General features: G+C 39.9%; 1 long non-coding RNA gene across 1 annotated transcript; it reads left to right on the top strand.

Annotated features, from left to right (window-relative positions):
* The first annotated feature begins 55,305 nt into the window (after positions 1-55,305).
* On the top strand, positions 55,306-55,796 carry LOC132569983 (uncharacterized). Its single transcript, XR_009555303.1, has 2 exons — positions 55,306-55,405; positions 55,496-55,796. It is a non-coding gene; the product is annotated as an uncharacterized LOC132569983 (long non-coding RNA).
* Positions 55,797-72,089: the final 16,293 nt, after the last annotated feature.

Raw genomic sequence — 72,089 nt, 5'->3', positions numbered from 1 at the left:
TCAGAGCCAGGATATTACCATGTCAAATTTCTTGTGTGATCTCACCTTAAGAGTCCTTTAATGTCTATTGGGACAGATCCTACATAGACCCTTAACAGAGTTTTGTGCTAGGGAATTAAGAACTGAAAGATATACCCTAGCTGAAAGAAGAGCATCTGCAATAGTGGAGCCTCATCTTTCCTTTGTATTAAAGTTTATTTCTCATTTAATTTACTGATTTGACAACATACCCTTTGTGAGCCCTAGTTCTTGTGACACATAAGTCATAAATTATTTCCATGCATACCTGATTATTCTTCTTTTCAAAACACTGTTAAGGATTGGTTTTTGTCTTGTAAAACTTGGCACCTCTTGCAGAAAATTATTGCCCATTTCTGCCCCAAGGGATTTTATTCCCTTATCTGGCATATTAAATGTTTTTGGAACAACTTTCTGAGAATCTGCCCTGGCACCACAATGAAAAGGAATGTTTTCAAAAGCTGAATTAATTAATCCTCTTAATTTGCAATGAAATTGTCTAATAGAAATAAACACTTCTTTACTTTACCTTGTCTAGAATGTAGACATAATTTAAAACAGGGCAATGATCCCACTTGTGAGATTTATCTTTTGGTGCACTATAATAGGAGGTCTCAGAGCTGAGATGTTTTATGGCCTAATTAGGGCTGCCATATTCCTGCTCCCGCATCGCACCTCCTGCAGGCCATTCCCACTGCAGTTCAGTAGGGCAGCATGAGTAAAATGAGGAGAGCGATTGCCAATGTCCTGGCATACTATCACTTCCAGCATGACTGAAATGATATCATCACATCACCAACAATGCTCTAGTGTTCAATAAATACTCTATAGTTAAACCATAGAGTTTTGAACCAAATGCTATAGTGTCATTGATGATGTCATTTCTTCACTTCCAGACACAGTGTAAATGACATAAGCCCTCCCCCTTCCAACAGTGAATCTCCTGCTGTTTACCAGCCTCATACTGGCAGTCCTAGGCCTAATTTTACCCCAAGACATTTACCCCAGATCTGAAAATTTGAGTTAAATGTACTCTTGTACTCAAATATGACATAATCTCAATATTTGGTTTGTTAATAAGAAAAACAGAATTATCATCAGATAATTAATTATCATCAGATTGTAGTTAATTCTCTGTGCTGCCATCCAATAAGAAGAGAGACAGCCAGTGGGTTCTAGGCATGGCTTACCACTTCTTCAAGCTTATCAGGAGACTTGTTTGTGGCAGGAGACATCCTGCTATCTGTCTACTGCACCCACTGCTTTTCAGCAGGTAGGAAAATGAGTGGGAAAAGCATAATTCTGCCAATGTCATCCACCATAAACCTGGAAGTGACATCACAATTTTGGCATGATGCTCTAGGATCCTGAATTGCTCTCTATCCCTGGTCCAGTCTCTGTTCTCCTAATCACCAGCCAACTTCCATGCTGACAGAAGCAAAATTACTTAAAATACAGTCTGTTTTATATCCTGTATTCTAATAGCCAACTGTGTCCCAGCCTGCAAATACTTAAATACACAGATTGTGGCCATTTACACAGATGTAAAATTTTCAACAAACTTGGGGAATCCCCCAGGCTTGTAGTAAATATTACAACTTTAAAAATTAAAGGGGGGGTTAAATCCCCACAAAACAAGAGCTTTGTCTGTGTAAATGCAGACAAAGCTCCACTATGCCAGAGCGAGGATCTGATGAAGAGCTGGCAAAATGGGTAGCAAGACAAGCGAGTGAGTCTCCATTAAGTCAGCAAAGCAACTGGGCATTCACGGGAGCTACTGCCACCACTGAGGCAGAAGGCTGCTTGGAAGAACTGTTGTTGCCATTGAGGTGGCAAACTGGCCAGGCACTTGAGGGAGCTACCATTGTTGTAGCTGCAAAGCAGCCAGGAGTTTAGAGAAGTACCACCCCCACACCACTGAGGCAGAAAAGCCACCAGGTGGCCAGACAAAGGACGAAGGAAGGGTAGTGAGCAAAGCAGGAGCAACAAGGGTAGCAGCAGCAGGAAGGGGTGGGTGGGTAGAGCATCTAAAAGGAAGGGGTTGTATGCAGAGCTTTAGTGAGGACATCACGTATCACATGTTGCAGTGTCACCAGTCATGGGTCACATGATGTCATTATCTGGGGATAGGAATTAGGGTATAAAAAGCCATGTGCTTGACCACTCAGGTGTGTCTCTACAACATCCCTACTTTGCTGTCTGAGCCATCCCCAATTACCTAATTGGGCCCTATTATAGCTAGTGATACTGGCCATCTCTGGATCCCCCTCCTCTTATTGTTTTTTGCTACTGAACGATTTCTTCTGCAGCCTTCAAGAATTGTAAAGTATGTACCCTGTCTGTGTTTTATTCCTGTGTTACCCCTATATCAATTCCAAATATCTATTTTTCTAAGGAATTGTGTGATTGCTGTATGATTGATTTCTTAATAAATATACTTTTCATTTACCAAAAAATATTTTTTAATTTACCAAAAATAAATATACTTTTAATTTACCAAAAATCTCATTATTTAAAGGGGAAATTCTTGGGAGACCATCTCCTGTATACACAGGTTTCTGACCCCGCTTAGTTGGTCACCTTGCCCAACAGACTAATTCCCCTACCTCATATGAGGGCAATTTGGCTAACAAGGGGGGAGGGAAATGTCTGCTGGGCACTCCATTATTCCCTATGGAGACTAATCCCCACAGGGTATAATGGAGAATTGATCTGTGGGTAATGGGCTCTGCGGGGGGCTGTTTTTTGAGGTAGAAGCACCAAATTTATGGCAGAGCATCCAATGACTCTTCTCAAAACACCATCTAAGTTTCAAAAGGATTGGATCAGGGGGTCCTATTCTATGAGTCCCCAAAGAAGGTGCCCCTATCCATCATTTCTAATGGAGAGAAGGCATTTAAAAGGTGTGCTGTCCCTTAAATGTGATAGCCAGAACTCTCTTGGGAGTTCAAGTGTGCTTGTCACAACCTTGCTCCTGGCTCCACCCCCAATGTCTCCTGGCTCTACCCCAAAGTTTCTAGATATTTCTTGAATTGGACTTGGAAACCCTATGGGCAGAGGTCATACTGAGGAAAGTAGGCACGGTAGAAAGGCAAGGGAGAGGCAGGAACCAGGATTGGGATAATGGGGAATAAGGAGTACAGTGTGGATGGGGAAAGATAATAGGAAGAGATGGTAGTGAGAAAAGAAAGGTAGAGTAATGTGCCCGGGGGTGTTAGAAGTCAGGTGACACAGTAGGGATCAGTGAGATAATTTTCCCATGAGTTTTTAGTAGATCCCTGCTCAAAATAATAAAATGTGTTTTGTTCAGCACAAAACAAATACTCAACAAGATAATTATGAATGTTAATCTCTTTTTTTAATTACATCCCTTGCTTCAGGTACTAATCTTCATAGACTTGAGTGAACTATAAACCAATCTGGAGGATGTCCAATGCTCTCCAGTGGCTGAGTGTTTCAGAGAAAATTTGGTAGTAGCAAGCAGTCATCCAAGGAAGCTTGTTCACAAGTAAGAATTCTTCGTAAGTTTCAAGGGAATCCTTTACTATCCTCTAATTCAATTTGGAAAATACCACTCCAGCCAAGAATTTTAAAGCTTGGAAGAACATACATGGATTCTCACCACCACCATTTGGCTTCAGTAGATCTGAACAGCTTGAAGAATGAGATTTTCAAAAGTTAACAAAACAAATAATCTGAAGCAAATGATTGAATGATATGAGATGAACATCATTTTTTATGAAGTAAAGACTGTGAAAATGTTATATATTTTTGTGTGTTTGTGTAAAGTGCTGCCAAGTCACAGTTCACTTATGGTGACTTCATAGGGTTTTCAAGGCAAGTGATTAAGTAGAGATGGTTTGCCATTGCCTTCCTCTGCAAAGTCTTTCTTTGTGATCTCCCATCCAAGTAATGACCCTACATAGTTTCCAAAAACTGATGAGATCAGTCCATCCATACTATACTATTCCATATCCCATATGTTCCAAACTATACTATTCCACATCCCATATGTTCCAGGTATGTGGGGCTAGTAGTGTAGTTGCTCAGTGGTTGTACGGTTGCTTAATTACATCAACTGCTTCTCTGTTGGTTCATATTATGGCCTGAGGGTACCAGAACAGTCTGTAGAACTGTGTTCTTTATGGTAACAAAGCTTGCAATAACATCTTATTTTCTGGAATAATACATCATAAGATTAGTAGGCTTCATTTGAGCCTGGTCTCTTAACAACAATCAGCATATTTTAAATGGAAGTTTGAATCCTGGAACAAATAATCATAATAAAGATTAAAAATCCTATGAACATACACCACTTCATTTCCTTCTGTTGTTGATTGCCTGCAGTCTACCTCCATACAAATTTTCCAGTCCAGAGGCAGCAGCGTCAGGATGATGAACCTCTGGTTATAGAAAGTTTACCACTTAGAATGGAAATATATATGATGCTTGAGACATTATCATTAAGAATAAAAGCCTGATATCAAGCCTTCCATAGGCAGACTTGTTCCATGACATGATGCCATGATTATTTTACATGTGCAAGCAAATGAACACACAACTCAGTATCATTGGCTACTACAGGTAGGAATAAACAAAGCTATTACTCTTTATCCTACTTTTCCTTCAAGGAGAGCTTGTGGCGGGATGCTTCATTCACCTGTCCTATAGACCAAAAGAATTGTTCCTGTGTGCTATTCATACATTTATTTGACACAAATTTTATATAATTCTATCAAAGACAGTTACTATTATGCAATATATTCCAACATTACAGGATAATTGCCACAATATACAGAAAGGAAGGATTCCAATATGTAGGCATACATTGAGTGATCTGATTGCATCGAAATCCTTATGAATTCCAATAAAGTCCAAAAAGATCCATGAAGTCCAAATGAAGAACCTGGAATTTTAATCTTTGTTTCGATAATTATCTTTCACGTATGGACTGTAACCATCTGCAATCTGAAATTAATCCAAAGGATGCCAAAATGAGGACCCACTGCAATATTTAAATATGTTTTCTTATTTCTTGCTCATAACCCATATTTCCAAATTCTGGATTCAATCCCAACTTAAAGATAGAGCTCAGTACAAATTCTGAAATTCGCTTTCAGAACTTGTACATCTCAAGAAAGGTGAAAGTGAGTTTATGAAAATGCATTCTAAAAATTATCAGTCTGTTTTCTGACATCTTTCCATGAAGAAGAATCAAAAATAAATTCTTAACTGGTTTCTTGGGTATGCTCTGAAAGAATGGAGACCAGATGAAAATTAATGGGTATATTTAAATACAATTCTAGTCATCATTTTGAAAATAATAGCAAGTATACATAAAAGCTGTTCAGATCCTCAGAAACACATGTGAAGTGCCACCAGATTGTGGTGATGCAATTTGTAGTGCCAATTTTGGCAGCAAAAGCATATGTAATTAACACTACAGAATCATTTTTATACTTTTGGTGAAATGTAAATTTTAATAGAGGCAGATAATCTCACTCAGTGTTATGTTTTTAATAGCCAGAATATATCCAGATTTATTAGTAAGTAATAGTAAATCTAGCAACCACTGAAATGCAGTAGCTGGAATTATAGTGAAGTAGTATAGTAATTTAAGTAAAATGCATATGCTATAGTTAAACGATGTTCAGAGTTCATGATGAATAGACCTCAAAAGTCTTGAAGATTCTCTTCAATTAGAAATGAAAACTTCAGATATTATCTGAATGCTATCAGCTGACACATCTAAGCCCCTTACAGGTCTTTACCACACTATTATAGATAATCCCACAAAAGGGCACTGAAAATCCTATGTGTTAATCTGTCAGCCCTATATCTGATAAAGCAGAGGCAGGACTTTTCAAAGCAAGCATAACCTACAATTATCCTGCTTCAGCCAGGACAGCTGTGTTTTTTTAAAATTCTGCATGGGGGATCCCCCTCACACACAAGCATAACAACCAGGTTTTAAAGCAACAAAGTAGGTATCGCAAACAGAAATTTCCCAAATGTGTATATATGCCTCTGTACTAGAGGTATTTTAGTTATGATGATAGCATAATTACATATTCTCATTGACACAGAGAAACGGATATAAATGTATTTGCTGATTTTTCTTCTCAGAAGTCCTTTTCCAAAGCTGCATTGTTAGATTACTTTTGACTGATTCCTTAGACCTCTACACACAATCTATACATGTGTTGAATTTTCCCTTTAGCCATAACCAAAGAGTGGCACACAGGCTGAATGGCTCAAATTGCTAGCCCCAGAATTATAGTCATACAAGCCCTAGCACAACCCTGAGAAGGTTCCAGAGGGCAGTTGTGCTGGTCTGCAGGAGAAAAGATGGAGCTAAGTCCTGTAGCACATTAGAAACAAACAAATAAGATTTTCAGGGTGTGAACTTTTGAAAGTCAAAGCTCCCTTCATCAAATATCTGATGAAGGGAGCTATGACTCCTGAATGCTCATACCCTGAAAATCTTGTTGGTCTCTAAGGTGCTACTGGGCTCAAATCTAACCTTGAGAAAGTCTCAGTGTACCATATGTGAAGTCATCGTATATTGCCTTTAAACAATTTTAGCACCATTTAATTAGCAGGCATTCAAGCTTTTCAACTATGTCTTTATGGGACACCATATTTCCACTGGCTTATACAATGTTGCAAGGCTTACTTGGAAAAATACACATGGCTTCAAGGTTAAATTATACTTTAAACTTCATATCTGAATAGCACATCTAAACAAATTCTGATCTGAATTCTCATCCATTTTTCATTTATTTCATGAATCCTCCTGGCTCCTCAACAACAGATGTCCAGATACAAAATGACTCCTTGCTTTTGTTTCTCAAGCCCTCTGCAAGTGGACAGTTGCTGGAGTCCAATCTGCAACTCTCAGTTTACCTCCAGGGTGCCATATTTTATTAAGAGCCAGGGCACAAATAACATATTTCCACTTTAAATTCTGAAAAATGTCACAAAAAGCTTTTGGCATTTACGTGGCTCAGACAATCACACTTTCATCCTCTAATTCCTGCCACAGCCAATTTCTTAAGTTCAATATAGATCCACAGCAGGGAATCAAGAATAACTGTTAAAGGTGGAGGGGACAAGTTTCTGCTGCATAATCATTAGTGTATGCCAGTAATAAGAAGGCAGCATTTTACTTGGCAATATTGACAGCTTTTGAAAAGAAACCTATGACTAAAATCACAAAGGTTTAAATAGAATGGATTCAAACATTGTTTCAAAAATTCATTTCATTTAGAACTCTGTTTGAAAAAGGTAACGCATGCAATTGTGCCAACAATTATAATAACTCCTTGCATAAATCAGATATTTGTAGTTAACTCAACCTACCCCTATCCACAGGTTTTTAGTAAAAACAAAAGTTAAAATTAGCTCTGTGTCCTGACTGGGAGGCTTTTGTGATTGTGAACATTTTCAGATGGAGCAAAGGCTTTCTGCAATTTTTCAGGGATTGGTGAAAAGGGCAGTGAAAGTATCTAGCCATTCCTGAAGCAAGGATAGAGCTTGAATGACACAGGGATTCTTTTCCTTCCTACTGTCAGAAGGCATTCATAATGGGTAAATTGTTAAGTTTCTTCAACCATTTCACTCCCTCTCCTTGCCCATTTAGTGTCATTCATTAGCATGCAATGGCACTCTAGGAGCCCTTCACAGGTCAATTTCATACTAGTATATCTTAGGTTCTAATCATATTTTAAGAATACCCACCTGTCCAACAAGTATCCTATGAAAATACATGTTCTGGAAGTTCTTTGTTCAGATCTTAGTTTAATTAGGGATTAAAAACTGCACAGGGAACTGAGACAATCTTCCCTCTGCTCCATTTTCCTGACCTAAAACAGCCCCAGTTAGCCCATCTTTGCTCTATTGTGAAAACTTACATCTATAAATCAATATATATTGCCCTTTAATGGGACAAATAGCAGCTCCCTAAAGCCATGTCACCATAGTCCTTATCTGAATGAGGTCTGCCATGCATGGCAATTAAGTTATGAGCATGGAACTTGCAGGGCAAGTGTGTCAACAGGAAGCTATGGACAACACAAAGACCTTGAAACACAAGATTGTTGACCTGTTTTGCCTTCTTAAATTCAGATTTAGAAGATCAACACATTTAAAAATAACTTTTTGACATTGTGCCATCTGGATATGCCTGGGTTCACGTTCAACTTTGTGGCTGTCTTCCCATTAAAACAAGAAGTGTGCTGATTTTAGCAAAGAACTAGCTGTAGAGAAGAGATCAGAGTCTGTACCCTATCCCCTCATCTGAAGAAGTATGCATGCATATGAAAGCTTGCATTCTGAATAAAACTTTGTTGCCTGCCAGATTGGCAATTGTATTATAAAGCCTTAGTGCTGTCATGGCTGAGAGATTGGGCTTTATTGCAAGATAGCAGGCAGCTGTCTTTGGAGGGCCATGAACTTACCCAGGGTTGGCATGCATATTTGTGGTATCAAAGACTAGAAGGACATTCTTATTTTAAAAACATTTGGCTACGGAAATCCCTTTATCATACATGGGTATGGTTAAAACTAAAAATCTACAAAAGAATTCCAAGATGGGTGTCTCCTGTTGAAGCATTTACACCACCAAATCTTCTAAAACCAAATCATATATATGAGGAGATACTGGAACAAGATAATCAACTGAAAACCAAGGGAAAGCTAGAGCGTAAGAATATTAATATAAGCTGGTGGCTCAGAATGCAAATAGAGTCTAGATATGTTAAAGATAAGACAGCAGTGTTTCATACTGAGCAGTATCCATTTGATAAAATCTTTCTGGGTCCTCGGGAAAAATTGGTCTCGAAAATATACTCTTATCTATTACAAATGAAGATGCAAGATGAGATTGTGAAGGATTGTATGGTACAATGGGCTAAGAACATTGGGCGCACTATTATGTTAGATGAATGGGAGACCCTATGGAAATCTAATATTAAACTAATACAAAACTTATACAAAAACTTTCTAAAATGTACTCTGATATGTTTAACAAATGCTGGAAATGTACAAAACAGGTGGAGTCGTTTTATCATATGTGGTGGACTTGTGAGAAGGAGAAAGACGACTAGAAGATGGTGCATGATCTATTGCAAAAAATGTTGAAGATACAGATTCCACTTAAACCAGAACTGTTCTTGCTGAACATGTATCCCAGTGACTATATAAAAGAGACAAGACATTTAATGACACATATTAATACTGCAGCAAGGATTTTGTTTGCTCAGAAGTAGAAGCTTCAAGAGCTATCTACGAAACAGGAACTGATTGAGTGACTACTTATCGTTATTGCTTGCTGGGAAATCCAAGGAAGAAGCAAGAGAATATTAGGAGAAGTTATATGTATGGTTAGACTCTTAAACTGCTTTGGTGTGAATTGTGGTTAATATTCTTCAATTTATATGCTTGAAATTTAAGCTTAACTGATAACATGAAAACTTACAATACATTTCTAGATGTCTATTGTGATGAGCGGTTAAGAGCATAATAACATGATGAAATGTTCTTTTATATGAATGATATATCAACATGCAGAATGTATCCTATCTTTCAGAATAGTGTATTATTACTTTTCTATTTCCTTTTCCCTTTTTCTTATCTTTAAAAATAAAAATTTCTTGAAATTGAATAAAACTTTGTTGGTCTTAAAGGTGCAATACAAAAATATTGTTACCAAACAGAATTCCTGTTGTTGTTGTTGTCGTCGTCATTGTCCAGATTCAGAGTGAGTAGAAAACAAATATTTCAGACTTTATCAACATTTTACTATCACTATTAAATATTTAACTAGAACACTAACAATACAACCCTAAGAACTATTTCCTGCAGATATGCACCATTGGATAGACTTGAGTAGGAGTATCAGTAAACCCACTTAAAATGGTACAGAAAGTGGCAGGAGTTCTTTAGAGCCTCAGTAGTCATACCATTACCTTGCTTTATACCTAAAAGGCATAAAAGGAAATCAGTGTTTGCTGTGAAATGTTGAAGAAATAGGCTTGCAGTAAGTTTTCTGTAAGTTCTGCACCATCCACAGCTCCCATACAGCTTATGAAGACATGAATGTCAGTCAGTTAGTGTGAAACTGAAAGAGAGGTTAGTGAAAAGCACTTCAGGCCACAACCTGGAGTTCTTGGCAGAGACATCAATCTAGTAATTAGAGGAAACTCAACTTAGTGATGTGTGTTTTTGTTCCCCAGGTCACCATATCTGCCAGCCATCATTACATCCATCTTTCCTGAAATCCTTTCTTTATCACTTTACCTATGTTCTTTTGAGGGTGGCCAGCACCAGAGGTCTATAGACAAACATGTGGATAACTTGGAAGCATGTCAATTAATATCAGCCCAATAAAATCAAAATCTGTGTTCTGCAGCTGAGCTGCTGGATGAAGATTGGCTTTAGATCTGATTGGACTATGTGGGTTGGAGTCTATGGATTCAGTTGCAAAGAATGATGTGAAATTCTGCAAAGCCTGATGCACAGGATTAAAAGCCTTGAAACAAAGCTCTCTTACAAAGAAGCTATTGCATATGTCTAAACATCCACAGAGCATCTTATTCTTCCACAACTGCAACAGACATTGGAAACTGCTTTTGAAATCCTCTCCAATTTCCAGATTATGAAATGAGGCTGGTGAGAGCTCACTACCCCACTATAAATGCAGAGATCAACATACTGGCCTCTGGCTCAGAGGTAATGACAGTTTAGGCACTGTAAGTACAGGGGAAAACAAGGATCCTATGAAGATGTCATGTAATACTTTTTCACCTGAAAGAAAAGAAGTAGCAAAAGAAAAGACAAGTTCACTCAGTTATAGTCAGTTATAACTTTAGAGGCAGTCCTTCAAAAACTGTTATGTATGTGCCTTAAAGTATGTACTTCCTGCTGGCTCATTGGTAGTGGGATCCAAATACCTGCCGCCCTGCACCTATCATAGACCCCTGCCTGTTTGAATGAACCAATGACAGGCTAGTGCAGGAGATTAGAGTTGTATATAGGTTTGGCCCACAGGCCCTTAGTCTTTTGTTGGGAGCAGCCTTCACCATGCTTTCCTCAATAAAGAGCTGTCCTCACTATGATCTCATCTCTGCAATGCTTTAAACCCACAATATTATAGTGGTGATGAGGATGGGGTCCTGGTAGGCTACGTAGCAACCGGCAACGCACCGCGCCTCGCAGCAAGTTCCTGCTCCGCGCATCGCACTGCCATTGCTCACAAGGGTCACCACGCCAGGACAAAAGATGAGTCAGAGCCAAGCTTCCGACTCCGCCAGCGCTGGGGAAACAACTTCTCCAAGGACCAACCCCGACCAGGCCACGGCACCTGGCCCCCATGGGCAAGTGCTGGAGTTCAACCCCAATCAACCCGAAAGATGGGACCGATGGGTGAAGCAACTCAACTTCTATCTCCTCTATCACAACATCGAAAACGAGCAGAAGCAGAAACAACTTTTGCTCAGCCTCTGTAGAGAAGACACGCTAGTGCTGGCAGAGAACCTGATGACTCCGGTGCGGCTGGCCAATGCCAACGCCACATACAAGGCCATCACGGAGAAGCTCACTGAACATTTCTCACCTAGGCCGATGCTCACGGCATGCAAACAGAAAACCACAAGAGGGTACAGAAGGCTGGCGAGACCAATTCAACCTTCTTAGCAGAGCTGCACCGCCTGGTCCGAGATTATGATTTCACAAGCCTCAACGAAGCACTGCTGTACCGTTTCGTGGCAGGCCTCCACAACGAGAAGATACATACCAAACTGATGAGGCACAAGAAGCTTATGCTGGCAGATGCCCTGGACGAGGTGGCCACCTACAAGAAGTCACATAGGGAGCAGCAGGCCACTGCAACAAACCAGGTCGCCAGTGGGTCCAACTCGGAAGACTCCGGCAAGGAAGATGTACTTCAGACACGCGCCGAAGTGCCAACAGCCACATGCCATGGACCCTACCTCGACCGGAGAATGCGCCAGCTGCAGGGAAGCCCACGAGCACTGTTCCTGCAAGTTCTGGAACACTGTCTGCCATGTGTGGAAAAATGGGGCACCTTGCACGGGTGTGTCAGTCAAAGTCTTTGCGCCCTGGCAGAAAACTGCGGCAGAAAGATGGCTACCACCACGAGGTCGCATTCATGGAGGACATCCAGGCGCTCACCAAGGTGAAGGACCAGGTATGCCAGCTTCCCATGCCCTCCCCAGGAAAGTACAAGGTGACTGTGCTCATAGTGGGCAGGCCCTGCCAGATGAAAGTCGATTCGGGGGTGGGCCAGACAGTAATATTGGCCCGGACATTAAGGGAACTGTACCTGGGGAGGGAAGCCCAGTTGAGCCCTTTGTAGTTCGGGACTTTCAGAAGAAGGAGGCTGCAGTACTGGGAGCAGGAAATGTCCATGTCAAGTACGGCCAGTTTTCCGGCTGGTTGCCCCTGATTGTAGTCGAGAGGGACCTGTGCAGTCTACTGGGGCAGTCCTGGTTCAAGGCCCTGAGAATCCAGGTAGCTGGCATCCCATCACATGCATGCACCGTCTCAGACCAATTTCCAGAGGGTGTGCGAAGAATTCCCCACCATTTGCAATGGCAGCCTGGGTACCTACATGGGAGAACCAGTGGCCCTACAACTAGACCCCAATGTGCAGCCTATTAGATTGAAGGCCCGGTGGGTGCCCCTGGTGTTAAAGCCCAAGATAGAGGAGGAGTTGGACTGCCTTGTAGCTCAAGGGGTACTGGAGCCGGTGGCGAATGCCAAATGGGTAACCCTCATAGTCACTCAAGTAAAGCCCAATGCACCGTGCGCATTTGTGCAGATTACAAATGTACGATAAACAAGGCACTGCAAGGCCATGCTTATCCGGTGCCTTCCTTCCCACAAGGTGGCAGCATCAGAACCTCTGCATCACCTACTGGACAAAAGGGCTCCGTGGGTTTGGGGTTGCCGGCAAGCCTCAGCATTTCAGGTGGTAAAGGACATTTTAACTTCCAACAGCTTTGACAAGCAGCTGCCAGTCATCTTGACCTGCAATGCGTCACCGTATGGAGTGGGGGCAGTCTTAGGTCATGTGTGCCAGACGGCCACAAGGTCCTGATGGCATACTATTTCCTATTGCAAAAGCCAGAGCTCAATTACGTGCAGATTGATAAGGAGGGTCTGGCTATAGTTGCTCGGGTAAAGAAATTTCATGACTATTTGTACGGCCGGCCCTTCACAATACACACAGACCACAAGCCCTTGCTAGGACTGTTTGCCCCAGACCGCCAGACACCGCAAATGCTTTCACCACGGGTCTCGCAGTGGTCCATCTTCCTTGCGGGGTACCAGTACTGCCTTCTCCGTTGCTACCGACTGGGGAAGGCGGTGGGCCATGCAGACACATTGAGCCGACTGCGGCTGCCTTCCATGAACCCAGATCCTGCCCTGGCTTACCAGATCATGTCATTGGAGTCCCTTCCAGACTGCCCGGTACACACTACAGACATTGCCCAATGCTCCAGGAAAGACAAGACGCTCTCACAGGTTCTGGACTGGGTGTGGAGGGGATGGCCAGCGGCCCGGGTGGGGTCAGAGTTCTCTGCATTTGTATCCCGCTGGGACAAATTGTCTGTACACAAGGGTGTCTGTTGTGGGGAAACAGGGTAGTGGTACCCCCAGTTTTAAGGCAGCGGGTCCTCAATGCACTACATGAGACACACCCCAGTATTGTATGCATGAAGGCGCTAACCCACAGTTACGTCTGGTGGCCAGGGATCGATGATGCCATTGAGTCCTCGGTAGCTCATTGCCAGTTATGCCAGGAGACTCGGCCAACTCCACCTAGAGCCCCAGGTCAACAGTGGGAACACACAAAAAAACCCTGGTCCTGCCTGCATTTAGATTTTGCGGGTCATTCCAGGGACAGGTATTCTTCCTGATCATAGATTCCCACTCCAAGTGGCTACAGGTAATCCTGGTAGCATCCACTTTCACCAGGGCGGCACTGGGGCACTCCAAAGAGTTTTTGCCACGCACGGGTTGCCAGACACCCTTGTCTCAAACAACGAGATGACATTCACTTCGGCCAAGTTCCAAGACTTTTGTGGCCAAAATATAATAAAGCATATAAGGTTGTCTCCCTTCCATCCCGCCACAAACAGCCAAGCGGAGTGGCTGGTGTGAGCTACCAAAGAATTGCTCCGCCACATCATCCAGGGCAACTGGGAAGCCCACCTAGTCAAATGCCTACTCACGCAACACTACACCCCTAGTACGGTAACCAGCCAAAGCCCAGCAGAACTGCTCATGGGTAGGAGGCTTAACACATTACTAGACCACATGCACCCGGACCGGGCCCCAAACCTACAGGAGGTACCTCCCCGCCTGCAGCCCCAGAACTCAGAAGGTCAACACGCGAGTGGCACAAGCCAGCATACCTACAGGACTACGTACAATAGGTCTTGCGAACTTAGGGGGGAGGGATGTTATGTATGTACTTTAAAGTATGTACTTCCTACTGGCTCATTGGAGCCAGAAAAACAGAGCTTAGGGACTGTATGACAATGGGTAGTGGGATTCAAATACCTGCCACCCTGCACCTATCACAGACCCCTGCCTGTTTGAATGAACCAATGGCAGGCTAGCATGGGAGATTAGAGTTTGGCCCACAGGCCTTTAGTCAGTCTTTTGTTGGGAGCAGCCTTTACCATGCTTTCCTCAATAAAGAGCTGTCCTCACTATGATCTCGTCTCTGCAATGCTTTGAACCCACTATATTATAAAAACAATAATGGCAAAAATTAGGGGACTGTTTCAGAGACTATGCACTGCAATCAATCCCAGCGATACTTTACTCACAGCCTACTCAATAAATTCTACTGTCTAGGTACACTTATTATTGAATTTTACTTCACTTTTGCACACCCAGAGAGAAGTTATTTGAATTATTTTGCTTGGCCCAAAAATTTCTAACCTAATCCTCAAGCAGTACCACTGACACTTGGATAAGCCTTGCTTGCATTAATGGAGTTTATGCTGTGGTGGAATACATTGCAAATGGGATAATAGATTCTCTTTCTCGCTAATGTAAGCAGCACACAGCAATTTAGGTCTCAATCTCCAGCCACTTAAGCCAAATTCTTTGGATTTAATCTAATTAAATTGCACTGAAGTCTATGTGCATCATGTGACCTATCAGAAAAGCTCTGAAGACCAGCAGTATCAACAGATTGATGCTTAGGTTTATACTGGCTACTGTGCAGCGTTGTCACAAAAGGACTTATCTATACATTACAACTGGTACAAGTCATGTCCCCCAACAGAACTCATGACATCTGTATAAGGGTACTCACCTTTACAAACTGCTCTGCCACTTATTGCAGCTCCAAGCACTGTGTTTATTTGTTCTAGTTTTTAAAAAGCAGATCAAAACAACAGGCAAAAATTTACCAGATAAAAGAAACAACAGTAGCATAAGCAGCAGCGTCACTAGGGCGGGGCCAAGGGGGCCATCGGCCCTCCCCCAGAGCATTCTCATTGGCCCCAGGCACTGACCCATGACCCCCCCCCACAGGAAGGGGCTGGCCCTGGGACTAGAACGCTGCTGCTGTGTGTGGGCTGGCCGGGATTCTGAAACCGGGGCCGCACTGCCGTCGGCTCAGCTAAAAGCGTGTGGGTAAGTGGGTGAAACTTAAATGCTGCAAAACTGGTATCTTGGATTACGGGGGCTGGTCATGTGACCAGAGGGTGGATGAGGGAGGGGCCATGTGAAGTGGGCGGGGTTGTGTGTGGAGGGGGTGACGCAGCCCTCCAAAAGGGGTGATGCCCAATGGGGGAGGTGACTTGAATCAGTTACACCCCAGGGTGCAACCCACCCTAGTGATGCCACTGAGCATAAGGAGGAAGAGAAAGAGGAAGAGAAAAAAGATTAGGAATATTTTACCCCATGAACCCAATATGAACCCAATAACAAGTATAAATGTTTTTGTACATAGACAGTGGAAAGAGATGTTACAGTTACAAAGAGATGCAAAATTATAAAGTTTTCATTGATCAATAAATCCCAAACAACTGTTTCTGAACTATTCCCTCTTGTCTTCCAAAAGCAGTAGACAAGTGCACCTTTAAGACCAACTAAGTTTTATTCAGAATGTGAGCTTTCGTATGCTCTTAAGCAGACTTCACCAGACAAAATGGGAATGGCAAGCAGCAGTTCTTAATATAATTGGGCAGTGAGTTAGCATGTAGAATCATGGGAATGTTTTTAGCAGATCAACAGAACCACAAATAGGGATCTGTCTTTGTTAGTGTTAGAACAAAGCAGGGCTGAAACAACACTGGATGGTGATAAAAAGCAGACCTCTATTGTAGGTGAGAAGTGCCATAAATCTAGGTAACATTCTGGCTTTGTTGGTTTAAATAGAGGGCATGGTTTCTCAAGAAGTTATAACATCCATTATAGTTTGCCATTAGAAAAAAAGGAAGTCATTAAAATACAGTGGAGGATGGATTAGTACATGCAATAAGGCAAACAGCCAATATCCCCGATTTGAGTATGTCAATACAAAAAAACAAAAACAAAAAAACACAAATATTCTGATATACTGTTCTAAAAGAGAAATAATATGTTAGCCATTAGAAAAACAGGGTGCATTAAAGTATAGTGGAAGGTGGGTTAGTATATGTAATGAGACAAATGACCCACATCCTTCATTTGAGCATATCAACTCAAAAAAACATTATTCTGATACATTGTTCTAAAAGAGAAATACATTGGAACACTGTGGATGCACAGCTATACTCAGTGAGAGTTGGTTTAGCATATGTAATGAGATAAAAAACCCAATATCCCCATTCAGTCCTGAGGAGGTGTTTGTTCCAAGTTTCATGATAATTTGTAGCTGCAACAGCAGTCTGCTTTTTATCACCCTCCAGTGTTGTTTCAGCCCTGCTTTGTTCTAACACTAACAAACATCGATCCCTATTTGTGGTTCTGTTGATCTGCTAAAAACATTCTCATGATTCTACATGCCAACTTATATTAAGAATTGCTGCTTGCCATTCCCATTTTGTCTGATGAAGTCTGCTTAAGAGCATACGAAAGCTTGCATTCTGAATAAAACTTAGTTGGTCTTAAAGGTGCAATTGTCTACTGCTTTGTTCTATTGCTTCAGACCAACACGGCTGCCTACTGGGATCTCTCTTGTCTTCCAGTTCAACTATTGAATCAAGATCTTCTTTCACCGCAAACCTTTTTTTTTGTGAATAAACAATTTTATTAGTAACATATGGTAGTAGAACTATAACTACAACTTATAAAAAGCTTAATATATATTAAGAAAAAGACCATCATTCTACCCCACATCTTACTTTCTCCCACCCCTCCCCCAATTACTTGACCCCCGCCAGTGTTATTTTCTTTAAAAAAACAGATATTAAAGGTACCCTTAACTATCAAGAAAAAAAACGAAACAAAAAAGAAACATAGGGAAGAAGAACCCCCTTCAAGAATTGTATTGTTATCTTAAAAATCTTAATCCTCAAAAATTGTCCAATGTCCTTTTATTTTCCACTCTTTCTCTACATATCTTCTGAATTTCTTCCACTCTTGGTTAAAAAGTTCTAAATCACAGTCTCTTAATTTTCTTGTTAATTTGTCCATTTCACTCCATGACATAACTTTCATAATCCAGTCCCATTTTTCTGGTATTTTTTCTTGCTTCCACAACTGCGCATACAATGTCCTAGCAGCTGAGAGCAAGTACCATATTAATGTTCTATCTTCTTTTGGAAATTTTTCCATTTGTAATCCCAGCAGAAAAGTCTCTGCCTCTTTATTGAATTCATATCCCAGGATCTTAGATATCTCTTGTTGAATCATTTGCCAAAACATTTTAGCTCTTTCACAAGTCCACCACATATGGTAGAAAGAACCTTCATGCTTTTTACATTTCCAGCACCTATCTGGCATCTTATTGTTCATCTTTGCTAATTTTTTTGGAGTCATATACCATCTATACATCATCTTAAAACAGTTCTCTTTAATACTATGACATGTTGCGAGTTTCATGGAATTTTTCCACAGATATTCCCAAGATTCCATCTTTATTTCTTTATTTACATTAATTGCCCATTTTATCATTTGAGATTTCACTACTTCATCTTCTGTAGCCCATTGTAAAAGTAATTTGTACACTTTTGAAATTAATTTCTCATTATCTCCAAGCAGAACTCTTTCCATTTCTGTTTGTTCTTTCCTTATTCCTTCAGCTTTGATATCATTCTCCATCAAACTTTTTATTTGTTGCATTTGAAACCAATCATATTTATAGTTTAGTTCTTCTGCAGTTTTCAATTCTATTTTCCCGCTTTGTATTTTTAGTAACTGGTTGTATAATAGTTGTTTTTCCTTGACTGTTTTGGCCGTTAACTTTATCACTTCAGCCGGCACTATCCATAAAGGTCTCCTCTCATCACCATATTTCTTGTACTTTATCCACACATTTAATAAGCTACTCCTTATATAATGGTGAGAGAAAAGACCGTCCATCTTCTTTTTTCCATAGTACAAATATGCATGCCAGCCGAATTTTTTTCCATGGCCTTCTAACATTAGAAGTTTTTTATTTAATAACGTTATCCATTCTTTTAACCATACTAAACAAATTGCTTCATGATACAGTTTCAAATCTGGTAATTGGAATCCACCTCTCTCTTTCGCATCTATCAGGACTTTCATTTTAATTCTAGGTTTCCTCCCGGCCCACACGAATTCCGAAATTTTTCTTCGCCATTTATCAAATTGCTTAGCATCTTTCACAATGGGGATGGTTTGAAACAGATACATAATCCTTGGTAAAATATTCATTTTTACTGCAGCTATTCTACCCAACAGTGACAAATTGAGCTTGTTCCACTTTAGCATGTCTTCTTCTATTTTACGCCATAGCTTTTCATAATTGTTCTTAAACAAATCAATATTTTTCATTGTTATCTCTACCCCTAGGTATTTTACCTTAGAGGTAACTTCACAACCCGTTAGTCTTTGTAGTTCTTGTTGTCTATTTTTCTGCATATTCTTACATAAGATTTTTGATTTTTCTTTGTTTATATAAAGTCCCGCCAACTCCCCAAACTCTTGTATTCTCATTAACAACAAAGGTGTAACTTGTAAAGGATTTTCATTTATAAACATTATATCATCTGCAAATGCTCTGTATTTATAGGTAAATCCTTTTATTTGTAGTCCTTCTAAATCTTTTTCTTCTTGAATCTGCATTAGTAAAATTTCAAGAGTCATTATAAACAGCAATGGCGAAAGCGGGCAGCCTTGTCTGGTACCTTTACTAATTTTCATTTCATCTGTAAGATCTGCGTTGATGCACAGCCTTGCACTTTGTTCAGAATATATTGCCTTTATCATTCTTATAAAACTTTCTCCAAGCTCCATTTTTTCCATCACTGCAAACATAAAGTCCCAATTTAAATTGTCAAATGCTTTTTCTGCATCCGCAAAGAATAGCGCTACTTCCTTTTCTGGATGTCTTTCATAATATTCTACAATATTTACAACAGTTCTAATATTGTCTCTTATTTGTCTTTTGGGAAGAAAACCGGCTTGGTCCTCTTTTATAAAATTTATCAAATATTGCTTAAGACGTTCTGCCAGAATTCTTGTAAATATTTTATAATCATTGTTCAAAAGTGAAATTGGTCTGTAATTTTTCACATTTGTAACATCTCTTTCTTCTTTAGGTATCAAAGAAATAACAGCTTCTTTCCATGTATTTGGTACCTTCCCTTTGACTCTTATTGCATTCATCAGCTTCTGTAATTTTGGTATTAATTCATCTTTAAACATTTTAAAATACTTGGCTGTATAACCGTCTGGCCCGGGAGCTTTATCATTTTTCATCACGTTGATTGCTGCCTCAATTTCTATTTTTTCAATTGGGTCATTCAAAATTTTTCTCATATTCTCAGTTAATGGCTCAATTTTTATTTTCTGTAGATATTCATCTATCTTTTTTCTCTTTACTTCAGCACCTTTAAACAGCTTGGCATAATACTTAAAAAATTCTCTTTTTATTCCCTCTTGAGTAACTACGTCTCTTTCATCTATCACAATTCTATTAATTATTTTATTTTCCCTCTTTTTTTTCAGCTGCCACGCCAAGTATTTCCCCGTCTTATTTGCTCCTTCAAACGATTTTTGCTGGAGCCTTTTCAAGTTCCATTCTACTTCTTTGTTTAATAAATGTCTTAGTTGAGTTTGCAATATTGAAATTTCCCTTAGAATTTTCTTTTTCCCTGGTCTTTTCCTCAGCTCTCCTTCTTTTTTCTTTATTTCATTTTGAATATCCAGTAGTTGTTTTTCTTTTTCCCTTTTATCTTTATTGTTCAAAGTAATCAGCAACCCTCTCATTACTGCTTTATAAGCATCCCAGACCGTCTGAAAATCGATATCTTCTTTATCATTCACTTGGAAAAATTCTTTAGTTTCTTTTCCTAGGAAAGTCACTGTTTCTTTGTTCTGTAGCAAGTCTTCATTCAATCTCCATCTTCTCAATCTTTTGGACAGTTTTGTAATCCACATTATTGGGTTATGGTCAGTGCCAATTTTAGGCAAAATCTCTATCTTTCTTGTTATGAGGCCTAAATCTCTGGTTCCCCATAGCATGTCAATTCTAGAAAATGTCTTATGTCTTGCAGAAAAAAAAGTATAGTCCCGCACTTCAGGGTTAAACTTTCTCCATATGTCCTCCAAATTTTCCTGTTTTACTAATTCAAAAAAAGACTTTGGCAATTTTCCTTCTTTTCCACTATTTTTTTTCCCTCCGGATCTATCCAATGAGTTCTCAACTGTTCCATTAAAATCTCCCATTAAGAGTATTTGATCGTAGGTCAACTCATCTAGTTGTTGGGTAATGTCTTTAAAAAAAACATCTTTTGCACCATTAGGTGCATATAGTCCCAATAACAGCGTTTTTTTCCCATTTGATGTTATTTCCACTGCTACAAATCTTCCATCCTTATCTTTAAATACCAATTTTGGCTCCAGGTCTTGTTTAATATAAAAAACTACTCCCCTTTTTTTCTGGTCAGCTAACGAAAAAAATTCCCTTCCCAATTGTTTGTTCCATAAAAATTTATAATCCTTTTGTTTAATGTGGACTTCTTGCAAACAAATTATATTACAATTTTGCTTTTTAATCCAATGAAAGGTTGCCCTTCTTTTTTGTGGTGAATTTAGTCCATTAACATTCCAAGACAATAGTTTGTAATCCATCATGGTGCAAATTCTTTATTTTCTTCAAAAAATCTCCTCAGTTCTCGGGCATTTGTGATCGTGACTCTCTTCCCCTGAAGTTCAAAGCTCACACCCTCGGGGATTATCCATCTATACCTTGTGCCATTGTCTTTCAATTTTTCTGTCAACTTTTTATATGTTCTCCTGTCATTTATCACTTCTTTCGGTAGCTCCTTCATAATTCTCACTCTGCTACCTCTTACTATCAATGATTGTTCAAAGTTTCTCTTCATAATCCTTCCCACCATTTCCTTTGTCATGAATCTTACAACCACATCTCTTGGTAAGTTATTTTTTTTGGCATATAGCGAGTTGACTCTATACATGTGATCATACATGCTTTTAGTCTTATCAGGGTCTTCTTCTAAGAATTCTGCGATTATGTTTGTTATATATCCTTTCAAATCATCATTCTCTTCCTCAGGTACTCCTCTCAAACGTAGCTGATTTTCCATTAATTTGCAGTCGTGAATCGTCACTTTTTCTTGTACTTTCAGCAAGGTGGTATCATGTATTTTAACTTTCTCCTCCACCTCCTGTACTTTCTTGTCTATTTTCCCAATTTGGTTTTTGAGGTCATCCACTTCTTTTTTAATCACTGTAGTAAGTTCTTCCTTCAACTCTTCCATCATTTTCTTAACTCCTTTCATAATCCTGGCTTCCATAGCCTCCATTTGGTCTTGCATTTTATCTAATGAAAGGGCTCTTGTTCGGGGCTGCCTGGGCTCTGACATTTAAGCAAAGAGCAAGGGGGATGCAATTAAAATACCAAAAATTTCCGTCGCACAATTTGCAAGTTTGACTACCAAGTTCAGAAGGTCTAAATTTTCTCTCTCAATTAAACTTTGTTCTGTTTTCTTCTGAGCTTCCCAGGCCCAGATATAAATTTTTGAAGAATTTTTCCCCTTTAAAAAAAATGACGAAATTTTTGACCTCACCAATTTAAAATCTGACAGTCAGGTTCAATAGAGCAGGGCTTGCCCTTTCCAGCAAGCCCAATTTCGCTGGTTTCTGAGCCCCCAAAGCAAAGATATTTAACAAAAAAGTCTTTAAAAAATCCAAAATGGCGGCCGCGATTTTTTCTCCTTTTAAAGATTTTTTTTCCCCTTTTAAAATCACCCCAGGAGCCCACCAATAATGTAGTCAATAGTTCTTATCTTCTTACCCTTTTCCCTGTCGTTTCTGTCACTTTTTAAAGTCCCAAATCTTTTTAAAACGATGTTTTAAATTGGACCTCCCAGCAATGGCTGCCGATGTTTCTCTATGATGTAGAGTAGGCTTTTTTCTTTACTGCTTCCTGTCTCTGTCACCTTCAACCTTATAGATTGCTTGACGCACTTCCTGTCTTGCTCAGTAGAGTTAAAGGACTGTTCCAGTATATTCCTGCGCAGTATGGTTGTTTACATTCCACAAATCGTAAGTAGACACAACAATGATTTCTCTTCAATTTTTAGCAGTTTTTAACACTGTCTTTTATGTCAAAATAGTCCAAACTTCACCCTTCCCTTCTTCTACTTGCAAGTTTTATATTTTCCCCTTATTTCCACCTTTAAAACGTCTCTTTAGTCTGTAAATAGCTCCGGAGTGAAAGAAGAGTTTCTGTACCTTTTTTCCTCTGTTTATCCAAGTTCCACTGGTCTTCCAAGACTTTAGTTGTTTAAAAATGTCCCAGAAGGTTAGGATCGTGACGAGCTTATGCCAAATCCATGGCTCTGAGAGATCTTGCAGACGATAATTTTGCAAACTTCTGAGACTCCTCAAAGCCTCAAAGGACCCTTCTCCAAAGCTCCTTTTCAGCCAAGGTAAATCTCTTCTAAAGTTTTTAGTGCAAGTCTTGGACCTTTCTCTCACTGAGAAAGGTAGGCAGTGGGCTTTGGTTTGCCCTCCACTACCCCGAACAAGACCTTCAGCTTGCTCCCGTTACGAGAGACAACTCAGCTCGCCATTTTCCTCCCCGGAAGTGCCACCGCAAACCTTTTTTAAAAACTAATTTAGACTCCACTTTGCCATCTGTTCACTACTACTAGGCTTTGACTTTGCATGGAGGAAAGGGCCCACATACTGGAACCAGAACACACTGCAGGCAAAGGTCCCAGGTTCAATACTCAATATACTACGTGGCAACAGAAGAAAAGATCTCTGCCTAAAACAAGGGGAAGCTGCTGATGAATAGATAGTATATGATCCAATAGTATATGACAGTTTATATATTCATGTTCACCTCCATTCCATCCTTCAGTATATAACTACCTCATTTCTTTGCATCATTTTATTGCTGACTTAACATAGATATTCTGGCTTCTAGACAGGAATTTGATCTCAGCACCTATCACACGACTAGCAACAAATGAACACTATCTTGGAATCCTAATAGCAACAATTTAGAACAGCACAGAAATCATAGAATCATAGAATTGGAAGGAACCTCCAGGGTCATTTAGTCCAGAACAATGCAGGATGATGGACATGAATAGCTCAGTACACGCATAGAGAAGAACAGGATCATAAACACCAGGCCTCAGATTCAGTGGGACCTCACAGGAGCACAGCTCCTGAACCTTTCTGAGAGTTCCACCTCCTCATTCTGAGAGTTCCACCTCCTTGTCCATTGAGTAGTAGGTGCAGCTGCATACCAATCCCTGGATGAGCTCCACCACCTATTTTTCTACAAAATGACCCCTAATAAACAGTGTCCCTGTCCTAGACATTTAGGACTTCTGCCAAACTTCTGAAGAGGGTACATAATATAGGCTAGGGACATATGATCAGAACACTACTTTTTGAGTATGCAAATCACCAGGCAAATGCAAGAAAATATAGTATGTATGTGAGAAAAAAGTTACCTAACAAATATAATGCTGAAGTACATATTTCAATTCTGCAAAGTTGTCCATTACAAAATACAACTGCTACCCCCTTTTTACTGGTATTCTCTCAGAGCTGCAGCTTTAAAACTATCAAAGGAAATAACTGCATATATTTTAACTCAGCTGTGAAAAGCATCAATGAGAAGAATTAACTTTCAAATACAAGTTGAGCATTCTGCCACTGAGAGAACAAAACATTTTGCCAGGATTATGTCAGAGATACAGAGATGAAATACTTTATTGCTGATGGCAAAGTGTAGGAGCAGTTTTGTTCACGTGGGATGGGAATAGGTATTTACTCAGCGTAAACTATTACTCAAGACAGACCTCTGAAATAGAACAGCTCCAGGACATGAAAATCTAAACTGATCAATCACACAAAAGTCTTTCTAACAAGGCAAGGTAGAGATGTATGGAAAAGCCAGCCAGAGGCTCCATAGGTTTAAAGTGAAAAATTCTACTTTCTGACATAGAAAACATTTTCACATCTGAAAATGTAATTTGGGTGCATCCACAGGATTTGAAGAAGACCTCTGTATTCATGTACATTTTGAATCAGACAAGTGACTATCAAGTCCACTGTTACAGTGACACATTCTTACATCCCTGCTGCCATTAAAAGGCTAAGAAGTTTAAACAATATGGATGAATTTCCTATCCCTTGTGTGTATACCTTGAGTTTTTGGAAATGTTTCAAGGAGGCTTTGTCCATTTTTCAAGCAATGGGAGTGGAAGACTAATGTATCCTTTTCCTGAGTTTGTATCCTTTATTTATGGAAATAGTTCTGCTGATTCAAGCAGCCAACAACATTGCACACTGTTTTCAAAACTGCAGAAATCAAATATCACAAGAAAACGAGGGATATGGCAACTTCTGCATTAGTCAAATAGCAGCAAGATCAACTTTAAACATGCAAGACTTGTCACTCTTAAAAATTAATTTTGTGGCTCTCAGCAAGTTACTATTATCAACATTCTCTGAAAATGGAAATAATACTGACCTGCTTCACACATAATTGTGATGACAAATGAAGACTGTAAAGCAAGAGAAACAGACATACTCATTCTACTGGGGCAGTGGAGACATGACATCTGCCTCACATAGAATAGCATTATCAGGAAACAAGTCTCATCAGTCTGGAAGACCTCAAACAGTAGATTTCACTAATCTCTCATGTTTAAATCATGAAATAGATTTCCTAAACTATAGGATGAACACAATTTGAAGTTTTTTTATTTTTTTAGATTCTGGAGGTATAATCTATATATCTATTTTCCAAGTGTGGCCCCCATCTATGGATCTCTAAATCTACAGATCGGGCCATGGAGGAAGAAAACAGATAGCAACCTCGAGACACAACCCAAGCTTGGAGAAAAATCTGAAAGCCTACAAAAACTACACTGGGTTGTTAGATCCCCCTAAAACAATAGCATTGCCTGACATTTTGGAAAAAATGCATCATACAAGTTAAACGCCCCTCCAAAATAAAAAGCATTATCTGTGCTTGTGCAGACAACACCCTTACCTTTTTCTTCTGAGCTGATGGAAACAGACTCTGGTCAGTGTACAGGAGCCTCTCTGAGCCCAGCCACATCAGTGTCAACACCCAAGAGAATCTCCAAGCCCGGCCACATCAGCATCAGTACTCGAGAGACTGTCCACACCCAGCAACATTGACAGTGATGCCTGAGAGCCTTCCTAGGCCCTACCACAATGGCAGTGACTGAGTCCAATGTTCCCTCTAAGCTGTCAAGTGTTCTGAGCAGAAATTGTACCTCGCAAACAAAACTCACTGTTCCAGCACTGCAATGGCAATTAAAACCTACCAGCCATAAAGTTGTGAGTGGGCCTACAATTTTTAATACATTTTTATTTCAGTTCACAAACATATAACACCTACAAACATGAAATATTAAATATAAACTACTACTTGTATTACAAATAATATATGTATAACTCACTTATATTTGCTTCTAACATTTTATTTTGAGTATTGTATACATTAGTTGTTAGATTACTATCATAACCTTGTAAAGCTCAGAATACATTCTTTTAAATTATGTTTTAGGAATGATTTAAACATTAAACAAGTGGAAACAGAATTAAGTTAAATTTCTTTACAGAAAATGTTTTAACTTCTCTCTTCTTCTTTTCTCTGTTTTCCAGAACTTGAAACACTGCCAATATTAATACTATTTCCATTAGACATATGTAGTTTAATCCTCATTAAGTTTTTCAGGTGATCTCTATCTATCCTATTTCTAATCTTAGTTTTGATAGCATTCATTAAGCCAAAAACCTCTCTCACAATCAGCACCTGAGGCTTGAAAAGTTCCACAAATATCTAGGAGAAGATTTAGTTCACTGAATTGTTCTTGTTGTCATGTAAACGTTAGTATGTCCTGGAAGGTTTTCATTGCTCCAGCTTTTATCTTCTCTGTAATGATTAATTTGAAGTCTGAATACTCTTTATGAAGTTCCTTATCACATGATTGTTCATCTTTTTGGAACAGAATGCAGTAACACTTAGCTAATCTTGAAAGCTCTTGATTGCCAAAGGAAAAATCCTCCAGGTTGGAGGGATTTGATAAACAGTCTTTGTCAAATACACACCAAGCCTGTAATTCATTCTCTGGAAATCCTTTATCCATGTGGTCACAAGTTTGCTTGATGAAACGGAGAATGGCATCAGTATTTACTGTGCAGTCGTAAGATGAAATTAGATCTTGGACTTTGTCTCCCAGATACTGATATCTAATTTTTCTGATTTTGGCCTTGATGAACTGAAATTCTTCCACAGTGGTCAAAGAGCTCTTCTGAAGAGTTTTGCAAAGTTCTGCTAAATCACTGAGAACATTACCTTGAGTGCCACCTTGTAATGTGGATTATTTAATCTTTCAAGGCAGTATTTGTGTATTGGGTCATTATCTTCTTGTTATTTGGAATACTCAATTAAAATGTCATAATTCTTAACCAAGGCACTGACAGCAAAGTGTTTAGAAACCACCTTACCTCACGCAGTAGCCTAAAATGAAACAACGTCTATGTCTGTTGCATTGGCAATTTCCTCCAGTTTAGCTTTTCGAGCACTCGATCTACTGAAGAGGGTATAAACAGTGTGTATTAGAGTTTCAACCTCCCTAATGAATGGGATGGTTTTTCACACATCATCTTTTCCTAAATCTTTTTGATGAATTACACAGTGCTGTTCTAGCAGATGAGGAATTGATTCCCACAGAATTGCAGCAATGCCATTCCACTTTCCAAGCATGATGGGGGCACCATCTGAAGTAAACATAACCATGCCATTCATGTCCAAATGATTTTTGTTATAAAACTTCCTTAAGGAATCAAATATTGCAGCACTATTGCAAGCAGCCAAATTTACAATGCCAGCAAAAACAGTTTTATGAAGATTACCTCCAGTTCTTCTGAATTTGATGTACATGATAAGCATCTTTGACACAGTGATTTCAGTATTTTCATCAGTTATGAGGGTACGGAAAGGAGATTCCCAGATCTCATTTAAAATTTCACTTTTAACAGCACATATGCATTCAATGAATTCAAAGGCATAGTTTTTGCTTCTCCAGCTAGCAGGAATTATTTTTCCAAGTGGCCATCCATTTCCTGCATAGACAGCCTGGATGCATTCATCTTAACTGCAAGTAGAAAGTTGTCAATTAAAATCTTTGCCTCTTCTGGATTTGACTTCTCTGAGTTCACATATTCAGTTCTGGTGTTCTAATCTTCAGGGGTTTTTTGTAAAGTATTAGTGTTCCCATTAAGCTGAGTAGAGATCTATGACCCTAGTTCTGAAGTTTTGTCACAGCATCAAAGTGTCATTTGAATATTGTGTAGTGCTTAAAATAAGCTACTTTCCACTCATCCCATTTCTTTCTGGTGCGCCAGTCCTCATCAGCATCTTCTCTGAGACATACTTTGCAGACTACTACATAATCAGTTTCATGATATTCAAAGATTTATTTTAGTTGCACCTCCTTGCATTCCCTCACATGTGGCATCACAGAGTCTATGGAACACTCTATCAAGCATTCAGTCTAATGTATCCATATTTTTATAGGTGCCACAAAGAAAGCCAAATCCCCTTCCTCCATCCCCCTCATGTGGGCTGAATCCTTTGCCCCCTCCTTCACCAACATAGGGTTGTCATGCCCCCCCCAGCTATGGGGAGGATGGGTGAATAGGTTGTCAGACCCAGGTTTGAAAACCCCAGAAGGTTTGGGTTTGGGAGCCTGAGGAGGACAGGGACCAAAGTGGGGGGGGGGGGGGGAGAATGCCAGAGTCTACCCTCCAAATCATCCATTTTTTTTAGGGGTGCTGATCTTTCTGGAGGTGAGCTGTAGTTCAGGCGGAATCCCCTCCCCATGTGCTACCTGGAGGCTATTATTCCTGCTGGAACCCCCTGGACACTAGGATCTGGCTGCATGTCCACTCTGCCTCCCCTCCCCCAATAGCCTGTTGGAGGTGTTGCGTTCTGGCTTGCTAAAGGTCCATGCCAGCTGCTAGGGCTAGGCTGCACACACCCCTCCTTCCCTGGCAGACCACCCATAGCCCAAACCCCTCCCCACAACTTGCCCCAGCTCCAGCTGGCCAATGCTTCAATGTGGCCCCTGCAGCACCAATGACATGCTCTCCAGCAGAGAGCCATGCAGGAAACTGCAGCATTGAAGAAGCAAGTGAGGGACAGCTCCTATCTCACTCCAGCTGACAGGGACAGATGAGCGGGCTCCAGTGCCCCCCCCCTTAATTTGGCACACCCACAGACATCAGCTGAATGAAAGGGTGTGGTGCCCCAGAGGATGTAGCTCTGCACATTTATGCACATAGGCATGTTAAGAGGAACCCTGTTTGCAACCTAGGCCTGGCAGCAACCTCTGGATGACTTGATACCACCTGACTTCCATGACTCAACTAGTCCTGGCTATTTCCTATTCTTCAACAGCAGCTGCCCTATGAAAGCCACTGTGGTTCTGCTGTTAGAGCTTCAGAGTAGGGTGTGGGAGGCCCAAGTTCAAAACTCACTGGGTGATTATGGAGCATCACTTACTTTCAGCCTAACCTGCCACTGTGGCCACATAGGATAAAATAATTTTAAAAGTATTAGTGTTCCCTCTAAGCTGAGTTAGTGTGAACTAGCTCACAGTGTTTTAGCCTCCACACATCACACATTTTTGTCTTAGTTCAGGAAGGATGGTCCCAGAGCAAACTAATTTATGCAGAAGCCAAATGGCTCACTCACAGCTTTAATGCCAATAGCTCACAAAGTAGAATTTTTGCTCACAAAACTACAAAGCTTAGAGGGAACATTAGTAATGTTCTTTATGACAATTATAATTCAAGAAGCATTTTAAGTTAGATGTTAAGTTAGATATAATTTAGTACAACTTCCAGTGATGTCAGGGGTATGTGGCATATGCAAATTAGTTATGCAAATTAGTTGTACTAAAAAGCTCCAGCACCTCTTTTTCTATTAAATGACCCCTGCTCCCTTCCCCCCACAATAAATCCTGAGAACTGTCATTTGATGAGGACATTCTGTGGGTTCCTTAATAAGATGAAATTACAAGTATAGCAATTCAAATTGATGATGACAATGCTTCTAGCAATGTTAAAATCATAATTTGGAGATAAACACTAAGACAGGGGTGTAAGACATGTGGCCCAGGGGCCAAATTACGCCCTCGGAGGACTCTTCTTAGGCCCCCAAGCAACTGGCTCTTGTCTGCTTCCTTCTCCCTCTCTATTGCTTCCTTCTGCATCTCAACTTGCTTTGCAAGGCTTGCTCAATTGCACAGGAGCTACAGAGCAAAACCTCATTTTTCTCCATTGGTTGAGGCTCCTCCCCTTCCTGGTCCCCTGTGGTGGGAGGAAAAGAATCAGAACTTCCTTTGCCCAGTTCCCTGGATCCCATGGGAGAAATACAAAGAAAGCACCTTTAAGACCAACAAGTGATAATGTTTTAAGCATGTTTTATTTTAAGGGTTTTTTTTAAAAAAAATAGTTATATTTGTCTGTGTCCTTTAAAAAGTTTATATCTCTGCTACCTAATCTTAAATAGGTACATAGATGGCCCGACCCAAAATGGCCCAGCCCAACAAGGTCTAATTTATGTAAGATCTGGTCCTCATAACAAATTTATAAAAATCCTACTCAGACTCCTACTCCGGTCTATTCAATGGGGATTACTTCTGGGCAGGGCTTTTTTTTGTAGAAAAAGCCCAGCAGTAACTCATTTGCATATTAGGCCACACCCCTGATACCAAGCCAGCCAGAACTGTATTCCTGTGCGTTCCTGCTCAGAAAAAGCCCTGCTTCTGAGAAAGAGTTCTTAGGAATGCATGGTTAGGTTTGGGGGACCTATGTGTTTTCCCACAAGATAAATACAAGGCCTCCAATTTTGCATAAAACACATTTTGTAGAAAGCAGAAACACGAATCACTAATTTACTTTTCTCCCAGCTATTGGAATGTCCAAGAGAGCTCTAATAGAAAAAGTAAGCAGGTTGGTCATGTGCAAGAGAATAAACCATAGGGAAATGTATTGAGCCACCGTGAAACCGGTGTTATAACAAATTGTAGGTTTTAAAATAAGCTGTACCGCAGCCAAAGCGACTCATTTATTTAATTGTTCATATGAGTAAAATGGTAATTAGCCATTGGACATTATCAGTTGTCTCTGGGCACTTCTTTCAGTCAATGGATGTATTCTCATTTCAGCCAGTTTTCCTTGACTATGATCTGCAAGTGACAGTTTTTAAATTAACATCCATTCTGTATTATCACAGAAGGGGCACAGACAGATAGGTACACTAGGAAGTGAGAAGGTGGATTGTATTGTCATTCCAAGGGGAGAAATGCATAACTTGCTTTGAGGAACCAGAGGAAATAAGCCATTTCTCACTTTTCAGAACTGAGCAGCTACAGTTCAACAGATTCATACCAGTTTCAGGCATTCACCCAAACATTTGCACAAAATCCTAAAATACTGTTAGTGCACTAATGACTGAAATCCTTCTAATATTTAAAGGTTGACAATATATTTTGTTTCTGCAATTGACATGAGTCACCTCAGACAGTAATATTACTTGATTATAAAATTAAAAATGGTAAAGAGATGTATCTTAGTTTAAAACCAATTTTATTATTTTCGCAACATTTTGAAAGACATTTATCAAATATAAGGTTCAAAATACTGATCAATACATTACAAAATATCCACCTCCCCCCAGTCCTCTTTTCTTTGACCTCCGAAGGTACTTAATACAATTAAAAAGAAAAGAAAGGTAAAATTCATGCTTGTAGAATCTTCTCTTCCCATCTACCTTAATATAAAATAAATCAAGACTATATATTGATTATTATTAAAATTAATCCTATATTTATCACATAGTCTAACTTCTACTAAGTTATATATCAGATCAGAAATCCATATTACCATTTTATCTTCCCCTTAAAAGTTCAGATAATATTATCATAAACCACTAAGTGTCTCTTGACTTTCCATTACTTTTTAACATATTTTCACCATTATAAAATCTTCACTAAAAATTACAGTTACCTTAGCACAAGATAAACCAAGACTATATGAAAATTATTATTATAATTAACTCTCTATTTATCTCATAATCTAACCTTCTGCTAAATTATATATTAAAACAAGAGTCAATATTTGCAGCTTTATCTTCTCAATAAAAAAAATTCAGTTGATGTTATCAAAAATCACTAAGTATCTCTTCACTTTCCATTGTTTTTCAATATATTTTTTAAATTTCTTCCAATCATCCTTAAATTTTTCTGAATTGCAGTCTTTTAAGATTCTAGTAAGTTTATCCATTTCACTCCAGTGTAACACTTTTAAGATCCAGTCCCATTTCTCTGGCATTTTATCTTGCTTCCACATTTGCGCATATAATGTCCTTGCAGCTGAAAGCAAGTACCACAACAATGTCCTATCTTGCTTCGGAAAACTTTCCATTTGTAATCCCACCAGAAAGATATCTGGTGCTCTCTTGATGTCATAACCCAAGATTTTAGAGGTCTCTTGTTGAATCATTTGCCAATTTTTTTTTGCTTTTTTGCAAGTCCACCACATATGGTAGAAGGAACCTTAATGTTTTTTACATTTCCAACACCTGTCTGAAATTTGATTATTCATTTTTGCTAGTTTCTTAGGTGTCATATAATACTATCTATACAACATTTTAAAACAGTTCTCTTTTATGTTGTAGCACATCGATAGTTTCATAGAGGGGGACTTCCAGGGCTGGAAAATGGAGAGTTGATGCGCTTCTTTTAAGAGGAGCAGACCAGACCCTTTGTTTTGGACATAAAAGGCGACTCCAATGCCTGCTGTCTACTTTTCCCAGGAAGGGAATTGTCCAGGACATGCTTGAAGAATTTTGAGGAGGTTTACTTTGGCAGACGAGGAGCCCCAGTGGGATTCCTTTTCTGCTTTGAAAAACCTCCGGTGAAGAATTGCATTCCATCGTCTACAAAGGATCTTTGGAGTCATTAATTTGACATAAGCTCATTCATATTCCAACTTTCTATGGGTTACAATAACATCTGAAAGAGAAGAGATCAGATACACAGGAAAATAGACGTTCGTTAAGGTAAAGATTTTTATCTACCACTCCGGGACTGAAATAAGCTTTTTAAAATTAAAAAACTAAGATCTGGGACTAACTGTGAGAGCATAAAGTTAAGAAGAAGAAGAAGAAAAAGGGGGTAAATTTGGGACGTTTGGGACTTATGATAAGCTGGAAAGTACAGAAAAATAACTGCTGTTTGATGTACCTGCGGTTTTGAAAAAAAAACCCCGACATAACAGAATTGCTGTTCTTCAAGATGAAACAGGAAGTGACGTTCTACTATCGTGAGACTTTAAATCACAGAGAATGAGACTTCACGTCTAGAGAGTCAGGAAGTAGAAGCTGAAAGAAGGGGAATTTTCAAACCTCCAGAGACATCTCTAGAGCCAAAAACCATAGAGAAGCACTGGCAGCCATTAAAGAAAGGTCAAAGGTTTTATATTTTTTTAAAAAAGTTTTTAAAACCGGCAGGAATCATTCTAAAAAGAAGAAACATTTTGGACTATATGAGTAAAACTTAATTTTAAGCATTATTGAAAAAAGGAAAACTTTTTTTAAAATGGGGGGCTTGGAAAAATTGTGGCCGCCATTTTGGATTTTATACAAACTTTAAAAATTAATATCTTGAGCTAGGAAGCTCAGAGGATGGTGATTTTGGGCTTGTTGGAAAGGGCATGCCCTAATCTATTGAACTCTGTACTTGGCTTGCTGATTGGTGAGACCAACTTTAGAGCCTATTTTATGCAATGGGAGGACAGTGATGTCTGATCAAAACCCGGCAACACATTTGAGATCAGGCTCATTGGGGGAAGGAAAAATGGCAAAACAAGTTCAAGAGCAACTGGATGCGATGGAGGCAAGATTAGGGAAGATGATGAAAGATTTCATAACTCGAAGTGAGAAGAAATTAACTAAAGAAATTAACTCTAGTGCTGAAGAAGTCAAGAAAGAAATTAAAAAAGAGATTGAGGATCTCAAAAAAGAGTCACAAGCAACAGCGCAGAAGACACAGGAGATTGAAGCTAAAGTTAAAGACCAAGATGTTACTATTAAGAAGATGCAGGAGAAGGCAACACTACAAGATTGTAAATTAATGGAAAACTTGATTAGTTTAAGAGGTGTTCCTGAGAATGAGCAAGAGGATTTAAATAAGTACATTGTAACAATCATTGCTGAGTATATGGGAGAAGACCCTGAGGGAACGGGACATTTATATGATTATGTTTACAGGGTTAATTCTTAATTTGCCAGAAAATGGAAGCTACCAAGAGACGTGGTAGTAAAATTTACTACAAGAGATATGGTGGGAAGGCTCTTAAATCAACAATTTGAAAAAGCAATGGTGGTGGAGGAAAGCAGAGTAAGAATAATGAAGGAGCTGCCAAGGAAGGTCATAAGTGACAGAAAACAATTTAAGAAATTGACAGACAAACTAAGGGTGAAGGGAATAAGATACAGATGGATTCTACCTGAAGGCCTTAGCTTTGAGTATAATAGACTGAGAACCACAATAGTAGATACTCAAGGCATGGAAAGGTTTTTTGTGGACAATAAAGAATTTGGAGATACAGATTAATTGAAAAATCAATATGGATTAGAAATTAATTTCTTGGAATGTAAATGGACTAAATTCACCACAAAAAAAGCAACATTTCATTGGATTAAAAAGCAAAAATGTAATATAATCTGTTTACAGGAAGTACACATCAAACAAATGGATTACACATTTTTATGGAACCTTGGGTGAAGAATTTTTTTCATTGGCTAAGGAAAAGAAAAGAATGGGTGATTTTTTATATCAAAAAAGAATTGGAGCCAAAACTGATTTTTAAGGATAGTGAAGGCAGATATGTTGCAGTGGAGGTGTTGATGAATGAGAAAAAAACATTGTTGCTGGCACTATATGCCCCAAATGGGGCTAAGAATGCCTTTTTCAAAGATATTATGCAACAAGTAGACCAACTGACATATGAACAAATAATGTTAATGGGAGACTTAAAAGTTCTTTGGAAAGGTCCAGGAAAAAAAAATAGATGGCAAGCTGCCAAAGTCATTTTTTGAATTAATAAAACAAGAAACTCTGGAAAAATGTATGGAGAAAGTTCAATCCCAATGTACGTGACTATAATTTTTTTTCAGCAAGGCATAACTCCTTCTCAAGAATTGATATGTTATGGACTACTAAAGATCTGGGACTTATTACAAATAAGATAGACATTCTTCCGAAAATAGGTGCAGACCATAATCCATTATTGTGGTTGGCTAAAGACAGGAAAAAAGTGAGGAGATGGAGATTAAACGAGGACTTACTGCAGAATACAGAAATAGTGGCCTCTCTTGAAAAAGAAACTAAAGCATTCTTCCAAATAAATGAAAATCAGGACGTTCAATATCAAACCTTGTGGGATGCATATAAAGCAGTAATGAGAGGACTTTTAATTACATTGAACAACAAAGATAGAAGGGATAAAGGAAAACAAATGGAGGACTTACAAAAAGAAATTGGCAAAAAAGAAAGAGAACTGAGAAAAAGACCAGGAAAGAAAAAAATCTTGTGGGAGATTACAATATTACAGAGTCAAGTGAGACATCTATTGAATAAGGAGGTGGAATGGAACCTAAAAAGACTGCAGCAGAAATCTTTTGAGGGTGCGCACAAGCCTGGGAAATATCTGGCGTGGCAAATGAAGAAAAAAGGGAGAACAAATTTATTAATAAAATTCTAGTTGGAGGTAAAGATATCGTGGATCAAGCAGGAATTAAAAGGGAATTTTATAAATACTATGCTAAACTATTTAAAGGCCAACAAGTAGATAAAGGGAAAATTGATGCATACCTGCAGTGGATAAAAGTAAAGCCATTAACAGAAACTATGGAAAAAAACTTTAAATGAATCAATTGAAAAAGTTGAAGTAGAAGCAGCAATTACCTCATTAAAATTAGGTAAGGCACTGGGTCCTGACGGTTTTTCAGCAAAATTTTATAAAGTACTGGCAGACATATTAGTACCGAAACTCCAAAAACTGATGAACAATATCAGACAAGATGAGAAAGTGCCAAATACATGGAAGGAAGCAGTTGTTTCATTGATACCAAAGAAAGACAGAGATGCCACGAATGTTAAAAATTATAGACCGATTTCATTGCTTAACAATGACTATAAACTCTTTACTAGGATACTAGCAGAATGACTCAAACAACATTTAAACAACTTTATTCAAGAGGAGCAAGCAGGCTTCCTCCCCAGAAGGCAAAAGAGACAACATCAGAACAGTAATAGACATTGTAGAGTATTACGGAAAGCATCCAGAAAAAGAGGTAGCATTGTTTTTTCTGATGCAGAGAAAGCTTTTAACAATCTTAATTGGGACTTTATGTTTGCAGTGATGGAGAAACTGAAATGGAGGTGATTTTATAAAAATGGTCAAGGCAATCTATACAGAACAACAAGCAAAACTTTGTGTAAATGCAGACTTGACAGAGCAAATGATAATTAGCAAAGGAACAAGACAAGGTTGCCTTCTATCTCCGTTGCTATTCATGACATTAGAGATCTTCCTGATGCAAGTTAAAGAGGACAAAGAAATAGAGGGGCTGAAACTGAAAGGTTTCTCTTATAAATATACGGCATTTGCAGATGATTTGATGTTCATTAGTGAAAACCCATTACAAGTGATGCCTTTGCTGTTAAATAAAATTAATGAATATGGAGAACTTGCGGGCTTCCATATAAATAAGGAAAAATCGAAAATTCTAAGCAAGAATCTGTCATTGAGCAAACAGAAAGAACTACAGAGTATAAATGGATGTGAAGTTACCTCGAAGGTAAAATATTTAGAAGTAGAGATTATGATGAAAAATATTGATTTGTACAAAAACAACTATGAAAAGCTTTGATGTAAAATTAAAGAAGATATGTTAAAGTGGAATAACTTGAATCTGTCTATGCTGGGTGGGATTTCTGCAATCAAAATGAATGTTCTACCAAGAATTATGTTTCTTTTTCAAACGATTCCAATAGTGAAAGATAATAAACAATGTAATCATTGGCAAAAAGAAGATTTCAGAATTTGTATGGGCAGGGAAAAAGCCGACAATTCAAATAAAAATTCTGAAAGATGCGAAAGAAAGGGGTGGTTTCCAGCTGCTTGATTTTAAATTATATCATGATGCAATTTGTTTGGTATGGATTAAGGACTGGATAACCTTGCATAACAGGAAGTTATTGGCATTAGAAAGCCATGGGAATGTTTTTGGTTGGCATGCCTATATGTATTATAGATAGGAGAATATGGATGGATTTTTCTCACACCATTACATAAGAAGAAATCTGTTGAATACTTGAAAAAATACACTACATATGGTGATGAGAGAAAACCATTATGGATTATGCCAACTGAAGTCATAAAGTTGTCCTTTAGTTCCAAAGGAAGACAAATGGTTATCATATAAACAACTGCTAAAAATACAGGGAGGCAAGATGGAACTAAAACCAGCAGAAGAATTACAGGACAAGCTTAATTGGTACCAGTTACAACAAATTAAAAGTTTGGTGGAACAAGATATTAGAAATACAGGAATAAGACAAGAGCAAACAGAACTGGAAAAAGTGCTGTTGGGTGAGAATGAAAAATTGCTTTCAAAGGTTTATAAGTTATTATTGAAATGGTCTACAGAAGATGAAGTAGTGAAAACTCAAATGATAAAATGGGCAATAAATATGAACAAAGAAATACAAATGGAGACATGGGAACATCTATGGTAAGAGATGTATCTTGACACCAAAAGCAGTCTCAGCTCCTAGCACATATGCTTGACAAGACAAATTTATTCAGGATAAGGTGAGATTCTTTTCCCAGTGTGAAGCTTCACACATTTTTAAAATTCATGTAAACAAGATGTTTTAGAATCTAAAGCCAATAGAAAGCAACTTTGGTGAACGAATAAGACCCGAGTTTAAATTCTTAGTCAACTACAAAGTTCACTGGGTTACACTGGGCAAGTCTTGGGACCATTCTGCATATACAGCTGATTTTCACTGAAGTCAAGCCGGTTGGGGTTTACCTTGAATGCTGTGCCTGCATTCTACATCTTTCTCTCTCTCTCCAATTTGTATTGAGAATTGTGGTGTATATATTCTACATACCATTGAGAAAACCTGGGTAGTGTTCTGGAATTGGTTTCTCCTGATTGGTTAGTTTCACACTGGGCATGCCTTTTGTAATAGGAGATTCTTCCAGCTGAAGGTCGCTATTAGTGTCCCCTCCCCCATCAGTAGTCAAAGAGTTTGCTGGAGAAAAAAAAAACACTAACAGGCACTGCTTTAAAACTATAGTGAGGGTCAATGCTGACCACTTGGCTGGAGACGTCAGTGCTTTACAGCCTGAGTCCCCCCCATTGTTATTTAGAAATTACAAAAGGAGAAGATGATGGACCAGAGGTGTTTTTGTGCTGCTGTCACAAACTAGGTTCCACAGCATTATTCTCACATTTGAAATATTTATGGTCAGAGTCAATTTAAAAGGAAACCTTTTTTTCCAAATACAAAATAGCCTAGCATCTCAACCAACCAAACTTTCCTATTTCAAAAGACATGTATAGTGTGAAACTGACCAATAAGAACAGACCAATTAGCCTGCCAGGGAAGGGAAGAGGGAAAATCGGAGGAAATGTTCTGCTTTTAAAGGCTTGGAAGTGAATTAAGAGGAAGAGGGGAAAATACTGCTCTGAAAAACCACTTTTGGAAACTACAGAGATACAGAGGAGTAACAGAAAATGCTGGGGAAAGGATGTGGAAGGAATTTCAAAATCCAATGGGAGCATGAGGTGAATGTGCAAGTGAATATGGAAGCAAGTTTTTAAAGTGATGGAAGTGGGAGGTGAGAGCCGTAGTAAACACAAAAGTAGAAAGGTCTCATTCAGCTTGTCAAGTTGTTGTGAGCATATGCAACATCCTTAGGCAGAGGGTGAGATACAAATGTGATAAGTAAAATCAGGGGTGGAATTCTAGCAGGAGTTCCTTTGCATATTAGGCCACACAACCCTAATGTAGCCAATCCTCGAAGAGCTTACAAGGCTTTTTTGTAAGCTCTTGGAAGATTGGCTACATCAGGGTGTATGGCCTAATATGCAAAGGAGCTCCTGCTAACATTACACCCCTGAGTAAAACATGAGATGGATGGTCTTGAACAAAAATATAAATATTGCTCAACAGAAGAATCAAACTCCAATTTAAAATGGTTATCCCTCATAAGGAAGTTATCATGGGCAAATGCCATTCAAAATGAATAATACCTATGCAAGAGAAGAGCCTATCTTCACCAGTCCAATTCCAGTCCAATTCAAGATTAGCAAAATTCCCTACAGTTTCATTTTACATGTGCTAATAAATTACAACAATTTACAAAAAAATAAACATTACTTTGTCTTGTAGTATGACATGAAAAATATAATTCCATTTCAGAGTGAGTGTAAATAAATGTACTGGGTTCACTGACTGGGTCATTTATGGATCCAGGACTGCCTTTTAAGAAATCAATGGGGCAATCCCATGCAGTTACTCCATTTTGAGGTAGTGAAAGCAAGTCTTAAAGTGAAGTAACTCTACATAGGATTGTACCGTAAAACATATTCATAAAGGAAAATTCTCTAACACAGCATGGGAATTTGAAATATTGTGTTACTTCTTAATTTCATCTCTGGGTTTTCATATTAATGTTACACCTTGTTAACAAAATTGTTGTCCTGACCATGGAATTCAAAACATAGCAAACCTTGATATGAGCTTTTTGTCCTAATGCTCGAACTTTAAAAGGTTAATATTTACTGCTAAAGTGTCCACTCCTTTAAAATGTGAACTAAATCTTCATATATTACAGATAAAATGCCAGCCTTTTCTCTTTCAGTTGTGTGTTAAAATGAAGATGTAACTATAAGATTATTTTAAAACAAGCTAACTTAAGGTCAAGGAGTTCTTGTTCCTTCCTTTCAATCATACATCTCTGGTTTAAAAGAAATGTATTTTCCCCTCTTCCTCTTAATATGATTCATTCTAAGCACTTTCTTGCTAACAAACTGAAAGGTGAGTTCAAGCCTTAATATTGTTTTGGGGGCTGAAAAGCAGTATTAATTTATGAAGAAACTTGTGTTCAAATATTCTGCTTTAATGACTTTGTGAAATGTGTGGGTAGTCTCTTCTGTGCACTACCTAAATCTCTTTCCAAATTATTTTTAGAGTTAGAACAGTTAGGAGAAGACAACAGATGTATGCTTGGTGGATGTATGCTTTCTTCATAGGGAAAGTGTTCCAGCCCTTTAATCATTCTAGTTGCCCTTTTCTGGACTTTCTCCAATGCTATAATATCCTTTTTGAGGTGCGGCGACCAGAACTGCACACAGTACTCCAAATGAGACCGCACCATCGATTTATACAGGGGCATTATGATACTGGCTGATTTGTTTTCAATTCCCTTCCTAATAATTCCCAGCATGGCATTGGCCTTTTTTTATTGCAAGCGCACACTGTCTTGACATTTTCAGTGAGTTATCTACCACGACCCCAAGATCTCTCTCTTGGTCAGTCTCTGCCAGTTCACACCCCATCAACTTGTATTTGTAGCTGGGATTCTTGGCCCCAATGTGCATTACTTTGCACTTGGCCACATTGAACCACATCTGTTACATTGACGCTCACTCACCCAGCCTCAACAGATCCCTTTGGAGTTCCTCACAATCCTCTCTGGTTCTCACCACCCTGAACAATTTAGTGTCATCCATAAACTTGGCCACTTCACTGCTTACTCCCAACTCTAAATCATTTATGAACAAGTTAAAGAGCATGGGACCCAGTACCGAGCCCTGCGGCACACCACTGCTTAATGTCCTCCACTCTGAAGACTGCCCATTTATACTCACTCTCTGCTTCCTATTACTCAGCCAGTTTTTGATCCACAAGAGGACCTGTCCTTTTACTCTCAAGCTTTCTAAGGAGCCTTTGATGAGTAACTTTATCAAAAAGCTTTCTGGAAGTGAAGGTAAACAACATCTATCGGGTCTCCTTTGTCCACATGTTTGTTCACCCCCTCAAAGAAATGTAACAGGTTAGTGAGGCAAGATCTTCCCTTACAGAACCTATGCTGAGTCTTCCTCAATAACCCGTGTTCATCAATGTGCCTACTCATTCTGTCCTTGATAATGATTTCTACCAACTTTCTTGTATTGAAGTCAGACTGACTGGCCTGTAATTTCCCGGATCTCCTCTGGAACCCTTTTTAAAGATGGGCGTGACATTTGCTATCTTCCAGTCCTCAGGAACGAAGGCAGATTTCAATGAAAGATTACAGATTTTTGTCAAAAGATCCACAAGTTCAACTTTGAGTTCTTTCAGAACTCTCGGATGTATGCCATCTGGACCCGGTGACTTATTAGTTTTTAATTTGTCTATCAGTTGTAGGACCTCCTCTTTTGTCACCTCAATCTGACTCAGGTCTTTCAACACCCCTTCCAAAATTAGTGGTTCTGGGGTGGGCAAAAAGTTCTCATCTTCCACAGTGAAGACGGAGGCAAAAAATGCATTCAGCTTCTCAACCATTTCCCTATCCTCCTTCAGTAATCCTTTGACCCCATGGTCATGCAAGGGCCCCACTGCCTCCCTGGCTGGTTTCCTACTTCTAATATATTTGAAGAAATTTTTTATTGTTGGTCTTTATGTTTTTTGCAATATGCTCCTCATGGTCCCTTTTTGCCTGCCTGATCACAGTCTTGCATTTGATTTGCCACAGCCTGTGTTCCCTTTTATTAATCTCACTTGGACTGGTTTTCCACCGCTTAAAGGAGTCCTTCTTACCTTTTACAGCTTCCATTACTTTGTTTGTTAACCATGCAGGCCTTTTCTTATGCCTGTTTGTGCCTTTCCTAACTTGTGGTATGTATTTTATCTGAGCTTCTAGGATTATAGTTTTAAATAGTCTCCAAGCTTCCCCAAGGATTTTGACCGTATTTACCTTTCCTTTCAGTTTCCTCCTCACATGCCTCCTCATCTCAGAGAATTTACCCCTTTTAAAGTTAAATGTAGTTGTGACGGTCTTTTTGGGCAACTCCCTATTTATACAAACGATTAAATCAATAACATTTTGGTCACTGCTCCCAAGTTGCGTAATCACTTTTACACCTCTCACCAAGTCTTGGGCATTACTTAGGACCAAATTCAGGATCCCCCCCACCCCTGGTAGGTTCTGAGACCATCTGCTCCATAGCACAGTCATTGAGAGCATCAAGAAACTCAATCTCTTTCTCTCAACCAGAACACATATTGATCCAATCAATCTGCGGGTAGTTAAAATCACCTATTACGACACAGTTTTTATGTTTAGCCGCTATCTTTAAGCCTTCCATCATATTATAATCATCCTCTATCTTTTGATTTGGTGGGCGATAACAAACTCCCATAGTTAAATTTCCTTTTGGGCCCTCTATTTCAACCCAAAGCATTTCTAAAAGGGAATCTAATTCTCTGACCTCAGTCTAACTGGATTGTATATCCTCTCTGACATACAGAGCCACCCCACCTCCAACCCTTCCCTCCCTATCCTTCCGATATAACTTATATGCAGGAATCACCGTGTCCCACTGATTCTCCTCATTCCACCAAGTTTCTGAAATTCCCACAATGTCTATGTTTTCTCCCAACATTGAACGTACACTTGAATGCTTTGTCATTGAACTTACACTTGAAACACAAATATTTTCTTTATGGTTTGCTATTTCTGAGGCATCGTTGGGCCTTATAGGCTCTAGGAAGCCTGGCTACAGGGCATCTCAAGCTCCTAGCCAGGTTGTGACCAGAGTACCAGAGCCTCTAGCCCACCCTGATCCAAATTGGCCTGAATATAATCTCCCTCACAATTCAGCAGTAGACAAACAGGCTTAAAGAAACACAGGTGGAAGTCACTCATGTATGCTTAACAAGGTCAGTGTTAAATATATCTCTTTGTACCCAGTATGCATAGGTAGTTAGGCTTGCAAGGGGAATTCTTGTCATGGTTCACATCAAAGGTACAACACCTGTTATGGTTTCAGAGGTATAATGGTCAAACTCATAGCTGCATGACCACCTTCAGAGTAGAAAAGCATATAAGAAAATGTGTTGTTAGTAATGAACTGAACCACTTGCTTGTCTTGTATGGTTCTGCTTTATTAATAAATGAGGAATAAGGCCTGTTGTGGAGAAAAATACAATGGACTGTAGAAAGAGGCTCCGGGTGAGTGCCCCCCCCACCCTTGATGTCTTCCCACCCAACCAAGTGATTACATTCACTCCCCCTCCCCAACTCAGGGGGAGCTGATCTCTGCCATCTGGAGAGCAGTTGTAATTCTGAGTGATCTCCAGCCAGTTCTCCAGGAGGAAATGGCATTGTACCTCTCTGAGCTCCTATCCCTCCTCAAACCCCATCCTCTCCAGACTCTACCCCTTAAATCTCCAGGAATTTCCTAACCTGGAGTTGGCATCCCTATCTCCTTCCCTTTATCTGCCCCTCTAACTTCCGGTTTCCATTGCCTTCTCCCTCCCTGCAGCCTCTACATAGGAAAAGAACAGTCTTTCTTCAGAGTGTGGGGGGGGGACCAAAGCAGCTTACATCATTCTCCTCTCCCCTCTTTGATCTAAACAACAACCCCATGAGGCAGGTTAGGCTGAAAGTCTGTGACTGGTCCGAAATCACCCAGTCAGTTTCCACAGCCCTCACCTGGAGACTGGCAACAATGGTTCCCCAGGAGGAAAGTCCTCTCCCTCAGAGGCCTGTAGTGATACCTAAGGAATCTCCGACCAACCTGGAAAGGTATCACTAAAGAGCTGTGCAGCTGCCATACAACATACATTCATATGCTGTAAATTCTGATAATTTCATTTTATTGGGGAGGGATTTTAAAAAACCCATGTATATATTTTTTTAAGTTTTCAGATCTTACTACAAACCTGGGGGGTCTCCCAAGTTTACTAAAGAATCCATTTAGCATCCCTGTGGTCCCAATCCACAGTTAGATATTTGCAGATGGGGGCCAGATGTCATTATTAGATATATACATATTAGAAGTGAAGTTGGTTGATAGACCAGAGGGGATGATAGAGTACTCACTGTCTGTATAAGGTTATATTCAAAATGGCTGGGGAAAAAAAACTTTTTATGTTACTGAGGCCTTGTGATGCACATTTATTTCTGAGAGACCAAATACATAACACCTTGTATAAGCACAGGAAGTTGTTACATCAGGCTTGCCAGTCCCCAGGTGTGGGCAGGGGATCCCCCAGTTTTGCAGACTCTTTCCCACTGCCAGCCTTCTAGTGGTGTGCCTTTAGATCTCAGGAAGGTTCAGAAGCTTGCAACTGCTTCTGTTTTGGAAGGGGTGCATGTGTACCTTTAAATCTCAGCAAGACTGAAGTTGTGGGGGTGGGGGGCAAGCAGGAAGAGCCATGTGTGTGAGAGAGATAGAAGAAGCCAGAGAGCCCAATTCCACTGTCTATTTTGCATTCCTTTCAGAAGTTGTGTAGTAAAAGAGACAGTAAAGATTTAATTAGAACCTGAGTAAAGGACCGGATCTACATGTTTTTTTGAGGGGGGGCAAAATTAAAAAATGATGCCCCTTTATGGGCCATTCTATCTTATAGTCCCATAGAATACAATGGACTCCATACCCAATTTGGTGCCCCCCCCCCTCTGTTGGTGCAAAGGGCAAGCATCCACCTCTGCCCCCCCCCCCCTAGATTCGGCCCTGCCTGAGTATGGGATAGAGGAAAACTCCACTCCTTAGACCTCTTTCTCCATAAGTTGCTTGAATTACAGCAGATTGTTACATTCAACAACTCTGGTGACTAAAGCTATCTATACCACTGCCCCAGGGAGATCACAAAAGTGTGGGCATGCACACTGTGGATTTGGGCTGCTTTGTGTGTGTGTGAGAGAGAGAGAGAGAATGAATGAGTGAGTGAGTGAGTGAGTGAGTGAGTGAGTGAGTGAGTGAGCGAGCGACAGTGCAATCCTAAGGACAGTTACTCTGTTCTAAGTCCATTGAAATGAATAGGCTTAGACGGGAGTAACTCTCCTTAGGATTGCACTGTGGGTGACTGAGTGACTAACTGAGTTCACTTTCACTGCTGTGGAACCATCTGAATGCTAAAAAGGAGGAGGAGGAGGAAATGAAGACTGTATTCAGGGAAGCTGCACTGCTGTATTTTTATTTACGTATTTATTTTGGAGGAATTGGAAAGTCTCCCAGCTCCACCCCCAAAGTCTCCTGGCTCTATATCCACATTCCCCAGATATTCCTGATAATATCATCACTTCACATGATCTGGAAACTGCACTTCTGTTAATACAGCCCAAAATTGCATTTGCCTTTTTAGCCACCACATCACACAGTTGACTCATGTTCAGCATATGGTCCACTAAGACCCCTAGATTCTTTTCTCACATACTACTGCTAAGACAAGTCTCCGCCATCCTATAGCCATGCATTGGATTTTTCCTACCTAAATGCAGAACTTGACATTTATCCCTGTTAAAATTCATTTTATTGGTTTTAGCTCAGTTTTCCAGCCTGTCAAGTCAAGTTAGTAAAGTCAAGTTAGCCTTTATTGGCATAAAATATATAGATATATATATCAGAGCAAATTGGTTTAAAAAAAAAAAGATAAAATGGAACGATTGCATACATATACATCAGGAAAAGCATAAACATAAGCTATTTCTATGAGATCCTCTGGCGTGCCTTTAAAACAGAATAAAGAAACTTAGCCACTTTCTCAGTGACACTAGATGAAGTATCGTTTAAAAGATTATAGACCTTAAGTGCATCAGAACAATCAACCATGCTAACTAAAAGAGGATACTTATGACAAAGATCTGTATACAAATTACAATAAAGAAGAATATGAGTAACTGACTCCACACATTTTTGCTTACAGAGACAGTATCTGACTGAGTAGGCTGTCTTGTGAAATCAGCCATAAAGAATGGCAGAGGGCATGGCGTTACATCTGGCAAGGGAAAAAGCTCTACGCTGCTGTGGCACCCGCAAGACGGGTAGATATGAGGCCATTTTCCCAGTACTAAGAGAGATTGCAAAACTCAGTGGGGAACAAGTTTCTTAGCCAGACTGTATAGGTCTTGGTGCTCAGTATCTAGCATCCTGTTTTTAATTTGTTGGACTGCGGTGGTGAAGGACAGCATGGACAATAGTTCTAGGGATAAACCCATTGCTTTTATTTTTCTCTCAATTTGTGCTGACCAATTTGACAAATTAAATTCAGAGAGCATTTGAGAGATATAGCTCCCTGGTTCAGAGTTGTAGTGCAAGAGTAGCCAGAATTTGAAGGTCATGAGCCATGCACTAGTAACCATTAAAGACATGCCAGTTTCTAAGCAGATAACTGCATATGGGACACATTTTGGCATGCCCAGAATTTTACGCAAGAATTTGGATTGGACATGTTCAATAGCACCTTCATAAGATCCAATCCAGATTGGGATGCCATACAGAAGTTGTGAAATCACTTTGGCTTTGAATATTTTTATGGCAGCTGGCACAAATTGGTTACCTCTGTCATAAAAAAAGCGAGCTATGGCAGATGCACCGATGTTAGCTATCTTTACTGCATACTTGTGATGGGTAGACCAAGTCATATTATTTTTAAAATAAACACCTAAGTATTTAAAATACTTGACTTGCTCTATTCCTTTACCATCAATAACCCATTTGTAAAGTCTCCACTTTTTTGAGAAAACTAAGATTTTGGACTTCTCATAATTGAGCTGGAGCCTGTCAAGATCATCCTGTATCCTGTCTCTGTCTTCTACTGTATTTGCAACCCCTCCCAACTTAGTGTCATCTGCAAATTTAATAAGCATTCTCTTGATTCCTTCATCCAAATCATTTATAAAGATGTTGAACCAAGCAGGTCCCAGGACAGATCCTTGAGGCACTTCACTTGTCACTCCTCTCTTCACAAGCACTCTTTGGGTGCAACCAGTTACAGATCCACCTAACGGCAGCAGGATCCAAACCACATTTTACCAACTTGTCAACAAGGATAGTATGTGGAACCTTATCAAAAGCCTTACTGAAATCAAGATAAACGATGTCTATAACATTCCCCTGGTTCAGTAAGGTAGTCACTTTCTCAAAAAAAGAGATCAGGTTAGTCTGACATAACTTGTTCTTGAGAAACCCATGCTGGCTCTTAGTAATCACAGCCACCCTTTCTAAATGTTCCAGGATTAACTGTTTGATGATTTCTTCTAAAACTTTTCCATGTATAGATATCAAGCTGATGGGTTAGTAGTTACCTGGATCCTCCTTTTTCCCCTTCTTGAAGATGGGGACAACATTCGCCCACCTCCAATCTTCTGGCACTTCTCCTGTTCTTCAAGAATTCTCAAAAATAATAACCAGAGGCTCAAAAATTACATCTGCAAGTCTTCCACCAACAATGCTGTAATCATCCCAACAATCTTCAGTTCATCTAATTTCATGATAATCCAGGGAGCAGGATCCCTGGGGTTGAATGGAGGAAGAAGCAGCTATGACCGCCCTGCACCACTTAAGGCAACTTATGGTGACCCCAGCCCCTTCTGCAGACTTTGTTTCTTCCTTCTGGTTTTACCTCACGACTACTGAGTAAAGGGGGTGGGTATAATAAGGATTTCTAGTCTCTTTGGGGGTTTCTTTTACTTTCAGATAGATGGATAACTATGTATGTAGGGGACCACTGCTGATTTGCTGCTGATTCCAAATACTCAGGCACCAGAGAACTTAACAGTTAACCACAGATTTTTATTTACACACAGTCTTCAGCTGGGGGAAAGGGATGTATTTACATAGGCTATTTTGTATCTTGGATGAATAACAGTAGCTAAACAGTTCAGGCTTTACAATACAGAGGTTCACTGAGGTATCTCAGGGTCCACAGTTCTTATATGCTTCACTCTCCAAACTCTAATTAGGTTGGCCTCTTGGGCTTTATGTGTCTGGTCTCTTGAGTCGACTGGTGTGTCTGCTCCCAGCCCTCCTGACTCCCTCAGACCCACATCTCTTCCTCAGCAACCTTGTTAGTTCATAAGAGTAGTGTAAATATTTCTGTGACCACTCAGGTCTTTCACTGTGACACTTGATTGTCACTCTCAGCCACCTGGCTGTCTCCACAGAGCTAACAGCGAGCTTCACTTCACCAGAAGTCTCTTCACAGCTCTCTGTATCAGCTTTCTCTTCAGCTCTCCTGCTGACCATCTACTACCAACTTCAACTGTCTCCCTCTGACAGTTGCTGACAGTTGACTCTCCAGCCGGTATCTGTCACTCACTCATCCTGAGAGTTCCGAGCACTCCAGCCCCCACCCTCAGATCACATGAATCAGATTCCCTGAGTCCTTAGCATTTCTATTAACCCTTCCAATTCCATCACAGCAGCAACATTCATTCCACAATAACTGCAGGGCATCGAGTTGCAGTATGGTCACCTAAAATCCCCCAGATCATTCTGTAATTCATCAGACTTCCAAGGGTGTGGAATTTTAATTGTTCTACCATTCCTATATTGAGGGGGCTTTACAACCACCGATTCCTTCAACCAAAAATGTTGTGACCATGACCAAAAACTCAGCTCCCTCACCAGAAGACAAATTGCCAGTTCAGAGTGGGGGGGGACATATCCAACATATGATGTACTGGGCCCACAATATCCTGGGTCAGACACATGTTTGTGAAGACGATCACAAGATCTTGTACTGGTCCAGTAGAGTGTATTCGTATAAAAACTGAAGCCCTCCTTCCTTGCTACCTGCCAGAGGTGTCCAACACTAGGCCCAAGATTACCTCTTCCTTCTACAAACAGATCCCTTATAGATGAGCAGAGTATGCAACATACAGGAGAGATGTCCCATCTGTCCCCAGTACCCAACTCAAATGACATGCAATCAGTGTTGGTGACAGTTTGATCCAGGCATCTGCTGAAGGTGAAAGACAGATGAATAATTATGGTACTCCCCTGCCCCCATCACATAGTTAAGGGTTAATGTTAGACTACTGAGTCTGTTCTTATTAACTGCGATAGACTGTATTATCCTCATCATCATCCATGTCTCCGTGAAATAAGCCAGATCTTTTTCATATTCTAACAGCCTGACAGCAAAGCAATTTTATTTCTTGCATCAAGGTTGGAGTAGAGGGGATTTCCTAGCCCTTTAACCCTTCTGTATACAAGTTTTCTTTATAGCTTTGAGAATACATATAAGCCCGCCAAGTGAGGACCCACCTCAAACATCTGACAAAGTGAATTAGCCAATGAAAATTTATCTTAGAATAAAAAGTTTTTTGAGATTGCTCCCATTCTGCACAGAAATTATCAACCTGGGACATGAGGAAGATTTGCAGACAAAGAAAGGCAAATAAACACAGAAGATAATGAGGACTCTGAAATAGCTGAGTAGGAAAACAGAGCAGAAGAGGTGAACTAAAAATCCAGTAAGAATGCCTGTGGGGGAAAAGACAGTTCAAGAGAAAGCAAGGTAATGTGTCACTTCTGTATCTAAAAGGACAGTGTCCATGCCAAAGAGATAAATAAACTTGGTTTCATAACTGACCTGGAACAGATCTTAGTTTTCAAGGCTCCAATGCAATGTAGCACATATTAAAAACCCCAAGACGTATGCAGAGCCCTGTCAAAAAGCATTACATCTAGTTTCTCTCTCTACCTTCTGAAAAAATATTGTAACAGAGATAAATAACCATTTGTACAAATGATTTCTTATCCATCTATGGATATCTATCTGTGCAGAAGGTATATCCCTATCTTGATTAGGGTGCAAAAATTCAGTGAGTCTGCAACAGCAAGAAAGGAACAATAATAGCACATGAGGATCCAGATAGATCTATTCTATGAAATCAATTACCTTTCTCAAGTACTAGGACCTGTTTTGTTTAATATCTTTATAAATTATTTGGATGAAGGAATAGAAGGAATGCTGATTAAATTTGCAAATGATATGAAATTGGGAGGGGTTGCAAATACAGTAGAAGACAGAGACAAGACACAGGATGAACTTGACAGGCTGGAAAGCGAGCTAAAACAAAATTAATTTTAACAGGGATAAATAGGAAGGAAAAATCAAATTGTAGTAGAAGAAGAAGAATTGCAGATTTATACCCCACCGTTCTCTCTGAATCAGAGACTCAGAGCGGCTTACAATCTTCTATATCTTCTCCCCCCACAACAGACACCCTGTGAGGTGGGTGGGGCCGAGAGGTCTATCACAGCAGCTGCCCTTTCAAGGACAACCTCTGCCAGAGCTATGGCTAACCCAAGGCCATTCCAGCAGGTGCATGTGGAGGAGTGGGAAATCAAACCTAGTTGTCCTAGATAAGAGTCCACACACTTAACCACTGCACCAAACTGTCTCTCTCAAATGCATAATTATAGGATGGGAGAGACTTGTCTTAGCAGTAGTCTGTGCGAAAAGGTCTCAGTGAACCAAACACTGAACAAGAATCAGCAGTGTGATGCAATAGCTAAAAAGGCAAATGCAGTTTTGAGCTGTATCAACTGAAGTATAGTGTCCAGATCACGTGAAGTGATGGCATCACTTTACTCTGTACTCACCTAGGGTATTTCATTCAGTTTTGGGCACCGCAATTTAAGAAGGATATAAACAAGCTGGAATGGGTCCAGAGGAGCGTGATGAAGATGGTGAGGGGTCTGGAGACTAAGTCCTATGAGGAAAGGTTGAAGGAGCTGGGTGTATTTAGCCTGGAGAGGAGACAACAGAGAGGTGATATGATCACCATCTTCAGTACTTGGAAGGATGTAATATACAGGGTGGTGCAGAATTGTTCTCTGTTGCCCCAGAGGGTCAGACCAGAACCAACAGGTTGAAATTAAATCAAAAGAGTTTTTAGCTATACATTAGGAAGAACCTAACAGAGTGGATTTTGTATTCTTTTTTGATGTAATGAATAAAAAGTCTACACCAATACTAAATACCTGGGTTTTGTACTTATGTTCATATATGAATTAGCAAAACCAGTAGAATAGTCAAAGTAAATTCCCAGGTTTGAAATGGCATGTTCTAGATTCTCAAAATCAATGTTTATTTATTTTCTGTGTGATAAGTCTGAGGGGAAAGGTTACTTTTTGTCTCCAATAATTGGAACTGGCATTTGAAAACAGAGAGAAGAACAACAAATGAATTATATTGAATTCTGCTGTCAATGTTACTTTTTTTTTTGCATGTAGGTTTTTGGGTTTTAAAAAATATATATCCTGAAAAGTAATTTTAAAAGAACACCCAATAGCTCTACTAAGAAGCTGCTATTTTCAAGTTCAGATTTACACACAGTTTGATTTCCAATGTACATTTATATCATAGGAAGATTCCCTTAACATTAGCAATTATCCATAAATATTAACTTGACTGTAAATTTATCTGAGTAATGTGTGAGTCTATTCAAAATGTTATACACAAATGTTCTTTGGCACTGGAATCATGGATAGTGAGGGAGAGCCAAAGACCATTGCTAGTGTATTATATCAATATAGGTGATAAAGTTATAATGTCCTATCAATAAAACTATGGACTTTTCCTGAAACCACTTGGGTTACAGTATATACATGAACTGAAATTGTATTGACTGACTGAACTGTAATATCATGATGCTATCAATCATATTTGCTACTCCATAACTGTCTGGAAGTCAACAAGGGATTAAAAAGTGTTTTGACCATGATTCATTCATACCTGGAAGCTCTGTTTGAAGACAGACAACTAGCATAAGGCTCAAAAGTAATAATGGATTATCACTTACACCTCTCCCTCCACAAACTAAGATTGTATAATACAAAGAAGAGACTGCTGTGTAACAGATATTACCAGTCAAACTAAAGGGTTTTATATTGTCATTGATGTAGCAGAAATATAGTGGAACAGTTGCTGGACTTGACCAAAAAAATCGTAGAAAATGTCTCTGAGCACAAAAACAGCTTGCTTGACCACTCAGTTAAACATGCCAAAACAAAAATCTAGAGACCCAGAATGGAATAGCCTTGGAGAGGAACAAAAAGATCATGTAATAACATAACTATATTAACTTGTATAGATTAGAAGCCATCTAATCAATTAGCAATAGATACAATTCCAGGTGCAGAAAGCATCTAAGAATGGCACAAAGTCCAGCTTCATAAAAATGGAAATATTGTTCAAAGATAGGTATGTTAATTGAGGGTGAAAATATTCCCATAAGAAATTTGTAATCATTTTTATATAGACTTTGTTAAGATAAAAAGTAGCAAGGAAGAACTAACCATTTCTGTATATTTTACATTTCAAGTATAGATAACCTTGTACAGTTTTCACATTTATAAGACAGCCAAGAATGTGTGCCCTTATCAAATGCAATGGTTAGTTTTTGTTGAAACATGAAGATAAAATCCTATAAATACTGGAAACTGAATTGATTGTGATCTTCTCAGAAGGGGCTCCTTGTCTGTGACCTTCTTATTTGGGGGTAAGAAATTTTTATGGGTTCATGTATGGCTCCCCTTTAATTCTTTATGTAACATATTTTGTTCATTTAGTTAATATTAAAAATACAATACTTATGCTTTAATAAAGGGCTTAAAATGGAAGCAAAAATTCTTTAATAGCATTACTTGTGTACTATATACAGAACAAACCTAAAGCATTACTGATGTGTACCTTTGGCCAGGAGTTAAATGATCTGATATAGAAATGTTAACTAAATGCCTAGGGCTTCTTAAATTCATGCTTATTTCCAGGGGGTTTTTTTGAACAGGAACGCACAGGAACGCAGTTCTGACTGGCTTTGTGTCAGGGGGGTATGGTCTAATATGCAAATGAGTTCCTGCTGGGCTTTTTAGAGAGCCAGTTTGGTGTAGTGGTTAAGTGCATGGACTCTTATCTTGGAGAACTAGGTTTGATTCCCCACTCCTCCACTTGCAGCTGCTGGAATGGCCTTGGGTCAGCCATAGCTCTTGTAGGAGTTGTCCTTGAAAGGGTAGCTGCTGTGAGAGCTCTCTCAGACCCACCCACCTCACAAGGTGTCTGTTATGGGGGAAGGAGATAGTAAACTGCTCTGAGACTCTGATTCAGAGAGAAGGGCGAGGTATAAATCTGTGGTCTTCTTCTTCTATAAAAAATGCCCTGCTTATATTTAGGATTGGGTTTTGTCCCTACACCATACTATGACCCTTTTCAGACTAGGATTGATCTTTATAAAATGTTCAGACAACTGAAATTTAAAGACTTTTTTCATTCAGAGGGGTCATCTGGTACTCAGGAGTCTCCCTTTAAAACTAAGTCTGCTTTTATACCACCTCACTTTGACAATTTGATATCAGTCTTTGAGAAAGTTGTATTGAAAGGAATAGAACAGCTAGAGAGTTCTTATAGACCTGGTTGGTGTAATTTTTCCAGGTTAGATAGACAGGCTTTGAATTCATTAATTTCAAATAAGGACATAGTTATAAAGCCTTCAGATAAAGGAGGGGGCATAGTCATTTTGAACAAGGAAGATTATTGTTTGGAAGTACACCGACAACTTTCTGATGAGAGCTATTATAAGCCTCTATTATCAGACCCTACAAAAACGGTATCTAAGATCATTGAGATCGTGGTAGTGGAGGCGGTGGAATTAGGTTACATTTCTGAACAGGTGGCTAAGTGTTTACGTAATATGTATCCAAGAACTCCATTATTTTATGTGCTTCCTAAAATCCATAGGAGTGGCTTTCCACCGCCAGGATGCCCTATAGTGTCAGCATCTGCTTCAGTGCTGGAACCTTTGAGTCAAAATCTGGATTTTTTTCTGAAACCAGAGGTGTTTAAAATTTGGTCTTATATCAGGGATACATCTGATTTTATTGCACAGGTGGAAGGTTTGCAGGTTCCACCAGATGCTGCTTTGGTATCCATGGATGTCACCTCAGTATATACCAACATACCCCATGAGGAGGCAAGAGCTTTGATAGAGACAATTTTGGATAGAAGATCTATTAAAGAACCCCCGTACACATTTCCTGTTGGATTTGGTGGATATTATTTTTGAGAACAATTTTTTCAGGTTTGGGGATCAGTTTTTACTGCAAGTCCAAGGGGTATCTATGGGTAGTCTTTTTTCGCCCAGTGTAGCTTGTTTGTTTATGGCTGAGTTGGAAGAACAATTTTTTTGTAATTCTGAGATTAATCCGTTTTTTGGTTCCATCGTTTGGTTTAAGAGATATATTGATATTTTGGCAGGGGTCACGCAGGAGTCAGTGGTTGCTCCTTTAATGCAGTGGATGAATAACATACATCTGGCCATCAAATTTACATATATTACGGATAAACAGACAATTGCGTTTTTAGATACATGTGTCTTTAAGACGGAGGAGGGAACTTTGGCGGTTAAAATTTATAGGAAACCTACAGATAAGAATGTCCCTTTGCGTTTTAGTTCTTGTCATCCTATACATTTAAAAGCTAATTTACCCTATAGTCAATTGGTTAGACCCAAACGCAACTCGACTAGGGCACAGGACTTTGAACATGAGGGAGACAGGATTTTTGAAAAATTCAAGTCCAGGGGTTATCCTAGCAGGATTTTAACCAAGGCAGTTTCAAGGATCAATCAGACACATAGGTCTAGATTTTTAGATGGCTCCCGGAGAGCACTGCAGAGAAATGTGGGTAGTAACAATATAACCTGCGCTATGCAATTTTCCCCCTTGAGTCAGTCCATTTATAATATTATTAAGAAATATTGGCTTCTGGTGAGAGATATACCAGGATGTCAGAAAATACCAAAAATGGGATTTAGTAGAACCAAGAATCTAGGTGATTGTCTGATTGGAGCTGACATTGTACAACCTGAAAGGGAGATGGTTAGAACTGGGGGGCACTTTAAATGTGGGGCCTGCGAAGCTTGTAGTCTTTCACTGCAGGTGTCTGTGTTTGTGCATCCAGAGACTGGATACATTTAAAGGATATTACCACCTGTGCTACTCAGAGATGTATTTATGTAATTTTGTGTCCATGTAAAAAACTGTAGTTGGGATCCACCACACGTGCTATTCGTACACGTGTGTTGGAACATAAATCGAGACTAAAGAATCGTGTGGTAGATGCTCCTTTGGTGGAGCACTTCATTCAGTTTAATCATGATCTAGACTCTTTACGTTTTTGTGTACTTCTTAAGTTTCCAATGCGTTTGCAAGGTAGGATGGATTGTAGCAGATGGTTACATCAGCAGGAGATGCGCATGATCTTTCAATTAGGGATGATGTTTCCTCGTGGTCTAAATAGTGATTGGGATTTGGCATGTTTTTTATAAAATATACTGTTTATAAAATAATTTATTGGCATGTGCTTCGGATATTTGTTAAAATAAGTTTTTAGCATTACTGTAGCTGGGTACTCTGTAGCTTTAAGGAACTTTTTGAATTGTTGCACCTGCTGCATATAAGCCATTTAGCATGACTCACTGTAGCACCTTGTAGGTGTTCCTTCAAATATGCTGGCTGTTTGGCCTAACACTTAAGAGAAATTGCTAAGAGGTTTGTTGATTTTATTCAGGGTTTAAAATGTTTTTACGGCTTATGTGCATATGGTTTTATGTATCATTGTATATTATTCATGTTATTCAGGATTGTTGCGGCTTGAAGAAGCTCACGCAAAACAAGGGTTCAGTACGACCTTGTCCTTGGAAACTTGGATTATTGGCTGCATCTTTGGGCAGACATTAAACATCTGGAGTACTACACCAGGATTGCATGGAATAAGATGGGAAGTTTTACCATAGGATGAAAAGAAAGACTCTTGGTGCTATTGCTTCCTTTACTATTAAGGACTAAAAGTTATGGTTGTTTTGTAATTTATGATGGTGGAATTTGTGTTTATTTTTGTTGACCTTGTATAATTTAATAATAGAAGCTGGTTTTCACGGTGGGTTATGTACCTTTGATTTTGTTGTCCTTTTGCCATGTTACTCTCTGTGTGTTGTATATATTTGAATCAGGCCTGACCTGAGTAATCCTGAAGAATATATTTTCAGACATCCCATAACACAGGGGTGGCCAACAGTAGCTCTCCAGATGTTTTTTGCCTACAACTCCCATCAACCCCAGCCAGCATGGCCAATGGCTGGGGCTGATGGGAGTTGTAGGCAAAAAACATCTGGAGAGCTACCGTTGGCCACCCCTGCCATAACAGATTGAATGGGAACTGGTATTTGAAATTTTAGGATTTTCCAGATTAGGATAAACTCTGGAAAGAAATGTGATGAAACTGCATCCCACTTCAGATGACATACTTGCACTGAAATCAACCCACAAGTGAGTGACAGTTCGTGAACAAAGTATATATATGGATAGGCTCCTGTCCTGTTGTTGGGAATGAGTGTTCCCATTTACAGGGATGGACTCTATGCATATACACTATGCATACTCACAGTCCAGCAATCATAAATAGCATATTCATTACCATTACCCCATCGTATATATTGATTTCAATACACCTGAAGGCTATACATACACTACTGCCATGCCTGTGCCACCAAGATTGGAGGGACATGCTGAAGGCACTTTTGCACTAGCCCTCTGGATTAACCTTGGGGAGTTCCAGCAATCAGTGTCATTGTGGCCAGCAATGGCTGAATAGAATAGGTGAAACAGACACGTGGTGATTGGATATTGATTGGATTTGAGTGCAATAATTTGTATTTTTGAAAAGGCTTCCATAGTTGCCAGCAATAGACTTGTACCACTTCAACATTAAGTCTGTCTCTTTTGTTTAAGAGCTTGTCTAACACAACTTGTATCATTCTGGTGATAGTATACATTCACTCCAGTTTTCAGAATCCCCACTGGTTGTCTCACAGACCTTCTCCTATGGACTGGTCTCTATCCCATAGTCCATAGCCTAAAGCCTGAATGAAAAGGGTCTGGAGAATATGAGTTATCCAAGAAGACCTGGAGTTGGTCTGCTACTTCACTGCCAATCATTTTGCTTAGAAAGGGCAGATTAGAGACTAAGTGATAATTGGCCACATCATTTTTCTGTAAACAGTTGTATAAGTAGTAGATGAATAACTATTTTTGGCATACATAATGCCTGAAAAATACTGATAAGGTACTTTGGGGTACTTATTTGGCTCTGTTTCTGCTGAATGAACACCCTAAGTATTAAATATTAAGCATTTCTTCTTTCTGACCTATATTACAGCCTACATCCCAATCAGATCATTGGGTTAACTCCCTCCCTAGGTGCTTGCAGCATGAGTGGCCATATCAAGCTAGGTAAAGGGTACAACTCTGTTGCTGTCACCCACCAAACAATTATATGGAAGCCAAACTTGCTCCAAAGTAACAACATTTATTAGGGCTACAGTAACACTAGCCCTTGAGGTCATGGTTCCATTTCACCAAACTCTATTCACAACATGCTCTCCCAGTTCTTTTTCACTGACCACCACTGGACATGGCAGAATTTTAAAACTCTCCCCAACAAGCAGCCCCACTCTGGCTACCTTCCACACTCCTGGTGCCTGTGCCTACTGCTCATCTCTGAGCTCCAAGTGTGTGCCCTCTCTTCCAACTGCAGCTGCCAGAGACTGCCATCACTGACTGACTGAATGAATATCAGGCCACACCCACCCAACCAGTGGCAAACTCTGCCTCTCTCCAATTGATCTGTTTTTGCTGGCATCAGCTTGCTGTCTCAGCCTTCCCCAAGTATGGCTTTCAGTGGTAGCCACTAGCCCCACTTACCCTTATCTTCCCTAGTCTGGTTAGTTCTTGTGCCCACATAGATCACTGAAAGAAATAAGGGAAGGGGGCAGCATTGAAACAAAATTCAAGTGCCATTTCTAGTTAATTAAAAACTGACTTGTTCTTCCTCCTTCCTTAGAGGACAGGTCAAGCATTCCAAGATTTTTAACTGAAAGCTAAACAAGATATCCTTCTTTCTAGTCTATATCTTAGTAGTTTATTTTTGACCTTCAAGCATGAGGTTTGTGTAAATATTCTCTCAAAAAAGCTTCAGACCAATGGACTGTTTTCCCTAGGTCATGTGTTTTCCATTCATCCCATTTGGGGTGGTGTACACAACTTAGAAGGGGGTACAGAAGTGCTGTGTGAGCAGCAAGGGTTCCATACAATGGGCCATCATATGTGGATGAGTTTACCAGTGAGCCCCTCCACAGTGATACCACTGAGCCTGCTCTGGGAAGGGCAGGATATAAATCTAAATAAATAAATAAATAAATATTTGATTGGCCACCTGACAGCCATCTAGGTGGTAAATCCTTGAGGCTTACATGATCTGCCCCACCTTGTGGAAAAAAAAGCTTTGGTCAGCAAACATCCTCCAAAGGTCCTGAAAGCCAGCACAGTGTAGTGGTTAAAAGCAGTGTAGTGGTTAAAAGCTAATCTGGAGAACCAGATTTGATTCCCTACTGCTCCATATGAAGCTTGTTGGGTGACCTTGGGCCATTCACAGTTCTCTCAGACCTCTCTCAACTGCATGTTGTGGGGAGAGGAAGGTAGAGTGATGATAAATCACCTCAAAGTAGAAAACAGCTGGATATAAAACCCAACTCGTTTTCACAACATTGACCTTTCTTACATAGCAAAAAGGATGTTCATTCATTGCAGGACAAACAAAATTTTCCTTGAGGCTTGAGAATTGACAAGCTGCATCCTACCATTCATAATGTAATGAAATATGATCAGGTAAAAATAAAAGCATAATAATTGTAATTAAAGTAACTCACCAGAGAAAAATGAAATGGTTAAAGGCTTAAGTGAAACTGTTGTTCATGTTTTAATGGGTTTGAACAAATAGGAATCCTTTATTAAAAATAAACAAACACAAAGCTATACAGGAAGCAAGGGGAGATGGATAGCTGTCTCCTGCTATTCTGCTTATAACAAAGACTTAAATTAAATGATTGCTACTCCCAAGAATGACAATAAGGGCAATTTTTTGTATCACTAAAAATATGAATTATTAATGCCTTCAGTGGCTGGCTACAATATGCTGTGTGCCAGATTTGGTTCTGCATATCCATAAAGAGTTTGATGTAAATGTTAATTATACAAGATAGCCACATGCAGCATAAAGACAAAAAGTAGTGAGTGAAGTGGCAAAGGGCTCAAAAACATGAGAAGGAAGTAAATAAAAAATGATGATACAGTGAGCAATTAAGCCTTATTACAGTGGGAGCTCTGATGAAGCTGCTTGTGAAAGGTATAGAGGTCCTGAAGTGAAATAAAATTTATTTTCCAGCTGCACCATCCTCCCCCACCCCTTCTCCTTGATTTTGCATAGGTGCAGCCTTCTTTTCTGCATTCAAAAAGATGTGATATTGGAAGTTTCATGAATGGAACTCCACACAGTTATTTTTTTCTCTTAAAAAAACAAGCAGAGCGGAGCCCAATTCAGATCAAGTCTGTTGTTCAGGAGGACGTGAGGCTTACCATTCCCTCCCACACACTATTTCACATCTTCAGTTCAGTTCAGTTCTTTATTCTTATGGTCATTTGACCAAACGTATAATCAGTTTTACAGTTTATACAATACAAAATTTATACAATAAAACACAATATAATAAAAATATAAACCTGGTTACAATACACTTTCCATAGCCTAAGTATCAACAGAGAATTTGCCTACTTGGTACATAATCATAGAATCATAGAGTTAGAAGGGACCTCTAGGGTTATCTAGTCCAACCCCCTGCACAATGCAGGAAACTCACAAACACCTCCCCCTAAATTCACAGGATCTTCATCACTGTCAGATGGCCATCTAGCCTTTGTTTAAAAACCTCCAAGGAAGGAGAGCCCATCACCTCCCGAGGAAGCCTGTTCCACTGAGGAATCGCTCTAACAGTCAGGAAGTTCTTCCTAATGTTGAGCCGGAAACTCTTTTGATTTAATTTCAACCCATTGGTTCTGGTCCTACCTTCCAGGGCCACAGAAAACAATTCCACACCATCCTCTATATGACAGCCCTTCAAGTACTTGAAGATGGTGATCATATCACCTCTCAGTCGCCTCCTTTCCAGGCTAAGCATCCCCAGCTCCTTCAACCTTTCCTCATAGGATTTGGTCTCCAGACCCCTCACCATCTTTGTCACTCTCCTCTGGACCCGTCCCAGCTTGTTTATATCCTTCTTAAAATGTGGTGCCCAAAACTGAACACAAGACTCCAGGTAAGGCCTTACCAGAGCAGAGTAAAGCGATACCATCACATCATCTGATCTTGACACTATACTTCTGTTGAAACAGCCCAAAATTGCATTTGCTTTTTTAGCCATCGCATCACACTGTTGACTCATATTCAGTGTATGATCCACTAAAACCCCTAGATCCTTTTTGCACATACTACTGCTAAGACAAGTCTCCCCCATCCTATAACCATGCATTGGATTTTTCCTACCAAAATGCAGAACTTGACATTTATCCCTGTTAAAATTCATTTTATTGATTTTTGCCCAGTTTTCCAGCCTGTCATGGTCATCCTGTATCCTGTTTCTATCTTCTTTTGTGTTTGCAACCCCTCCCAATTTAGTATCATCTGCAAATTTAATAAGCATTATTCCCTATCCAAATCATTGATAGAGATGTTGAACAAAACAGGTCCCAGGGCAGATCCTTGAGGCACTCCACTTGTCACTCCTCTCCAAGAGGATAAGGAACCATTCACAAGCACTCTTTGGGTGCGATCTGTCAACCAGTGACAGATCCACCTAATGGTAACAGGATCCAAACCACATTTTACCAACTTGTCAACAAGGATAGTATGTGGAACCTTATCAAAAGCCTTACTGAAATCAAGATAAACAATGTCTACAGCATTCCCCTGATCCAGCAAGGTGGCCACTTTCTCAAAAAAAGAGATCAGGTTAGTCTGACATGACTCGTTCTTGAGAAAACTATGCTGGCTCTTAGTAATCACATCCATTCTTTCTAAATGTTCCAGGACTGACTGTTTGATAATTTGTTCTAAAACTTTTCCAGGTATAATCCTAGAGTTCTCAGTCTGAAAGGGCACCAGGAAGCCAATATATGACCAATTTGGAAAATAGTTTGAAGTCTATATGTTTCTTCAACAGGGCATGAAGCAGCTCCTTGGGCTAGTTTCAGGTTACAAAAATAACAGGGAGGCTTAATTTTCCTTCTGCCTCACCACAGTTTTTATGTGTATCTGATTCTTAGGGGGGGGGGCATCTGGGGGGTGTCTCCAGCATGACATCTGTTTGGGTCCAGTTCATGAGGGCATGAGCATTTATAGGCAAAATTTTATTGTCCAGGACACAGTTTGAAAATCACTGCCCTCATAAGGGTATTGAGTCTTCTATTTCAGTAAAAACAACTTCACTAGGATATTAAGGTGAAGATCTCCTCCTCATGTCTAATACCAGAAATGAGGCAGGCTGTGATTATCAGCATGGGGAAGGAAAGATCAGAATGCAAACATGTTGGCCTTGTCTGTATGTCCTTCTTCATGTGACTAAGGCTGCTTACAGACCAGCACTTTGGGCCAACTCAGAGACGCCTCTGAAATTGACCCCAAACCCCCCTGCAGATGGCAACAACTGCCACCCGACCCTGTCCCATACTTACCCTGTCCTCCAGACCAATTTTTCCAGCTCAAAAAGCTACCACTTCTGAAGCGGTAGCAAATTTCTGAGCCAACAGCCAGTCGCCCAGTGTGAAACCGCCAAGCTGCACAAAGCTGCTTCCGCCTCTTTTTTTCCTAAAAACCTGCCTGAAGCGCTGGAGCACATGAGTGCCTAACATATTGGGGGGGGGGGGAACACAGCCCACTCCCATTTCAGGCTGAAGTGACTGAATTGCCCCCCCCCCCATGCCTTGGGGGCTGCAGGAGACCTTCCCCAGCTCCCCAGCCTCCACCTCCCTCTATTCCTGCCGTTCCAATGCCTGGGAAGGGGCAGTGGAGCAGCCAGGGCTTCCCAGGCATGTAAAGAACACGCACACACACCCCGCCAATCTGCTGATTGGTGAGGAAACTGGCTCTGGAGGCTGGGGCTCCTATGACAGCCCTCTGGTGTGATCACGATCAGTTTGAGGTGAGAAGCGGCAGCAGCAATGGGAAGGATGAGCCATGGACAGAGCAACTGCGGCCACTGCTGCCATCGCCTCCTCCCCCTTTACATCCCACTTGATCCAGAATGGAAGGGGAAGAAGGTGGTGGCAGTAGTGGCCTCAGTTACTCTGTCCGTGGCTCATCCTTCCCACTGCTGCTGCCCCCTCTCACCACATTATGATAGTGATCACACCAGAGGGCTGTCATAGGAGCCCCCAGCCTTCATAGCCAGTTTCCCCACCAATTAGCAGATGCCCAGAAAGCCCTGGCTGCTCCACCGGGAAGCAGTGCCCAGGAAGCCCTGGCTGCTCCACTGCCCCTCCTGGGCATTGAAATGGCAGGGACAGGAGGGAGGTGGAGGTTGGGGAATGCAGCCCTCAGCCAGCTGAAAGGGTAGTAGTTGGGCAGGGAAGAGCTTGAGCACCCCCCAAGGTTCCCTGACTTCCCAAGGGACTTCCCAAGGGACTTCTCAAGGGACTTCCCAAGGGACTTCCCAAGGGACTTCCTGCCTATTGCCCTGTCCACTTTTTAGGTGTTCCCCGTCTGATTGCGCCAAAATGCCTTGGGGACGGGATGAGGCCACCTCCCACCAGAATGTGTGGAGGCTTCAAGATAGCTCTTTTTGTGCTGGCTCAATTTGGGACACCTCCCAGCTGCCCCAAAATGCCTGTCTGTTAGCAGCCTAGGACTTCCAATCTACTTCATACATTAATAGGGCAGACACATCATTTTTAAAATGTGGTTTCTACTGTTGTAGCTTGTTGGGATCTTTCTAGCATTATTCCTTGCTCTACACAGGAAAAGAGCAGGAGTGAGCCCCATCCTCTCACAGACTGATAGGATCTTCTGATTTGTAGGAATGCTGAGCCTGAATCCAGTGTTGGACTGAGTCTAAAAAATATTGGTTGCCAGGAGACATAGGGTGCCCACCCACAACTCTAAGGCTATCATTTAATTTTTATAAGAAATAAATAAAATTTTCAAAAATACAGAAGTGGAAAAAAGGTACAATTAAAATATTTGAGAAATAAATGTATGTATATTTTAGTAATTACAGTGTACATATATTGTACATATTACTGGCAGTATACAGTAGATACTAAATGTAAATACATTGCATTTTCTCCAGGGGAGCTCATCTCTGCCAGCTGGATATCAGTTGGAAAAGCAAGAGATCCCCAGGCCCCACCTGGAGGCTGGCAACCCTAAATGCAACATAATTTTTTGTGGCATTACAGTAGTAATATTGGGATGTCTATTTTATTTTCAAGCTACTAAAAGGTCATTAACATTTTTAATATATTGTCTAAAGTTTAAGGGGGGAGCCACTTTATCAGGGGCCCACTTGCCCTTGGGCAAGCTGACACCCTGGCCAGTCCACCACTGCTTGAACCCCTTCTGCTGAAATGGCCTTGGGTCAGCCATAGCTCTGGCAGAGGTTGCCCTTGAAAGGGCAGCTGCTGTGAGAGCCCTCTCCAGCCCCACCCACCTCACAGGGTGTCTGTTGTGGGGGAGGAAGATAAAGGAGATTGTGAGCCGCTCTGAGACTCTTCGGAGTGGAGGGCGGGATATAAATCCAATATCTTCTTCTTCTTCTTCTAGAACAAATGCATTTAAATACATAACTTTAAATTCAGACCGATTCCCCAATAGGCTTGTTCCGGCATTGGAGCTCTTTTTCCCCTGGCGCTTCCATCCGATTTCACACAAGCTGCCCTGTGGCTGCAACGTGACTCACCTCTTTCCCATGGCAAGCAGAAATTGGTTTTCAGAGGATCTTCTTTGCCACAGGAAAGAGGTGGGCCAAGTCGCTGCAGCATGGCAGCTTGTATGAAATCTGACAAAAGTGTTTGGGGGCGGGGAGAACTCCGACACCAGAACAAGCCTAGTGGGGAATTGGTCTCAGTTAATTAACTATTTTTATTCTCTTTTTTCCCATACTTCTGGATAAAAATGCCTTATATGGGGCCAGGAGTCACAAATCATAGTTTAAAAATTATATAAAGATATAGTGCCACAGGCCATCATGTTTTATGCAGAGATCTGCTGTATGTAGACAAAAAGCACATGGCTTCTTAGTAAGCAACTATATATGCATTGGCTTCTTAGTAAGCAACTTTGAGGAGTGCTTGCCAAGCATTCTCAATGATATGTTAAAACTCAATGTATACATCCATGCTCCATTAATCTCCATACAGTAACTGTGGCATTAGAGATAAGAACATAAGAGAAGTCATGTTGGATCAGGTCAGTGGCCCATCCAGTCCAACACTTTGTGTCACACAGTAACCAAAAAACCCAAATGCCATCAGGAGGTCGATTAGTGGGGCCAGGACACTAGAAGCCCTCCCACTGTTGCCCCCCAAGCACCAAGAATACAGAGCATCACTGCCCCAGACAGAGAGTTCCATCAATACACTGTGGCTAATAGCCACTGACGGACCTCTGCTCCATATGTTTATCCAATCCCCTCTTGAAGCTGTCTATGCTTGTAACTGCCACCACCTCCTGTGGCAGTGAATTCCATGTGTTAATCACCCTTTGGGTGAAGAAGTACTTCTTTTTATCCATTCCAACCTGACTGTTCAGCAATTTCATTGAGTGTCTATGAGTTCTTGTATTATGAGAAAGGGAGAAAAGTACTTCTTTCTCTACCTTCTCTGTCCTATGCATAATCTTGTAAACCTCTATCATGTCACCCCTCCGTCAATGTTTCTCTAAGCTAAAGTGCCCTAAGCATTTTAACCTTTCTTCATAGTGAAAGTACTCCAACTCTTTAATCATTCTAGTTCTGTGGCACTGCCAGCATACATTGCCATGAGTATCTGGCCAGAAAAACAGGCCAGAATTAATTTGCTTTACTCAGCAAACTGGATTTTTCAAGTCAGAAAGGAATTTTGCAGTTTACAATGGTTATACTACTTTTGACATAATGCAAGCATTTTTTATGTGCCTCATATGAAGATATTTTTGTCTACCACACTTGCCATTTTCATCAGGACCTTTTCCTGATGAAGGGACTGATGGATATCAAAGGGAGATATTTGATGGAAAAGGTACTATTAGGAATATCAGAGATAACAGGATGAAGTCCACCAAATGATTCCTTCAGCTCCATCCAATTCATTACCCTTTGCTGGTGTTTATCAGTCAGTAAGTCCCAGACAAGAATGTCAGAGCTGAGCTAAATGAATTCTGATGCAAGGTCAAGGTATGCTAGATTGATTTATCTGACATGCAATGGCCACCTATTGCTTAGTCATGCAAAGGACACTCTTCTGTTTCACAAGATTCATCCTTTTTATTGCTAATGGTTAAACAGACGGTACAGATTAAGACATTAGGGCAGAGGGAGCACTGGGATAGCCTCACTGGCATTACTCGCATTGAACGACAGGAAATCACCACCACTCTTATACATGATAAGGTACTACACAGAGAAGGAGACAGAAGACACATAATCTGGCTTCAAGCAAGAATTTCACAGAAGAAAACTACCCAGAGAAATTGTGCTGGAGTGTAAAAAGATAGCTGTCAGTCTGATTTAGAGGCTAAGGAATAAATGAAATTCTTTGTTCAGTGAGTCCTTACGGGCTTGCTAGTAAAACACAACTGGGAATCCAACAAGAGTAATTTTGCTCAGTTTTAATTATGTACTTAGAACTCTGAGATTGAGTGAGAATATTCTGCCCTGTTTTTTTTTTGGGGGGGGGGGGTTGCTTTTTAATATACATAAAAAACTTGCTCAGATTTTTATAACTTGGGAATAGAAATGCAGAGGTGTAACCATCACTACAGTTTGGCTCAACAAGACTTCATACTGCCAAAAAGATTTTTCCAGAGGGGCCTCTAAATGAGAACCACCAAAAGAAGTGCAGGACAGCAATTTTAGTCACCTACCATTCACCATTGTGTGCTTGGTTCTGATAAAATCTACTATGCATACAATGAGCCAGAATATGAACTAGCAGAAGTCTTACCCAAATCCTCAGTGGAGACTTTTGAGCCATGTTGCAAATGGAAAGAAAACATTTACTAACACGTAATAATATTTATTAACCTTCTGAACCCTTTACAGGAGAGTACCCATTGTTTCCCCAAAAGCAAACAATAGGGCCCTGGAGCGCAAAACACACACACAAACCTTTCTATGCAAAATCACAGAAAAAGCTTTTGTGTGCTCAGTGATATGTTTAACTTTTTGGCTTTGAGTAGAAGACACATACATTGCAAATTTCCAAAGGAGTTCAGCTTGAAGCATGGGGAACTGATGCTTGATAAATAGTATATTCATATGCTGCATTCTATTTGCTTTAATATCTTTGTGATTCTTTGGATTGGTGCCAATTTGTGGGAGTAATATAGGGTTCCTAGCATTAGTTAAGAAATTCCTGACGACTTGGGAAGGCAGGGTTTGAGGAGGAAAGGGACCTCAGTGGGATATAATGCCACCTTCCAAAGCAGTCATTTTCTCCAGGAGAACTAATCTCTATCACTTGGAAACCAGTTGTAATTCGAGGAGATCCCCAGCCACCACCTGGAGACTGGCAACCCTGGCATAAGAAAAGCTTCTAGCACGCCAGCAGAGAATAACATATATGTGTGTTTAGCTGAACTCCTTTAAATACACTTGAACTGGGAGGCTTAAAACCTGTAAGGTGACATATTAATATGCAATTATATATTTGTTGAAATAAATTCTGTAATTCTTTTTGAAATGATAATTTGTAACTTAGGGTATGATATTTTTCAGTACTATAGCATGGTACTCTTTACAGAATATATTCACAGGATTAAATGCAGTTTTTCATATAAGATTTTACAGTGCTGACACTAAATGGTCAGAGGCGAGAGTTTGTACTTGTGCACTAAAGGAGCCCCATGATGCAGAGTGGTAAAGCTGCAGTATTGCAGTCTGAGCTCTCTGCTCACAACCTGAGTTCAATCCTGGCAGAAGCTGGTTTTCAGGTAACTGGCTCAAGGTTCACTCAGCCTTCCATCCTTCTGAGGTCGGGAAAATGAATGAAACTGTAGATGACAGGGGAAGGCAATGGCAAACTACCCCCAAAAAAGTCTGCTGTGAAAACATGGTGTTGCAATGTCACCCCAAAGTCAGAAACAACTGGTGCTTGCTCAGGGGACTACCTTTACCTTTTAACTTGTACACTGCATGTGAGGGAAACTTGAGTTCAGTGGAATTTTGAAGTTGGTGATCAAAAGACATTAGTTTTGACCTGAGTTCTTTATGTTTGAGGTTTTTTAGCTGAACTGCAAGTAACACTGTTCAGAAAGCATCACTGAAGATGCCATTCATATGTTACAGAAGCAAGGGGGATAGGGCCAGTCAGACCTTATTTTGGGCAGGAACTCACAGAAGCAGAGTTCCAGAACCTCTAAATTTTATTGCATTTTTTCTTTCTCTCCCCCCCCCCCCAAAAAAAAAACTTGTTTCTGGGTTCCATTGTTCAAACTCCTTGTGAGAATTTTGCTGAACTCTAAAATCTGACAAACAAAGGGGGAAATAACCAAAACATATAAAGCAGACAGATGGAAATCTTCATCATGCCACTGTGGCCACATAGGAGAAAGTTATTAAAAAAAATATGACGGCAGTTAGGTTTTATTATGACCATTATAATTCAAGAAGACTTTTAAGGTAGATGCTGAGCTGATATAATTTAATACATCTCCCAGTGATATCAGGGGTGTGTGGCATATGCAAATGAATTGTGCAAATGAGCTCTGGAACCTCTTTTTCTACAAAATGACCCCTGGGGCAGTCATACCAGTCCTACTCACTACATTGTCCTCCTTGAATTCAGCTAGGTATGATTGTGAGGGAAGACAGCATCTGATCACATGGTTCTGGTTCTTTCAATATTACAGATATTTTGTGAGAAGAAATCATGGATCTTCTGTCATATAATAGGTACCTTCATAAACACTTTTGGGGGGGCTGAATTTCATCTGACAATACTAGTATTTAAGCCAAAAAAATAGCAAATTCCAAACATCCAAGAAACATGCATCAGGAATGATAATATTTGTTTGCTTTCCTCTCTCACAAATATGTATATTCAGCCAGCCAGTCTGCCACAATAAAACATTACATTCAGGTGGGTAGCCATATTGATCTAAAGCAAAACAAAGTTTGAGTTCATTGGCACCTTTAAGACCAACAAAATTTTATTCCAAGTATGAGCTTTTGTGTGTAAGCACACTCTTTATGAAGCTGGATGTTACAAAAAAAACACATTAAAATAATGTTTAAAAACAGAATATAATTCCTCAGGATATGATGGTGAAACCTTGTAAAAATAGGGTTGTCAGCCTCCAGGGAGGGCCTGGAGATCTCCAGTTTTAACAACTGCTATGTACAGTTGGACTCTATGGCACTGTACAATGCTGAGCCCCCTCCCCTCCCCATACTCCACCCTCTCTTGGTATTTTCCAACACAGACTTGGCAGCCCTGAGTCTACATTGCACGCAGAGCTACTTTACATGGCACTGGTTTCTCAAATGAAAAAATGGACCTGGATGTCTTGACCTGAAAAATCTCTTTTCCCCTCCTTAATTTGGTTTTTATTTCCATAGCAGCTGGTCTGATGAAGGAAACTCAAAAGCTTGCAGTGTTTTGTGCTATTTTGCCCTGAAAAATTTATTGTATGGATTTTGCTTCCCTTTCTCGATTTAGTCTCGGCCAGTACAGCTGTTTTGACCTGAATTACACCCAACTCTTTTGATCAAGAGGCAATAAATCAATTAAATTCCATGAGCATTAAAAGTTCCAACAGAAAACAGGACATCCTAAAGTAACTAGTAACACACTAAGGTCTCTTTAGAAAAAAAAGTTGTAAACACTCTCCTCAATTTATATTTCCACTTTTCACACTGGGAATTGCATTATCAGCTTTCTCAAATTACATTCACCATGACCTAGTCAAATACAAGCCACTACAATCCTAAAAGATGCTTAGTTGCAAAGGTGTTTATAGTTTTTCCCAACTCACAAAAATGGACTTATTATTTATATGAAAAACATTTGTTAGAGAAGTTAAAAACATAAGAGAAGCCATGTTGGATCAGGCCAATGGCCCATCCAGTCCAACACTCTGTGTCACAAAGTGCCCAAAAATTATATATACACACACACATATATAATTATATATACACACACACATATACACACACACACACACACACACACACACTGTGGCTAATAGCCACTGATGGACCTCTGCTCCATATTTTTATCTAAACCCCTCTTGAAGGTGGCCATGCTTGTGGCCGCCACCACCTCCTGTGGCAGTGAATTCACATGTTAATCACCCTTTGGGTGAAGAAGTACTTCCTTTTATCCGTTTTAACCTGTCTGCGCAGCAATTTCATCGAATGCCCACGAGCTCTTGTACTGTGAGAAAGGGAGAAAAGTACCTCTTTCTCTACTTTCTCCATCCCATGCATTATCTTGTAAACCTCTATCATGTCACCCCACAGTCGACGTTTCTCCAAGCTAAAGAGTCCCAAGGGTTTCAACCTTTCTTCATAGGGAAAGTGTTCCAGCCCTTTAATCATTCTAGTTGCCCTTTTCTGGACTTTCTCCAATGCTATAATATCTTTTTTGAGGTGCGGAGACCAGAACTACACACAGTACTCCAAATGAGACCACACCATCAATTTATACAGGGGCATTATGATACTGGCTGATTTGTTTTCAATTCCCTTCCTAATAATTCCCAGCATGGCGTTGGCCTTTTTTTATTGCAAGTGCACACTGTCTTGACATTTTCAGTGAGTTATCTACCACAACCCCAAGATCTTTCTCTTGGTCAGTCTCTGCCAGTTCACACCCCATCAACTTGTATTTGTAGCTGGGATTCTTGGCCCCAATGTGCATTACATTGCACTTGGCCACACTGAACCGCATCTGCCACGTTGACGCCCACTCACCCAGCCTCAACAGATCCCTTTGGAGTTCCTCACAATCCTCTCTGGTTCTCACCACCCTGAACAATTTAGTGTCATCCGCAAACTTGGCCACTTCACTGCTCACTCCCAACTCTAAATCATTTATGAACAAGTTAAAGAGCATGGGACCCAGTACCGAGCCCTGCGGCACCCCACTGCTTACCGTCCTCCATTGCGAAGACTGCCCATTTATACTCACTCTCTGCTTCCTATTACTCAGCCAGTTTTTGATCCACAAGAGGACCTGTCCTTTTACTCCATGACTCTCAAGCTTTCTAAGGAGCCTTTGATGAGGAACTTTATCAAAAGCTTTCTGGAAGTCAAGGTAAACAACATCTATCGGGTCGCCTTTGTCCACATGTTTGTTCACCCCCTCAAAGAAATGTAACAGGTTAGTGAGGCAAGATCTTCCCTTACAGAACCCATGCTGAGTCTTCCTCAATAACCCGTGTTCATCAATGTGCCTACTCATTCTTTCCTTGATAATGGTTTCTACCAACTTTCCCAGTATTGAAGTCAGACTGACTGGCCTGTAATTTCCCGGATCTCCTCTGGAACCCTTTTTAAAGATGGGGGTGACATTTGCTACCTTCCAGTCCTCAGGAACGGAGGCAGATTTCAATGAAAGATTACAGATTTTTGTCAAAAGATCCACAAGTTCAACTTTGAGTTCTTTCAGAACTCTCAGATGTATGCCATCTGGACCCGGTGACTTATTAGTTTTTAATTTGTCTATCAGTTGTAGGACCTCCTCTTTTGTCACCTCAATCTGACTCAGGTCTTTCAACACCCCTTCCAAAATTAGTGGTTCTGGGGCGGGCAAAAAGTTCTCATCTTCCACAGTGAAGACGGAGGCAAAAAGTTGTTTTGGGAAATGCTTTAGTAATTGGCATTGCATACCACACATGGAAAAATAGTGTCAGTAAGCTATTGAAAAGCTTAGAGAGCATTACGGGAAATGTTAAGAAAGCATAGGGCAACTAACTAATACCCTAGCAAAATAACTGCTGTAAAACTGGATCCCTGCAGCATAAGCTTTGCTAGATGATATTGGTGATTGTGGAAAGAGGTAGATGTCAGAGCCTTTCATGACCAGGAGTCATATAGAATTCGTCTGAAATCTGGAAGCTGTGATGCCTTTATATATAAGAGAAATAATTTAATCTAGCTGGTATCAACTGAAAATTGCTGTCTCAAAATTGGGTCATCCATTCTGCAGTGAAACAATGCATAAAACTGATTGTGCTCCTCTTTATGACAAAGTCTAAGCAGACTTAATGAATAGGCATGTTTATTTTAATCTATTTTACAGTTAATTCTCCAATGATAAGCAAAAAAGTTGCTGAAGTGATTTTTATAATTTGGAGGGAAATCACAGGAATATAAACTTGCTGTGAGAATCACTGTTTTTTCAGGACATTTATTTGCAAAGGATATTCTGTACATAGCAGTTTAAGAGCAGCACATAATATGCCAATAAGATCTTCAGTGTATCAGTTTGCTAATGTGAATAGATTGATATGCACCAACCACAGCCTCAAAAAGTGAACAAGCACTGATTTATTAAATAAACTATGCTCTACTATTACTACAAAAGAATAATAGAATCATAGAATTGGAAGGGATCTCCAGAGTCATCTAGTCCAACCAGAATGTTATATGGAACCTTATCAAAAGCCTTACTGAAATCAAGATAAACTATGTCTACAGCATTCCCCTGATCTAGAAAGGTAGTAACTTTCTCCCAAAAAAGATATAAATTAGTCTGACTTGACTTGTTCTTGAAAAAACCATGCTGGCTCTTCATAATCACAGGTATCCTTTCTAAATGCTCAATAACTGACTGATAATTTGTACAAACTCTTCCAGGAATAGATGTCAAGTTAGTAATTATCTGGATCCTCCTTTTTCCCCTTCTTGAAGAAGGGGACAAAATTTGTCCACCTCCAACGTTCCAGCATTTCTCCAAGAATTCTCAAAATAATGGACAGAGACTCAGAAATTACATCTGCAAGTTCTTTTAGATGCAGTTCATCTGGCCTTGAAACCAGGTCTTTTCCAAAGCAAAGTTTAGAATTTATTGAGGGAAGTAAAGGGTACATGAATTGAGAAGGTACTCAAGCATAAGAACAATGAAACATTTATATTCAGAAGGACAT

This window comes from Heteronotia binoei, chromosome 4 (genome assembly GCF_032191835.1).
Source record: "Heteronotia binoei isolate CCM8104 ecotype False Entrance Well chromosome 4, APGP_CSIRO_Hbin_v1, whole genome shotgun sequence".
NCBI lineage: Eukaryota > Metazoa > Chordata > Lepidosauria > Squamata > Gekkonidae > Heteronotia > Heteronotia binoei.
Note: the sequence above shows the minus strand (reverse complement) of the source record. Positions and strands in the feature narration are given on the sequence as shown.